This window comes from Dromaius novaehollandiae, chromosome 1, assembly GCF_036370855.1.
Source record: "Dromaius novaehollandiae isolate bDroNov1 chromosome 1, bDroNov1.hap1, whole genome shotgun sequence".
In the NCBI taxonomy this organism is placed as follows: domain Eukaryota; kingdom Metazoa; phylum Chordata; class Aves; order Casuariiformes; family Dromaiidae; genus Dromaius; species Dromaius novaehollandiae.
This window is the reverse complement of record NC_088098.1, coordinates 196,601,396-196,672,102: the sequence shown is the minus strand read 5'-3', so window position 1 is coordinate 196,672,102 and position 70,707 is coordinate 196,601,396. Positions and strand designations below refer to the sequence as shown.

The 70,707-nt window shown below is 44.0% G+C and overlaps 2 protein-coding genes and 1 long non-coding RNA gene across 6 annotated transcripts; 1 reads left to right on the top strand and 2 right to left on the bottom strand.

The window, feature by feature from the left end:
• Positions 1-34,854: 34,854 nt before the first annotated feature.
• On the bottom strand, positions 34,855-38,295 carry LOC135327165 (uncharacterized). Its single transcript, XR_010387300.1, has 2 exons — positions 37,938-38,295; positions 34,855-35,702 (listed from the first exon to the last, which is right to left on the bottom strand). It is a non-coding gene; the product is annotated as an uncharacterized LOC135327165 (long non-coding RNA).
• A 2,193-nt stretch (positions 38,296-40,488) lies between these two features.
• GTF3A (general transcription factor IIIA) lies at positions 40,489-45,537 on the top strand. Of its 2 annotated transcripts, none has more exons than XM_026108906.2 (9): positions 40,489-40,798; positions 40,884-40,984; positions 41,529-41,625; positions 41,803-41,891; positions 42,774-42,847; positions 44,148-44,231; positions 44,611-44,840; positions 44,922-44,981; positions 45,246-45,537. In XM_026108906.2, exons 1-9 carry the CDS (start codon positions 40,640-40,642, stop codon positions 45,405-45,407), a joined length of 1,056 nt encoding a protein of 351 aa, XP_025964691.1. In that variant the 5' UTR covers positions 40,489-40,639; the 3' UTR covers positions 45,408-45,537. The 2 variants fall into 2 exon arrangements, with proteins under 2 accessions (XP_025964691.1, XP_025964693.1); XM_026108908.2 differs by having other exon boundaries at positions 44,922-45,039.
• MTIF3 (mitochondrial translational initiation factor 3) lies at positions 41,448-52,852 on the bottom strand. 3 transcript variants are annotated; one of them, XM_064504984.1, is made up of 5 exons: positions 52,650-52,852; positions 48,502-48,965; positions 47,085-47,230; positions 45,539-45,734; positions 41,448-41,470 (listed from the first exon to the last, which is right to left on the bottom strand). In XM_064504984.1, exons 1-5 carry the CDS (start codon positions 52,835-52,837, stop codon positions 41,463-41,465), a joined length of 1,002 nt encoding a protein of 333 aa, XP_064361054.1. In that variant the 5' UTR covers positions 52,838-52,852; the 3' UTR covers positions 41,448-41,462. The 3 variants fall into 3 exon arrangements, with proteins under 3 accessions (XP_064361054.1, XP_025964695.2, XP_025964694.1); XM_026108910.2 differs by lacking the exon at positions 41,448-41,470 and having other exon boundaries at positions 45,463-45,734; XM_026108909.2 differs by lacking the exon at positions 41,448-41,470 and having other exon boundaries at positions 45,463-45,734; positions 48,502-49,357; positions 52,650-52,750.
• Between the last annotated feature and the right edge of the window lie 17,855 nt (positions 52,853-70,707).

The window sequence follows — 70,707 nt, the reverse complement described above, 5'->3', positions numbered from 1 at the left end:
AAACAGGTCACATGAGACCAGCATTGCTCAGGAGGGATGGAATAAATATTGCAAGCAATGTGCAGGGAGCTTTTACAGAGCTGCAAACAAGTAATGAAGATGACTAGGTCAGGCAGAAAATAAAAAATGATGAGGTTTTAATATGTGGAAGCTTGTGTCGATATCTCAGATTTTTACACTGTGGGCAGGGAAGGAAAATAGCCCTCCCTTGGTGAGATCCTGCCCGCTGGTGACAAGGGGGCTCTGCGAGGCGAGGGGCGTGCGGCTGCGCCCCCTCCCCGGCGTCGGGCGGCCCCGACGGGGCGGCCGCAGCGGGGGCGCTGGGCTGTGCCCGCGGGGCTCCTGGCCTCGCTGCCAGGAATTTCCGTCCACATGCAGCTCCGCTGTTTATGGAAAACATGAAACACAGTGTGTCCTCCGAGAGGAGGAATTTATTCCGTAAAATAGCCTTGTTTAAATAACCCTTCTAATTCTGCAACGATGTTGTCATTTCCCTGTTCCTGTCCTGCCCTGTTTTCCCTGACTGCTAGCTCCATCTTGTGGCGTCCGAAATGGTTTATTTACAAGTAAGGACTAAAAGCAAATGTTACACCCCTATGCCTTATTCCTGCCTCGCTCAGCAGAGAGCTATCATCGCCTCTGAACACGGCGGATTTCAAGGTTACACTGTTTCTTCCACTACGGGAATGGAAAACACTTAAAAGGGACGGACAATTCAAAGCCAAAGCAAACTTTATTCTATCATTCCAAGTATGATTATTATGAACGATCTATCAAAATAACTTGCCCTCATCTCTCTGTTATCCAAAGCAGTCACACTACACTTTCATCCAAATCCCTCGCTATATCCTGGCTGGGCAGATTTCCAGGGTGTTCACGTAACTGCTATGCTGGAGAATACAGCTGATATTTATGCAGTTGTAAATTCCAAAGGACTTTAAAAGTAATAATTATAAAGCACTGTTAAATTATCCTTGAGCTGGGAGGTGGCAGCTGGGGCAGGTGTGCAGAACATATAATGGGAGAAGTGAGGATTTTGCCAAAGGACAGCTGGCTAAATCCTACTGTGAAAAAACAGTATAGGAACCTTAAATGCAGGAGCTTTCCTTATAAGGTCTTATCCAAAAGAGCACCACAAAATAAGCTGCATTAAAGTTCAGCAAGTCTAGTATTCCAGATCAGACTTTAAAGCCACTAAACACTTCTTCTGCATGGCTGGCAGTACGAAAATAAAACATTTTTTTCTGCATGATTTCCATTCTTATATCTCCAGAAGGAGTTTATTTCATGATTCACATGATCCAGCATAACATACCACATTTGTATCACATGTAAAATATACTCTGCTTGTTTAGTGTGTTCCAATTTATAGCACAAAACTGTTAATTACGGGGGAGTAGTGATTAACAGATAAGCTAACACTTGCTTTGGAGCTTAGGGGAGCCTTACTGGAAGGCTGGATCAGATGGCAGTCATCTGGAGATACTTACATTAGAAAAATTTATAACAAATAATAAAGGTGAATTAACTGTGCCTCGCAGCAGCAACTGAGAGCTACAAATCTGCAGAAGACATAATCAAGGGGGAGTGAACTGAGAATACTCAAAAAGGGTATAGGAGACTGAAGAAACTACAGGCCCATTAGGCTGCGCTCACTAGCATGCAAAACCTCAGAAGAAATTATGAAGTGTTGAATGATGAAAGCCGAAGAACTGGATGGAAACAGGAGTAAAAAGCAACACAAGCCTACAAAAGATAGACTGTGCCAGATTAACCTGCTGACTTTTATGACAGGGGAAAGACAGTATTTAATCTCTGTGAGCATCTCACTTAGTGCCTTATGAGAAATTATTAGGTAGCTTGTAGAAAATGGGATGCAGTATGGCATACGTGAAAGGCCAGGCTTTGGGCCAGCGGGAGATAACCAGTGGTGCTCTTCAAGGACTGTTCTGGGGACAGGATTTCATCAGTGGCAAAGGCAGGTCACAGGATCTTGGGACTGATGATGCAGATGCTTTCCCTGTACATAGAAGGATCTGGGTGTTGTAGGGGAAGAACTGGTTGGACCTGGAGACAGGAAAAACTAAAATGAGATGGTATTCAACTGTATCAAGTAAACCTCTCTGGGAACAGATGTTAAGCAATTTAGAGAAATTTGTGAGTGCTCATGTTTTGGGAAGGGCAAACAGTGAAAAAAAGGGGGCATTGCAGACCCTGTCTACACACATATTTATGGTTGAGCTTGAAGATGCCTTTCCCCAGCCTGAACCAGCTCTCCCATCTACAGCTCACTTGTTATCCCAGAGTACACATCAGCTGTGCACACTATTCTTGCTGGTCCTCCAGCAGGGCTCCTCCTGCCTCAGTCTGGTGCCCATTTTGGGAACTGACTATAACTGTGGACAGGTGACGCTGTTAGTGAGGATGGGCTGCAGTGAAGTTTATGGCATTGCAAAGACTGCAATAGCGATGAGTGGGATTATACCATAAGACTGCCAAGGCACTGCTCGCACAGTCTCTACAGCAGCCGCAACTTGCCTAAGCATTCACAGATCATATGCCAGGTGCCAAAAAAATAAAAGAATTAAAAATCACAATATTATAAGGAGTAAGTGTTCTTTGCTTTCTATTTACCATCGAATTTGAGCTTGTAAGTACTGTACTTACAGTTTTTTCTTTGCAGCTACATGGGTTAAGAACTTGAAATTAAATAAGCAAGCTTAAGAGTCTCATGCAAGAGCTAAGAATATGAGCAATACTGCTGCAGTTACAGACTTCTAGCAGGTCTATGCCTATGTCCATGCACTTGTTGAACCGCATCCAGCCAGGGCAATTTGTTGAGGATGGATGCAAGTGTTATCCCCTGAAGCCTGACTACAGGACTACAGTGTTGTGTCACACCAGAAACCACCAGGCTGGAACTGCTTGCTCTGACAGAGAACCCAAATATTTACTTTTTGCTTATTATTTCTTGGATTAATTATTATTCTGTTTTCCGGAGGCAGTTAGGTATGGTAACACGGCTTTTTATTAATTTAAATCTTCTATGTTTTTAAAGGAAAAAAAATTAGAGAAATGAACATTAGTTTGCCATTTTAAAAGAAACCCTAAGACCAGCAGCTGTATCTTTCTGTTAAGAGGTCTGGTTTTGTTTTCTGTGTTTAATTGCTTTGGACTGGTTGTGAATTTTGGGTTAAAGAAAACAGATCCAGCATCTAATCTTAATTACAGGGGGGTAAATCTCCACTCAAGTTTAAAGATTTCCTACAGTTTTATACTGCTCTACTTGAAAAACGATTCTTGGCCTTTTGTCAAAAACTAGAGAAGGATCCTGATATGGTAAATACATTCTTTATACAATTATAAAAATTTTATTGACTTTCACCTTAGGACAGGTAAACGAGCAGTTATGACAGCACACAATCTCAAGTATTGTTTTATTGGCACAGTTTTATTTAGAGTCATAAAAATAAAAAATGAAACAGAAGATACCTACTGAAAGAATTGATAGTAGAAGTGAAGCTTATCCTTTAAAAGTCATTGGCTAACGCTAACTTAAATAGGGTCCACAAAAAGCCTTGAAAATCTTACGTTTGGTGCTGTTTCTCATTTCCCCTTTGGAAAAGCAGGGCTATCGAAAAGCCGTAGTCAAGCTGTGAAATAATAATGTCACACGTCAGTGCGAGAGCGCGGAGTCGCAGCCAGGCTGTGCACGGCCGCAGCGGCACCGGCCGGCAGATGTCAACCCTGCACCAGGTACCAAGGGACACACTGCGCGAAATACGCAGAACAGACACGCCAGATACCACCTTCCCGGCATGTGCCCAAGTAAGCCGGGGGCATTTTGGCTTTGGAGGAGATGGGCTGAATGGGGAAGCGCTTCTGAGCGGTGTTGGAGAGCACGCTGAAGCGCTGCACGCAGCGGTGACTGCAAAGCGTGAGCCCGGGAGAGGGGAAATGTCTCTCTCAGCTCCTGCGGGCACAGTCCAAAGAGCCCTGATGAGCACTGCTGGCTCACCCTGAGCAACCTGCCAGCAGGATTATGCCCTTGGGGGAAGATCGTTCAGTTGGTCTCCACCATCCCTCTGTCCTCCATCCCCTGCCATGGGGGTGGCAGGGCTGCGGATGTCCCTGGCAGACTGTCACGCTCCACCCTGCTGCGGCAGAGCAGCCTCCAGCACTGAAGGACTCTTGCTCCCTCCCAGGATGTAAAGGCTTGAGATCGGCAGCCCCGTATCAGTCCTCTTTAAATGCATATCTCATGGAAACAAAACTTCCAGCTTGTTTTTTTTTTCCTCCGAAAATCAATTGAAAGCAGCTCAGCGTTATCCAGCTTAATTATTAATATGCTCTGAGCTGGCTAATGGTGTTTGCTCAGTCTTTCCATAAAATGTTTAAAAACAAAACCCCACAATCCCCCCAAAGCACAGTCCCTGAGAGTCTATTATTAATTCTAAATATAAGCATGCTTGCTCAGCCCCTGGGCTTTTGCTGCAAAAGGTATAGCAATAGCCAAGTTTATGCCCTGCTCTGTTTATCAGCAGTCAATCTGGGCCTGGCCCGTCGTTTCGATGCTACCGTGCTCTGACAGAAGGCTATTATTTTGGTTAAACACCTGCTTGAAGGTAAAAATCTGCCTTCTTGCGAAGGCATGGATGTGAGGGATGCAGGAAGCACGTGCTGACGTCTCGGCCAGGTGGGCACTGCGTGGCAGGGTGTGGGGGCACCTGGGGCTCCCATATCTGCCGGAGCTGAAGGTGCCTCCGTGCCCCCTCACCTCTGCCGGCCCTGCCGGCACGCTTTTGCCTCCCACGGGCACGGGCCCGGCACCACGCGTTTGGTTTCACCCAGTGCTCGCTGATGGCACCAGGAGCCTTCCCAGGCGCTTGGGCTGCTCCGGAACAGGCACTGGGAGCAGGTAGCGTAGGGGGGAAGTGGGCAGGTTTTCTAAGGCTGTCCAGGCGCCTGGAGCAGGCCATTTGCAGCCCACAAAGCCCTTGAACATGGCCTTCCAGGGATTTTGTCAAAGGTCTAGCAATTTGGGTGAATTTTGCTACATGACCAACCCTCATGTTTTACCAACTAATGGTGTTTCCTGAACAGAAGTGGAGGAACTTCCAGCCTAAAGGATGGGAAGCGCTTGGCAAGTCCTCTCCTCACAGGACAGATTTGGTGGAGGCAGTGACAAGCCAGCTTTGGCCCCAACCTGAGCAGGGAGTCCCCTTCCTTACGCCCACGCAGCTCTGGCTGTCGAGGCGGTCACAGTCGCAGCGCACGGGCATTGCTGTCGCTGGCAGCCTGCGGGCACCGGCACCTGGTTTCGGGAGAGCTGCCTGTGAGTCCAAAAGGCCCCGTTCTCTCCCGTGTGTGTGTTAAGGGTTGCAAAAGCGAACACCATTTCTGTTCATCAGAAGTGGAAACAGCATCGGTTGAATACGGCAGTGACTCTGGCTGTCCCTTCGCATTCCCTACAGAGAGCTCTGGGGAACGGAGGACAACCAGGCTCAACCGTCCGGGGAACCTCTGTGTACTGTACTCAGGGGAGCAAAATCATGGCCTTTGGAGCCATTTGAAGGAGTTTAACCATTAAAATACAGGACAGAAAAATGTGAATTAAAAACAAAAGAAATCAGCCAAGCAGCATGAGACATGATCATCCCTGCTTAAATCAACTGGATCAAAGGACATCATTGATATTCCTAGCCTTTTTTTTTTCTTGTGTGTGTGTGTGTGTGTGTGAACCAGGTAGAAAGATGATCTACCCCTCTAACTCCAGCTAAATAAGGCCCTCCAGGATCCATGATCACACATGTCGAAAGCTTCTGGATGGGATGAGCTCATTCTGTTTTCCTGACAGAAATAAGAAATTGCCAACAGAAAGCAAACAAACCTCACTGAACTGATTCAGTCCTGCCATCTGCATGCACTGACGCAAGAGGCCTACTGTGTTTTCTGAGGACAGTGAGCGTGCTGGCCCCTGGTTTCACAGCAGCTTACCTTTCTGCTGTGGGTTTGTCCACTTTGGTTTGCTGCCAAGCGGTGGCACAGGGCCTCCCTGGGCTGTTTCTGGGAGGAGGAGAAGAGCGGTCTGTTGTTATGATTACACTGCTTCACGGACAAAGCTTGTAGAAACCATCTTCCCTGAGTACAGGTGGAAAAAAGAGGAGTGGGCAATTTCTTTAAGCAGAAATCCCTGCCTGTTATTCCAGCTAATACATTGCTTCAAAGAGGTGCTGGTTTGTAACTTCTCCTAGGCCATATGCCTTCTTGTTTTCTGACTACCTCTCACCCATAGCTCCCACCAGCTGGAGCTCCTGCTACAATATTTGAGCCAGTTGTAGGGAAATACCTCAGACCACATGACTCAAATCCGCTCTGGCTGTGCCTTCCCATTGCTCCCAGATCTAATTACATAAAAGGTGATTTAATTGCTCTGCCTAAATGCAGGATGCTTGGCATGGCCTTCAAACAGCTCTCTGCAAATGGAAAACCTGCCCGATAGCCCTGTCCCTGTGTTTCAGTGTGGTGACAGGTCTAGGAAAGCCAAAAGAGCATGTCACCCCCTGCTACGCTGCCGGGGGAAGTGGCCCTTAGCCAGGTGTGGGGACTTAAAGTGGCCCTCTCTGGGGCTGCCCCAGAGAGCTTGGCAGGGTATGCACAAGCGAATGAGCTGGGTACATACACTATAATGAACAATAACCATTTTTCAGTAGTAACACACAAATATTTTTAACATTTATATTTGCTTGCACTGAATACATTGTGCTATAGCAGAGGAAAATATGGGCACCACCCTCGCCTCGCAGAGAAAGCCAGATGTGCCGTACATCCATGGGGGATGCGGACAGCTTTGCTTCTGCTGCTGCATTTCTTAAATACCAGCCCCAAGTTTGTAGGCAGAGATAAAACCATTTGATAGACCAGTTACCATGGCTGAAACGAGTAGCCAACATTTGGGGAACACAAGGCAGTTGCACGTCTTTTCTCTCAAGCAGCCCAGTGAAGCCCTTAGTCTAGAAGGGCCTGAAGACACTTCCACGAGGTGGGGCTCTCTCCCCAAATTTTGCAGCTATTTCTGCCTCTCTTTTGGCTTCTCACTCGGGGGTACTGAGGCCTACTGACAGTTGTCCTTGAGATGGGAAGGGACATAGGATCGAATTGTGATTGATGAGTGATTCAGGATGCTCAGTTTCAACCTTTCGAAAGCACTTGATTTCCAGAAAACGCTTAGCGCCCACCTCTGTAGCTTGAGCCCTTTCAGCAACCCAAAAGGAGCACTAAAAATCAAAAACACTTTTTGCAAATAAAAGCATTGGGCTAGTATTTGGACTGGACCTGCAGAGGTCAGATCCTGCCCTGTGCTGAGCACCTTTCCATCCTAGGTACCAAGGATATTTGGTCATGGCAAGACACTTCAAGTAAAAGGATTTTCTTAGCAAGGATTATTTGTTTCAGGCAGTCAGTCTCACAGACACAGGCATTCTCTCCATTTCCTTGCACTTGATACCAGTCATGTTAACATCCCAGTAAACATGTTTTCTTTTCAGCTACAGTGCTTGTAACAGTATTTGCCTGAATTAGAGTGAGTTTGCTCTGCAAACTGCATTTACCTTTCCCAGATACAGAGCAGCTGTTCCCTGTATGTTCTCGCAAGGTCCTTGTTTGCATAGACTTTTGTCAGCAAATATACCCCCCAAACAGGCCACTCACTTGGACTTTCCAACACTGATAGGGGAGTTGTAAGCCCTGGCAAGACACCTTCATCCTTGTCTTTTCATTTCATTAATAGGCACCTGCCTTCGAGACGGCGCCAACAATGATTTGCTCATGCAATCAATCATGATGTTAGGGTTGACTGAGTCTTACAGAAGTGCAAAAGAAAGAACAGACATTATTAATTCTTCCTTCAGTGAAAGCACTTCGATCACACTACTGATGCCTTCTGCATATCCTCACCAGCGTAAACACTAAGGTCATCAGCTCCCAAGTTAGTACTTGACAGAAAACTTCTCCACCACTGCTCCGCACATGGATGACAGCATTTACTGCATGGCAAGTGGAATCATGACCTGCGAAAAATGTCAAAGCAGTGGTGTCTGCTTTGACTGATGGTGGAGGCAAACTGAGCTGTGTCGTGGGCCTGCTTTGATTCTCAGCAAGCAGGGCTAAGCACAGAGCAAGGGCTGGCTGGAAGTCGTGCAGTGACAGAAACTTTCAAGAACGAATGTCAACCTGCAAGAGTCAGAATATTCTGCAAAATACATTCATTTCAGTGTCATTTGGGCAGATGTCCATCAGATATGACTGTGATATCCTGCCAGCTTACCTTTCAGGCAGTGAGGCAGCCCGGACTTCCAAGGTCTGCTGAGCCAGGGCTACCCTTGAAAAATGGACTAGTTTGGATCTGAGGACCTGGAGGTTCACAAGCCCTATAGATGCCTGTTGCAGAGCTGCAAGCCTGAGCCCAGGCTCTGGAGGAGTCAGAGCTCTGATGTCCAGCAAAAACTGCCTCTCACTTGGGTTCTCAGGTGTGGAGCTGTCAGCATCACCATCAGGGTTGTGGAAATGCTGATGAGTGGGTGTGTGCTGGTGTTCTCATAGTCCTCTGATTTCTTGCTGCGCGCTCAGGAGCCTGCAATCCTGCCTCCTAAACTCTGGCTTTCTAATTGCATTTGCGTCTCCCAGGACTTCCAGCCTTTGTGCCCAGCCTTAGATTCAACCTCTAAAGAATGCAATGATTATTTGAAATCAATGGCAATGGAAGGGGTGAGTTGCCAAAGGGCGTCACAGACTTCAGATGTTGCTTTCTTCATACAAGAAGAGAATCTTCCTTTCCCTGGTAAAAGGAAGGGAATTTCGTGAATATATGTGCATGGGTAGGAAGATAGAGAAAAGTGAAGAGGGCAAAGACAGCCATCAGATGGATGTTTTCTGAGGCTTTTCACCTCCCTCTTTCACGACATAGTGTGCATCTCTGAGATATGTGCTGGGGCCCCAAGAGAAGACCTTCCCTTCCCTTCAATTCTAAGTTCAAGAACTACAGTTCTAGACATCTGTGGGAAGAACCATTCTGATTTTGGAGACATGAAGTGTCAAAACACTTCTTTCCTCCATTTCCTGATCAGCTTCTAATGTCGCAGTTGTGCCACAGAACATTTTGATTTTGAGGTGGAGAAAGAGGGAACACCATGTGGGGCTTCATGCCATCTGCTGTGACATCCCATAAAGGTGCAATTCGGAGCATCTGTTTAGAACCTGTTTCTTACAAAGCCTGGGGAATAGATGGTTATGAAAGGGTTTAGTCAGAGCATTAATCACCACCAGTGGAAAGATGTTAAGGGCTACTTTAGATTGGTTACTAAAGATGTCTAAATTAGGCATAACATCTTTCTCCCTACACTCATTGCAGGGAGTTATGGTCTTGCAGCTCTGCAGAGTAGGTGATCTGGTGACCCACCACTCTCTTGCATTTAGTCACAGGAGTAAGTGGTAAATGCAGCTGTAAAGGACTTTTCCAGAGTATCAGAGGGAATCTGGAGTAGAGCCAGGGACTGAACTTCCATCCCTTGAGTCCCCAATCCATGCCTTAACCTGAAGCCCATCATTCCTCACAAATAGTTGTATCTGATGACTGAGCTATGAAAATGAAACTAAGAAAGGAGATTAGATGCTGACTGACACATGAGAAACACTATCCTTCTGCACAGAGTTTCACTAAAGCACTACAGCTATGGGGCAGAGGGACCCAGATGTCTGAGATTTATGTTCTGGGCCAGTGGACACACTGATAGCCTGAATAGTGCAATAAGGAGATTTGGCATGGTTTAACTGAAGGCCACACTGGAACATACTCATGAAGGACCCTCTTGACAGCTCTGGGGACTGACACCTTCTTCATGTAATGACATCAAGTAAAGCTACCGCTTTGGCTCACCTACCCTAGCTGGCCACACCTGGGGCTCTGACTCTCATCTTCCTGTTCCTGAGGAAGTACACATTTACTACCCCATCTGCTCTCAGGGGCAGGTACACCTACACACAAACACATCTACACTCTTCTGACCCCAAATGGAGCTGCCAGCTCTTCAGGCCAGCCTAGCAATGTTTCTTTGAAATGTACAAAAATAAGCTAGAGCCTTCATCAAAGTCAAGTTGTTGCCCACAATAAGAATGTGGGTTATTACAGTGTCCACGGCATGGCTGTTTCCTATCTGTTGCAACTAATTCAGCTGACCCCAGGTTCATCAGAGACCAAGAGTAAATTTTCTGTGGCAGAGGAGTGCTTGGGGAAGATTCCCAAGGGCAGGTCTATCTTTCAGGGACATATGGAGCATCCATCATGCAGTACACTCAATACTCAGTGAATCTTCCTTGAACAAACTTCTATTTTCTTTGCTCTGAGTTTCCTGTTACAGGGCATCTCCACTGACTTTTAGCTCGAGAGGGCTGGTTGTAGCTCCATTTAAACTTCAGAGGACATGAAGGCAAAACACGATTCTCTTCCCAGAAAGTGCCTGCAGCAACCCCACCCTGACAAGTTGGCTTGATACTATCTAAAGTCATTTAACCAGACATTGCATGAGTAAAGAATGCTATACATCAATCACACACAAAAAGACAGCACAATAACGGATCTTGACTTTATCTTCAATGGTTTGAGCTGTTGTCCTTAGCCTATCGTCGAAGGGGGTTACCTCCCCATTTCCTTGAGAGTAGTCAGGCACAAACTTGTTACAGTAGTGATTCAGGCCCTCAGCTAACTCCTCACTGATTTCTAGGTCCAAGAATATTAATCCAGACTGTTTTGAACTGGCCAAGGTTATCTCAGAGGCCTACTTCTGTCCATGATCCACTGAGAAATGAGGATGTGGCATTCATGATAGATCTGGATACGAGCTGCTCTCAGGTAAGGTCTGTGGTCTGTGAAGCTGTGTTGGGAGTTGGGCTGAGCCTAGGAGTACAAGTGCTGATGACAGGGTGATAAAGGCTTTTTTCCTCCATGGATCATCGAATGCCAGGAAGAAACCATGATGATTTTGCCCCTATTAAATGGAATGGATGATCCAGCTAGGGGCTGAAGCTGGAATCCAGAGTCATTCCTCACCAAACATTATTAGTTCAAAGCAAACTGGGTCAACAGAGAGGGATAATTTTTGCTATCTGATGAAAAGTAACTTCAGTTCCCTTTGGGCAAGTGTTTACCATCACAGCTGCCACTGGTAGGTGACCCAGCTGGCTCAGAACACAGGTCGATTGCTTGTAGAGGCTTGTAGCTCAGACTTACCTGGGACCCCCTCAGGGCTGGATTACTAAGGACTTTTTCTGGTTCACATATCTAGATCTATCAACAAAGGATATTTTAAAAACAGAACACTGAGGTTGCACAAATATCATGTGGCATTTCTTGCCCTAGCAAAGAGGTTATCTTATTGAGAAAGCTCTGACTGTGTATTCCCAAGGAATATAATTCTATGCAATAGACATAACATTCCACTAGATGTAGCTTTATTTTCCACAGGTGCTGGAGCCTTTTCAAGGAAGTTTAAGGTTCATATTAAGGGAGACGGCTGCCTGTCTTTATGATCACTGTCTTCTGACTATTCAGGCCTGTTAAGCTGACCGAGCACCAGAGACACATTATAACCAAATGACCATGTCAGGGAAACTGAGCCAATCATAATTTAAGGATATATCAAGCAATCTACCAATGAGGCAGAAAACCTGCTTACCATGTTATCACCTCTTATCAGACTGGGATTTGCTTTGATGCAACAACTCAGCTTAACAAGCTAGTCAATGGTGAAGAAAGGTGGGGGAACGTGGGGACAGTCACATAAGCACAAAAAGGCTTTAAAATGAATTAATGAATCCAGAAAAGGAGAATGAAGAACTAGAGAAGTGCTACATGAAACATGATCTGTTTGCATAGTCTTTAGGAGAGTTATATTTACTGAGTAATCTTGGTTATCTACAGTAAATGCACATGGGCAGGGCATGTCTCTTATTACATGTCTGAACAGCACCTGGCAAAATGACACATAAGTACCACTGATGATAATTTTGTATTAATAACCACAGTCATAAAAGCAATGGAAGATGATGTCTTCATGCAAGAAATCCTTCAGAATAGCAACTGGTGAAGTTTTAAGCTAGTTGTCCATAAGGATGTTGACAGTATTCAAAAGAATATACAGAAACTGTATAACCTTGGTGTTAACTTACAGCACACCTGCAAAGAGCATAAAGCATATGTACCACATGCTTCCATTTTAAAAAGAATAGGACCCAACTCTGTAATGGAAGGGAAAGGAATTTTTTCATTGATTTCTGAAAAAGCAGAACTTGGTGCTATTGAGAGAAAAGAGATTTCCCCTTTTACAGTAAAGAGAAGTTCAGTAGTTCAGGATTATGAATGTTAACACAGAATAATACCAGCCCAGGAAAACACTTTTCTGACTGCAGAAATGCCAACTAATTTTTATTAAATTAGTGTAAAGACAATATCAGAAGGGTTACTACTTTATTATTTTCTTGGTTTTGTGTAGGTAATGTCATTCAAAGACAATGGCTATCAAAGGAAGTTTCAGAAACATCACTAGCGCAGCAGGTAAACTCATCTGTTAACCTGGAACAGTAAGAGTGGTCATATATTGACTGTGTAGCTTTCTGAAGGTGGATGAAGCTCTTCTGTGCTTTCAATAGGTGAAGAATCATAGTCACTATGCTGGGATCAGTGACAACGTGTGACAATCTCACTTTCTCCAGCTGAGTCTTCAAGCTTCTTAAGTCAGTCTCCCCTAAAAACATATGTTTGATGCAAAAAATGAGTCTTTAGGACTAACCAAGGTCAAAAATCAAGAAACTTATGTTTAATACCCTCCTCCTTCCAAATCTGATATATTCAAGTACCCTGTTGCATCATTCTCAGATCTGCTACTTTAAAGAAAAGCACTAATCTTAATGCAAAAGGAGGCCTAAATGCACTCCTAAACACAGGAATATATCTATTGATATTTGGCCCCACATTTTCCTGTGTAATAGAGGAAATAAAATAATGAATGAGCGATCTTCTAAAGACAGCCTAGGAAGAACCTTCATAAGAGAGAGAGTTATATAGTTCTTTTCTCGAAGATGAAAGTTTTGTCCTCAGTGTTTCACTGTGCTCATTGTGTTGCTCAGCAGAGGAGTGACTGTCAACATGTCTGAGCAAGCCTATGTCCCAGCGTGGCTGGTTAGATTCCCTTGACCTTCCTTGTGTTTTCCATTAGAGAGGAGTATCCTCCCTTGGTTCCCACTGCCATGCAGAAGGGAGCATACAACCCACCAGCTGCCACAGTTTGCCTGTCCCAGCCTTCATTTCAGTGATGAGAGAGCTAAACACTTACAAACAATCTGTGCCTGTTGGAGTGAAAAAGCATCAAATACCTGCCCAAGTCTTGCACACTCCCATCACAGGAACACAGGCCTATTTTTGTGTACAGTTGCTACCAAGCAGATATTGATATGCTGTTTACAGCTGGAAAGAACTTGCTTTTCTCTCTTATATACAAGACCTTAAAAAAAAGATAAAGCACCGGGTATTGCCATCTGGACAGTGAGTGAGACAGTGGCAGCCTGGATTGATCGGCACTGAGAGGCAGTGAAAAACACCGATGTTCTAATATTAATGGCATTGATTTCCCTCCATGGAGATCCATTAGACACTCTGGAATCAAACACAGCACCTTCCTGTACCATTTAAAAATACAGCTGCGATTATATACTAGGCATTTAGTACTATCTATATATCTGTTCCCAGGCACGTGGCAATCTCTGTCTCCCTATCAGAGTGGTAGGTAAATCTCTCTTTCCCAGGCCCCATTTCTCACACTGAGCAGAAGGCAGCTCATCCAGTGGCACAAGCAGAGATGTGTCTCACAGGCTGTCACCTGGAAGCAGGGTTGAGCAGCTCACATTGCAGAGGGGTTGTTTTGAGGGTGCCACGACAGCTCTGTCTAGACTTTGGAGTAGGTGTGCTCTGTGGGATGCCCTGCAGTTTCTGTCCCCTTCTTATGCAGGCAAGGGAACTGCTGGCATGCAGAGTGACCTTCCTCCCTGCTTGCATGTCTGGGCTTCCTTCAAAAAGATATTAGTGTGCTGAGAACCGAACTTTGATCTGACAATCAGAATATGGCCAGAATTTGTACTTCGATGATTAGAAATGCTCCTGGATTAGAAATAGCCACTGCCTTTTCTGCAGAATCCCTGTTGCATCTGCCTGGTAAAACTAACTCATCAAGAGAGTGAGCTTTGACACATGGTGGGTACTGGTGGAAGCCTACACCAAAGCATGAAGAGGACGTTGTATGTTATGTGATTTTTCACAGAAGACCTTCAGCTTCAGGTCAAGGAGTAGTTACAAAGCCAATAGGGAAGGATTTTGAATGACCATGGGTGGGAGGCAGGAAGAGGGAAATGAAAAGCCTTTTCAATCAAATATAAATATTGCCTTAGCTGGAAGTACAATAGGGCAGGCTGTCAAGCTGGGAAGACTCAGCTGCAGAAGAGACCTGGTGACAAGCTCCAGGGCCAAGAAAAGGTGACCATACAGCAGCGACAACAGGAGAAATGTGTTTGGTGGATTGCCAACAACTCCTCCTTCCTCCCAAGTTAGTCCTGTTTCGCAGCATCTTCTCCTCAAGCCCACAGAAGTCTTTATTTTCCACCATCCACAAAGCTATTTTTTTCCCACTTGCTATATAAGCTGAGCTTATGTTGTTCACTTTCAGGCAGCCGGCTCAGGGCACTGGGGCAACCTGTCACCTCCACTGTGCAACCCTACACAGCAGCACGGGAATCACTGGCTGGGGAGGTAGGGGCTGCAGCTGGGCACACACAAGGACGTGGTTGTGGATGCACAAGGCTGTGGTTGGGGATGCATGAAGCCACGGTTTGCTCTTTTCAGGAGACCTTCCTGTTCCCTGTGTTAGATGCCTGGTGACAGCAGAGTGCCACGAGCTATTTCAGGAGGAGCAAAGGAGAGGGTAACTCTGCCTGAATTGGTATTTGTGGTACCAGTGAGGGGAGGTACTTGTAATTCTTTCCAACATGTAAAGGCAGAAGATGTTTCTCATGATGGGAATATCAGCCTCAGTCCCTCACAGTGATCTCATGGCCCTGTGGTGTTTTCCTTTAACTCTGAAGCTGCTCTTTGTGCCATCTTTTCAGCGAGGCTTAACTCCAGACTTGGGAGACTTGGAAAACTGTTACTTCAGAGCAATGCTTGTCCAGGTATTGTTCTCCAGGGACAATCACTGCATGCACAGCATATGAGAAGAGAGCAAAGCAGAGCAGACCACAGCACTGAGGACTGACACTAAACATTGCAGCACATGCACCTGAGCTAGTCAGGCTGAGCTCCCTTATGTCCACAGACTATAAAGAAAGAACTGGGCAATCCAATGGGGCCATTCATCTCATATTTGTTACAGGCATGCACAGTAAGTCAGAAGTTGCTCCCACTGACTGTAAAGACAGTGCAGATGTGGACCCACAGGCCATGGCTGGTATCTCAAGTTCACTGTATGAGCCTAGCCCAGAAGTGGAAAGAAAGCCTGTAGCAGAGCCAGCCAGCAGGGCCAAAATAGTAGTTAGACTAAAACAGTAGTAACCAAACATGGATCACTGGATAAAGCACTAAATAGTATTGCAGCCATCCACATATCCAGCCTTAGTCACCACGAACAATTTCATGACTGATGACTTTTCCCTGGTGTAGGTATAGAGAACAACCAGTAATACAGAGAAATGGCTGAAAGCATTGGAGAAAACAGCAATTCTCTCCCAGGGAGCCTGCTGAGGACCTTTAAAGTCTCATTTGCACACCTTAAATTGACACACAAGGATCACTGAGTTAACTGGAACTGGAGAAGATACAAAAGTCTCCTTTTTCCTCATCATGCCTTTGACTGTGATTTAAAACACTTCAAATATCTCCTTACCCCTTTCTTATTATCCTTATTCTGGCTTTCCTCCCTTTACCGAAGCCTTGGAAATCATGTACTCAAAGATTATTCAAATCTTTACTAACTAGTCAGGTACCTGTCAGCCCATGGATTTACATTTAAGTTTGAAATTAGGCTCTTATTTCTGGATACTGTAGGAGTTAGACCTGAAGGGCTCATCCTGGAACAGTCTGCGCACCTTTCACAAAGCACTGAACAGCTTCTGTGGGAAGTGAAGGTACTTGGCAGCTCAAAGAATTGGATCTGTAGCGAGCTTTGTGGGTGAAATGCAATGGCTTTGTTCTGTCTACGCTGTGTCAGATGCTCAGTCCATTAGCGAGATCATAAAAGAGACATGTCACTTGCCTAAGGCACATTAGAGTCTGAAAGGTAACATATGTCTTTCATGCAATTAATTTGCTTTCAGACAACTAATAAATATTGGTAAACAGTGGCTCAAAGAGAGCAATAAATTAAACATAGTGAATTAAACTTCAAATGTTCAAGAGGACTGCAGGAAGATCACAGTATAAAATATTCACTAGGTAATGTGCCATAGACAATTTGGGAAATGGCATATGATTCAATGTGGAACAGTATCTTAAAACTCACTGATCCTTCCTCTTTCTTGCTCTCAAGTGTATTTTTGTAGCAGCTCCAGAAACAGATCATCATGTATCACGCAAAGGAGAAAATAAGCATGGTCTGTCTGATTCACTGCTCCATTTGATTGTATTATTGCTTTCGTGAAGCAACACCAGCGTCATTCTGGGGTAGTGTAGTCAGTGAATCAAACCCACAGGAGTAGTACAGACACACTTCATACGAAGATTGTAATGGCAAGTTATTTAAGCTCTGGTCTTTTGTGCATGCTGTATCTCCTGGTTAAACAGAACATGGTAAACTGCTTTGTGGGCTGCTCCTCACCTGTCTCTTTGCCTGTAAGCAGAGAAGCTAACACCCCAGGAGTCTGGATCCTACCCTGTATCCTACCTTGGAAATGAGTTCCAGAAAGTTTCGCTGGTTGCAGCAATGCAGGATGAAGCTTTTATAATGCAAGGTATTTGGGTTGATGGGCTGGGAGATCAAAGGCCTTTGTTTTACCCCCATCCTCTCCCATTGACTTCAACGGATGCAAAGTCAAGCCTTTTATCCATGCTGGGATGCAGCATAACATCTGGTGTGTCTAACTCACCAGCAACTTTGGCTCAGCCAAAATGACTTTTCTCTGCTCCACCTTGGCTCTAAAATAAGAACTCTAAACATGAAGTTATTTTCTTGCCAGACAATAATTGTTTGAAATGATTTAGCAGTAAATTCAGCAGACTTCTGCAACAGCAACTTCTGGGGACCTGAGCAGAGCCCAAGAGAATTCTTGCTGAATCCAGCACGTAGTAGGTGAACGCTACCACCCTTTTTAGCTGTGGAGCACACTGTTCACACAGACTTTGTTATTCTAGCATATGTTATGGCAGCATAGCGATAAATACAATTACCTCAAAGAAGCACCCAGTTCTTTCCAATTTGTTTTCTTTTTTACCCAAATCTTGTTGAGCCATTCAAGTCAAAAAGGCCAGCAGCACTGTTTCAGACTAGAATGGGACACTTGGAATATATTGATCTATCTAGTAAGACATGACAAAATGGAAACTTCTTGAAGCTGGCTGATGTGACAGCCATCTTTTCCTCACAATACATGGCAGATGCAATTAAGCTCCTTTTTAAGAGTAAGATAGCTGAAACAACAGGAGCACCCTTTGAAAACACACATATATTGGGAAGGTGGTCAGGAACTAAGCTATGTAAACAGAGGATTTCTACTGGAGCTGACCGCAAATACAAGGAAGAAAGTATTGTTTTGATGGAGATTTTACAGATACATCGAGAAATACCAAAGAAGCAGAGAGAAATCCCAGAAGTGCTAGAGAAGCATGAACTGGGGAGGAATCCAGTAGATTGCTGGCTAGAAAAATTACCTGGCATAAGGACCACTGACACAGTTCTAGCTCCCTCAGACACCATAGCACCTGCACCAGTCATTGGTTTTCTTCTTTCAATTAGTCAAGAACATTACACCAAAGAATTGCCTAGCTCTTCTCTGTCCATTCTTCTAACAGCGTGAGCATCCGCTTTACTCTGGCCAGAAGCGGTAGCAGGACTGTTTCAGGCTACATTTCACATGCTCATGTGAGAGGTCATGTACAAGCCAAATTCTCTAACCGTGTGCTCATGAACATCACATTGCTAGGTAACATGAAGTTTCAAAAGCCTACATGTGACAGATAAAGTGCACTTTAATTTGGTATGTGGATCAAATAATATGCAATCAGTTACCTCTCCATTCATACAGATCCGGATCAGTCCCCATATCTGCCAGAAGTATTATCTCTATTCCCCACTAAGGGTGTTCCCAGGTACTTTACAGTAACAGGGCTCTAAGGATACTCAATAGCTGGAGGTTGCTGTGAGGTGCATAAAATCACCCTGGTCCCCACCAAGCCATTTTTTAAACTGCTCTGGCCTTTCCTTCAGAGAAACCACAACAGCTGCTCATGATCTGACTTTCTGCCATTATCAGACTTTGTCACACAGAGCAACACCTCAGAAAACTTAGGTTTCCTCTGATAGAAGCCACTATAAGCAAATTTAGCTACTATTTTACATAAAAAGACATGTAAAAATCATATAGAACTGTCAAGAAGGAAAGCCTCCAAAGTAATCAGCTTTTTTTCAGTGCATTTTATTTTTTCAAAAGAGAAAGTCAGTTCTATGAGCTTGCCAAGACCAACCAGCAAGCAAACAGCCTTTGAGCTCCTCTAGCATCCAGGTCAGCAGTCTTGGCCATCAGTCCTGCCAAGCTGGCTGCAGCAGCTGGGGGTTGCTTACGTGGGTTTGCTGATTAAGATCTTGAGAGTAAATAGCTGCCCATAGCTGCTGAAAATAGTGTTTTCACTTAATGATGCTTGAAGCCACCTTTGTCACCTAAAATGTCCACAACACTATTTTTTAAACTTTATTTTGTGCATGCCAGTTTATACCATTATACTTTTCTGGCAGCTTCAACTGTTTGCAAGGGGATCAAGGACATTGCCTGTGATCTGTGGGATGTATTGTGGTTTCCTCACCCTCCCACACTCCCACTACCTCCTCTGACTGCAGTACAGTCTGATTTATGTTCCCATAAATGCACCTTTGAGGAAGGGCAGTGGCAAGTGGTTAAATTAATATAATCTTTGTTTACTTGACCCTACCTATAAACAGATTAAAAAATAGAGAGGATACAGCATGTCCCCCAAAAGAGGGCATTTGTTTTGAGTAGCCCTTGTAAGCCTGGAGGCAGCCCTGACTAAGGTCCTTACAGACACTGAGAAGACTTTTGTTCAAGTTCCAGACACTTGTGCACTTGTGCAAAACTGTGGGACTGAAGCAGAAACTGTGGCTTAGATGCTGTGGCCTGTATCATGCAGGTCAGACTAGGTGGTCTGCATGATTTGTCTGGCCTTCAAAATCTATTAGTGTATGTAAGGTCTGTGGAGAAAGGTGGAATTAGGGTTTGTCAAATTCATTGTATAAAAGCAATGATGATGATAATTGTAATAATACCCCAATTTGCATTTAGTGAGTGTTACTTAGAGCCATTCAGAAGTGCTTATTACATAAACCCACCATGTGAGCCAGTTAATGCAGAACCAAACCTCAGCCAGCTTACGTGATGGGAGAGAAACTGAGAATGGCCTCGTGCCCCGGGTTTCTTCATTCTGTCTTTTCTTATATCTGCCAGATCAATTTTATCTGAACTGTTTGCTGCCCCTGAATAGTAGTGAGAAGGCAAGAATGCTAAAGATAACTCTGTAAACAGAAAAGGCATGGAAGGGTCAGAGACAAGGAAAAGATCAATATGTTGGCTTAGCTGAGGAGATGAACGAATTATATCTGAGAGCCAGACTGACATCCACAAGAGAGAAAGCAAGGTATTTTCTGTCTTTAAGAAAAACTGCAAATGCTATTTGCATACATGATGCAAAGATCCAGATTCCTGGGAAAATCAGGAAATAATAATAGTAATGATAACAATGATAAAATAACTGAATCCAGACTGTGCCCATGTGTGCATGTACAGAAGGGGAGAGGGTAGAGTGGGAACTGGGCTTGGGGTCCCTGTTACTGCAGGAACCAGCTGAAGCTTCAATACAGCACATGTACGGGACCTGCACACTGGGGAGGTCCCCTACTGCCAGGAAAGAGTTTGCACAGACATAAATGCTCACTTTCTGCAGTACTTAAGTTACCAGTTCCTTCATCTGCTGCCTTGTCACTGCAGACATGGTCAGTGAAAAAGCAGGCTCTCCCTTCAGCTGTTTCTGGCTTTTCTTTCTCCTCCTTTCATGCAGTCCTTTGTCCCCTTCCCCAGCCTTTGTGACCCCCCTTCCCTTTCTCCTTTTTGCTGCATTTCCTTTGCTCTGGCAGCTCCCGCTTCACTGCCCAAGGGTGGTTCCCAGACCCTCCCCCCACAGTTGCTAAAATATCAGTGATTAAAAGGTTAACGCAGACGCCCAGGCAGCGAGGCTGCGGGGCCAGGTGCTGCCCTGGATCGCCAGCCGGGCTCAGCAAGGCTGCCTGCGAGGAGCGGGAGAAGCGAAAGCCAAGTGGCTGGGCTGGAGCATCAGTAGGCACCTCAGGCCCGGCCTGACCCATTGACTCTTGGACCGAGACACAAAGCACCTACCGCTTGGGAGAGTAAGACACATCTTCCAGCTTTCCCTCACAGCTAGCTTGTCTTCAAGGAGCTCTGCTTTCTGGCTCTTGGAAGTGCTGGGTCTACCTTGGCTATTTTTAATTGCGGGTCTCTGCCTTGTGGCTGGGTCTGCTTTCTACAGTGGCTTTCTCAACCAATGAACCATCCCAATCTTTGTTGCAAGCATCCCTAGAGCTTTCCCTTCATAACCTTTCCTTTCTCTCCCAGGTAAAAGGTCCCCATTGCTTTTGCAGCTGATCTCCCTATTCCCCAGAGGCTCTGCTCCCTGCCCAGTGCAAGCACCTTCCTGGAAACCCCCAGCCCCGCTCGGCCCAACGCAATAGCAAGTGCGCTCCAGGGCAGGTGTGTTGGGCCACAGGAGAAGTCAAGGCATGTCCCGTACTGTGAAGGGAGCAGGTCTGAGCTGGGGATCCCTCAGGCGACTCCAAATGCAACAGCAAAGATCCTGCCACACACGGCTGCAGTGCTGAGTCCGCTCTGCTAATTAAGAAATATCAAGCACTCAACAATTTCTTACACTGACAAGGGTCACTTTCCAGCTTGTTTAGTTCCCATCAATGCAGGTTGAAATCATCTTTTTATTGCCAAGATGGTCTGTTCTTTGCATTTTGTATTGAAGAACTTTATGAAATACTAAGGTTTCAAGAGGCAACAAGTGGCTGATTCCTCTCCCCTGTCTGATTTGGCTCACAGACTCAGCTGTGAAGCTTTCACCTATGCTGAGGCCTTTTCGACAAGGTTGCTTTGTTCCCACTGTGCACTGGTAGACATCCTAAAACGCAAGCTGCTGTTTCTTTGAGCACTGCGACTGGCTGCTAGATTTTCAGCTGCTTCCTTGTATTCTCCTGCTGACCCTGCTATAGTGAGATTTTTTCCATCAGGGCTTCCTCCTGTCCGGTGGATCCTCCCTCTCCTGTCTTGCTTGATTAATAAGTGAGCTGCAGACATATGCAGCTGTAGACACCTGATCTACTGACGCAAATGCTTTGTTTTTCCATCCTCACCACTGTAGTATGACACTGATTAAATAATTGTGGATATAAACCCAGGTTAAGGCTCCTTTGAGGTAACAACGCGCTGCTTTCCCTTCCACCATAAAACCATGTGGGAGGGGACCCACTAAAACAGCTCTGTGCAGTTCGGAGATGGGCTGTGAAAAGGAGGGACGGTCTTGTTTTCAAGCTACTAAATGAATACTCAGAAAGTCTGAGTTCATCAGCTCTCTAGTGTTGGCTTGGAGAGTCACCACGGGCACGTGGCTCTGCCTGTCCCAGCTCCAGTTCCCCAATAGTTTTTGGGGGGACAATAGTTTTTCCCCAAACTCCTACCTCACCTAAACTGGGAGCTCAGTGGTGTGGGCGCTGTCCGTCCCGAGCTCCAGCCGGGCCAGAGAGCCCTGTCCCGTGTTGCACTGCGTGCTGTACTGCAGGGTAAGGAGGAGGGTGCTCTGAACCTCTGTGGGTGCAGGTTGAGGCCTCCACTTCAGCGCGCCCCCGGTCAGGAGCACCCTCTCCTCCCGGCACCCCTTCCCTTGCCCGATCTGCCTGCAAATTCGAGAGGAGGGAGACGGGTGCAGGGAGCCTGTCTCTTCTCAGCGCAGGGGTCTGCCCTGGCACAGGCAGTCTCAAATCCTTCTTGAAGTGAAGCACGGCGAGGTTGTGTGTCCGGTGGTGCCCCTCGCAGAGACCAGAGGATTAAAAGCCCTGCGACCACACCATGGGGATTGTTGCAGGCCATGCAGTGGCTGCTTGGCTAATGCTTAACTCTCTGCCTGGTGGGGTGCTTTGGGATTCCCTGAATAAGAAAAGCATGCCATAGATGCATGTGTCCGAGGAGATCTGTGCACCACCCTCATGCAGCCAGAGAGTGTAAGGCTTAATTCAAACATCTGATATCACTTCTCTAGGGGAGAATCATGAAATACAGGGATGTTTTACATTAGGTGCTTGTTTTCTCTCTTAAAAAACTGTGGGTCTTCCTCTGCTGTAAAGGATCATATGCTGGGGGTTAAAAACATTCCCACTACTTTTAAGGTCATCTGGAGGCAATTGATGACACAAGAAACCAAGAAAATATTGAGGGCAAAGGACCTAAAGAAAAAAACAGCCCTCCATAAACCCCAGCGAGATGTGTGGATGTTTGTGTCTGTGATGGCAGAAGCGCAGAGTCCCTCAGAGCATCCAGGTGATTCCAGCCCTGGGAAAACGGGAACGTTATAAGCTTCTGTGTAAAAGTAGCGTCTATCTTTGCTTCCCTTTTAACAAGATTAGTCTTGCTTTTCTTTTTCTCTTTATTTTGCTGTCTACTGGCCACCTCCTTACTCTCACACTAATGTGATTAGCTGTGCATGTGGACCATACTGGCAGCAACTGTCACAAAGATCTCTGCTTACTTGAGTGCACCTCTTTCCTGAATGAAACATCTTGTGTTTATGGTCACAGGGGGTATTGTTAACTCCTGGATTCGAATAGAAGGGGATATTTACGACCCTCCCATAAAAGTTGATTCAGGGAGACATTTAGGAAAGAAATGGACAGAAGACAGATGTGTTTCCTACCACAGATGCTGAGGAGGTTCAATTGTTCTGCATATGTAATGACTTTTTATGGTTCCTCACAAATGCTTTTTACACTGCTAAAAAGGTGCCAAAGTCAAATACGCATAGTCACTTACTGAAGACTATTTAGTGACCATACAGGACACTACAACTTTATATCTTGTTAAATCTGTTAGAGATGGACATCTCTAAATATACAACATGAAGGGGAATCTCCTGCACTGAGTCACTGCTGTCTTACTGCCTTCCCCACTGGCAGTTCTGGTTTCACCTAGCATTTCCTGAGCCTTTCATACCTTATTTGCTATCACATCCATATGCTTAACACTTGAAGTAACTACAGATTTTCTTCCAAGTGAAGCACAACACTGGTGTTAAGTCATCAGCAAAACTGCCTGCAGTTTAAGTCTTTCCAAATGAAGAGAAAAATAAATTTAAATCTTTCTAACTGTGCAAACAAATAAGTACTTGTAGGCGACAGAACTAGAAAGGTTGCTAGATTATAGGTCTAAAGAGAACAGATGACCAGTGAATAAAACAGGCATAATTATAGGCCAGAGACAAGAAGAAAGATTGCAAATTGCTATGTTATCCCAAAAGCAGCCAGAGAAAGAATGCTTGGCTACATGATGCCTTTGCCCCTTTATGGCCATTCTTACATTCTCCCGTTAGCTTCTGAGTCATGACAAGAGGTTTAGGGTGAGTGTACTGGAGGAAATATATATATCTCAGCTGGTGAAATGGGCTTATGACCATTTACATCAGCTGAAGTTCTGACCTAAGCTGCTGAATGTGGAAAATGCAACATGTCCTGGACCCTGTGATCCCCAAACACTCACTGAAACCAAAGAGGGGCCTGGCTGAGTAGGAATTTCTGCACAAAAATCCCTGGGTTGTTTATGGGAAAGATGGCTATATTTCTTTTTCAGTGGGACCAGGAGAGACCCATCATCCTTGGAGTCCTTGGTTGGGAGTCATCAGAGATGAATGTATCTATGCAATGCATAATAAATGGACTTGTGCCCTCCTACACTGATTCTCCATGCATCGGGTTCCTCTTTTCTTAATTAGGGCTACCTATTCCTTTGAAAGAAGCAAAGTCCTAAGACTTCTGATGCCAAAAATGTGCAAGAAATGGCTGCTCACTGTGGCATGTGCTGAGAAATGCTCAGTGCATTGTGTAGCTCGTTTCAACGGCACCCAGCACAGTGGCACTGGAATACGCCTACAGCTCCCGCTGCGACCCAAGAAATTAAAAATAAAACTGATGGAGAACAAAGTCCTCATACCTCTATGCACAACAAAGAAAGGGAAAAGAGGGATTTTGTGATAGTCAAGGAGCTTCTGCACCTCCCTTTGTGCACGAGGACGGATATTCTGACTGGTCCATGGTTTTGCAGTGTAACAGAGCTAAGGAGGGTTTCATCATGACTGGCTTATGCTTTTACCCAGTTATCTATGAACTTAAAGCTCAGCCAGCAGCCTCCCCACTGGCAGCCAGTTCCCTCAACTCCTGCATCACATCCTGCAGGCTCAAATCATGATTGGATGGATAATTTTCAAATGCCCACGTCGAGTCAAACTTGTAATTACTTGGGCACAGCCATCAGGACAGCTATAGCTTCCAGCCTGTCCTCCTGCAGTGTGTGATTCTGCATAGGAACGGCACAAAAAGGATTGTAACTGGATGCCTTCTGCGGCAAAGTGGTGAGGTGATTTCTTAGTGATTTTGTATCAATGGACACATCAGGAAGATGCAGTCTGACACCGTGCTGCATCTTAAACAGTCTAATGCAGCCTGTACAATACAACACGCTGTAGTCTTCCCAAATGAGTATCTAGTGGGAACAGCTATACTAGCAAAAAAATTCAGGACCTGCTGTTCTGTGGCTGCTCTCAGATTACACACAGGTGAAGCAGCATTCACAAAACACAAATGTACTACGGATAACTGTGGATATAGGTGCCAGCCCTTTCAGCAGAGCTAATGCAGAGGCAGTATGCAATGATGTTGTGATCCTGCAGTCACTAATCAGGCAAAACTGTCATTAATTTCAGCCCAGTTATAGGGACATGGGGATTGGAAATAACTGTGCACGTTTGTACTTTGTCTACACATGTGTGACACCAGAAAGAGCCATTCCTGCATTCTCATGTCAAGAACTGGCCATTCATTACCCATATCATCTCCTGTCTGCAAAGAAAATAAAATGTTCCTAGATGGGGAAGTTCTCTTTCACTGGGTAAATAATTAATAATGAAATAACAAACTGCTGCTTGTCTAATGCACACATACAACAAATGGTACTTTCTTTGACTGTGAAAGAGCCTGGTAAAAGTCTCATGGGAAAGACAACACGTCTTCAAAAGCCAGAGCTCTCTTAGAAAAACCTGGGCTAAAACAAAAGAGGAATGGCCAAGTTTGATTCCAAGGCTGGAGTCAAAAAAATATTATGACTGACAGAAGTCACTACTTGGGGGAAGCTGAGCTCAGCCATGGCAATTTCCTCTCAGGAAAGCTTAAGTGTGCTCAGTTTAGATTTCCTCTGCAATGTTCAGCTAGCATCCACATTGGCCTGGAAATCACCCAAACATCTGGAGTAGTGAGGGCAAGAGCACAGGGTTTGCAGCCTGCCAACTGCATCAAGCTGAAGTGACAAAACTGTGAACCCTGGAAAAACAGGAAGGCCCACTGCACCTGAGTGTCAGGCTCTCCCTCCTGCCAGCAGCACAGCGTTGCATTTAATGTAGGCTTTGTTAATGTTCAACTGGCTTAGGAGAAAATAAGCTCTGACAGGTGTTTCTGGTTTCTGAAGTTCTTGCATTACTGCCAGAACTGTGGGGTCTTACCTTGTTCTCCAAAATGCTGCATTTTCATTGTCAGTCACTTTCACCATATGCTTTGCAGGCCAGATCCTGCCCTTCCTTGAGAGACAAAACCCTTCTTTGAGGATGTATGTATGTATTTCCTTTCTCTTGATGTGAACAGGGTTATTGCATTATAAAGTGTCACTTATAAGGAAAAATCCCTCACTACCAGCCCAGCAAACTTGACATTAGCAATACTAGTGACAGCAGCTTTACATGCATCTGCAGATCTTGACTTTTGTGCAGGTGGGCTGAAGGAGAGGGCCACACAGTGCAGTGCTGCATGGAGATAATCAAGCTGGTCCCAGGCAAGCTAGCTCAAGCAGTGGAGGCAGTAGGGCCATGGTGTTTCTCTGTATTTGTTCATGTTCCCAGCTCGGCACTGATGGAGCCCTTCTTGTCGCCCATCTCAAAGTCACTGGAGCCCTGCCTAGGCAACAGCGATGTGTCTCAGTGATGCTCGTTGTAAGAGCAGGCTATCAGTTGTTACCTAGCCCCCCTTATGCTTGTTTTAATTCACACAGGTCTTCCAGTTCAAGCTCTGCACTTCCCCAGCCCTTTGCTGTCTCTTCTCTGGACTGCCTCCCACTGCTGCCCGTGCTGCAGCGTGCCCGAGGGCTGCACGGGACAGGACAGGCTCCGTCCCCAGCCTGCCCCACGTGTCAGGGGGCACAGCCCTGCCATAAAGGGGAACTGCTGGGAGCGTTTAGGAAATGGAGGCAGGAACGCTGTGAGTTCTCGGCCATAAAAAACATGCTCCAGGCTGTGTCTTGCTGGGCAATGTTAGTTCCCAAAGCTGTTTTCCCTAGCTGTTGTCATAAAACTTCCGCGTAACCACCTACAAGCCTCAGAAGTTGCACTGGGGCGGGGGGGGGGGTGGGGGTGGACATTAAGAGTCCATTGTTAAAGCCTACAGATGCTTTTTATACTTAAACTGGCATTGTACTGGTACAGTTTTGCTGGGCTTAGTGGGATAGTCAGAGAAAATCAGATCCGAGGAATCAGTTAATCATGATTTTCTTCCTTGAAAACAGATGACTCAGATATCAGAATTTTTGAATAAAGATGTTTGTGCTGGGCTCCTAAACCCTGCTCTTTCATCCATCTAATTAGAGACCGGACAGTCTATTTAGCAAGATTGTTTCAAGTGCTAGGTAGATCTGGAAGCTGTTTGTTAGTCAGTGTGCTGAAATACAGAAAATGACTGAATGAACTCAATACGAGCAGTTTTATGAGGGCAATTACAAGCTTTATCATTGTAAACCATCATAGCAAAACTCTATATACAAGTGCAGCAGCATGATACTTTCAAAGTATGACAAATATGTAAGCATGTGGCTAAATGAATTCTTAACCAACTGATTCTCAAAGAAACAGGGAGTAAGCCTACCCAAACTGGACTCCCTGCATATTATGAGCTAATTAATGTAATATCTCTTTCTGCCTGCAAATTGTCCCTGAATTGATTGCCGTTCTCCATACTTATTCACTGTTTGGATGTACTTAATACCTGCCAGCCCCCTGTAGCTTATAGCTTGTTAAGTGTTGGACACTTTATGTTCAAATTACGGACAGCATTGGTCAGTTCTGATAGACGTAGAAATCACACAGGGGGATCCGCATTTTCTGATGGGCAAGCAGAAAGAGGAAGCAGGACTGAGAGGCAGCAAAGCCTGAGGAACAGATGAATGAAATAAAGGATGTGCTCCAGACAACACTAATTACAACTAAAAGCTCTTAAAGAAACTTATTTCTCCTAATGTGGAAAGGAGGCTTTTCTTAAGAGCCTGAGTTGAGTGATTCAGTCCTGTTCCCCCACAAAATCTGTTACACGAGGAAAAAACAGTGGCCCGCTGAGGCACGCTCTATGTATTTAAAAGACTTGGCACAACACGTACCAAAATGGGTGGTAGATGCTCTCTGAGGGGCTAGAGCAACAGCTTGCAGGTGGGCAGGAAAGACGGAGTAAAGAGAGCAGAGAGCCAGAGAGTCTGATGAATAAAACTGGTTGATGGCTTATCATCCAAGTCTGTTGTACACATGGTCATATTTATTAGTATAAAGTAGAACTGTGAAAAGTGTTTGTTTTTGTCAGCTTGATGCAAAGTTGATGAAGGGCCTCATATTTTTTCTTTACAGTGTTGGAGAGATGGAAACTTTTCAAATAAAGCAGAAACCTGTTTTGCTTGGAGTCCTTTGCAGAAAGTATAGAGTATGTCTGTCCAGCTTCCAGTACTTGGAGGGTCTGGTGGAATAAATCTTCATAAAGAGTTTTCTGTTTAAATAGATTAAGAATTAGGCCTTTAAATGATGTGGAATTAGGCCTTTAAATGCTATGCCATGTGCTATCCAGCACTGTGTACCAACTAGATTTTGGACCTGACTGTAAACTGATTTAAGCTACTCGACTAGTTAAGTTCAGTAACTTGTTTCTCCTGAGTTCATATCCGATTGACTAAGACCATAGTGACACCTTGAGATACGAGGGTAAGCGAGAACTGTGCTTTGTTAAGATATCTACTTGCACCATATTCATGGTAGTTCAATAATGGCCTAGAAACTTTGCTAGGTGCTGTGCAAACACATAGCACAATCTCTTTCCCCAGATTTTAGATTTATGAATAGGCACAAAATTTGGCTGAAATTTGCATCCACAAATGGCCAAATGCAAGTGAGAAGATCTGGGGAAAAGAATTAATAACAAAATGAACAAAGCTAAATGTGGCAAAGTCTCAACCATTATCAGATAATTGTTGCAGAGAATCACTCATCCGAAGGGATTTTTTTTTTAATTATAAGCCCATGCCAATGTATTTTTGTTCCTTTGATGATGTAGTTCCCTATTGACCTTCCACATCCTTCATACCATTTCACCTTGGCTTAATTAGGAGTGTGCAAAATGACTAGGATGCTGGTGCTGAACCTCTGCCTGGGATTGCAGGGCATATGAACATATACCCTGGGAGTATATAGAGCTGATCAGAAATGCCCTGCCATGGTGAGTCTCCAAAGAACCATGTCAGCTGGTAGAGATAAAACATCTCTGTGGAACAAGAAAAGGAACACTATGGCCCTTTATTTGGGGGGAGTACTTGGGCTGTCTCTCTGATGCTCCAAGGGGGCGAGCAAAGAGATGGCTATTGCATGGTCCTCCAGTTGCCATGTAATCAGGGTCACAGGCTCTCGGAGCGGGGAGCACAGGGAGTCACTCTCCCTGGGCAGAGCAACCCCAGACCTTTCCTCAGCCTGACCAGCTCTCACTGACTGTACACTAGCCCTTGGGAAACCCAGCACTAGAAACTATTTGGAGCTGTGATGCCTCAGGAGCAGGATCAGGCTGTCTAGCATACTGATTTGGGCTGGGTGACAAATGCTCAGCAGGATTTCTAGCTTTCTGCTTGTCAAAATGTCCTAAAGGTAGCAATGGTCAGATACTTGTGGACTTCTCCTGTTATCGGGCATTGTAAGGAACAGAGAGGACGTCAGACTGCCCAAGGGCGTTAGTCTGCATTCGGGAGCATGAATGTGGGTCTCAGGCGCAGTCACAGATAGCTGTGTATAAACTGGTCAATAAAGCAGGGCCAGGGCATGGCCCAAAGCACTGTCCAAAGCCGTTGAAATGTGAGCACTCTCCCAGGCACAATTTGGCTCGTGCCCACTACCCTGCTCCCAGACAAGCACAGGTCAGGTGAGAGGACATTCAGGGTTACCAGGGTCCATTTCCAAAACAGAGAGTAGAGCAACACAGAAGAGACAGCAGTGGCTTCTGCTCTGCTTGCCCTTTGCAGCCCTCCTGCACTGTCCCAGCAGGTTTTGCACCCTCAGACAGCCTCGTCCCATATTCCAGCAGGTATCTCCAGCTTCATGCTATGAAAGTACCACTCTGATGGGCTGCCATGCAGCCCTCAAGCTATTTCAGGTGCTTTGAAGTGGTTTCTACTTCTCACCCCTGGGCAAGGTACTAATCTTATCTTTGGGCTACAGGGAAACCTCCTGGGGTAAGGAGGAGCCCCAGGCCTGAGGGCTGTGTGGTTGGGACACAGCCAGTTTGCCCTAGAGGGCCCAGCCCTGAGCAATGTGGATACAGCCACTCCGCACCACTTTGCCTCAAGCCCCCAAAATGATCTTGTAGCATAGATGGGGACAGATCTGACTTTGGCCTCTCCCTGTATCTGGGGGCAAACCATCTCACCTCTGTGCCTCCATTAGGAGAACTCCTTCCTTCCCAGAAGTGATTTGAGAACTGGATGATGCTTGGGAAGGCTAACGTAAAAGCTAATTCTATGCTGTCTACCTTATCTTCCACTTGATAAACTAAAAAGCACATGGAAATTACCCTAGGAACAACATCTTTTAAGTAATCTCACTATCCCTTTGTCTGGGGAGTTTACTGTAAAACGGCAGGCTTTGGATCTTAATTTGCTGGGAACTGCAGTGATGCAATTAGCTAGAGCGATAACAGACTCAGTTCTGCGGATTCTTTGGAGAAGAGGAAGAATTTGCTGGAGAAAGAGAAGGAAAAGAAATCAGACAAAAATAATTTTTCCCCCGCAAGAAAACCTATTTGCTTAATATTTTAGCAATATAAAATTATGGAAGAGCTTTGTTTTGCATCAGATGGAATGCAATGCTCAATCCAAACTAAAATGTTTCATTGTTTAAAAAGGACACAATTTCTAGAAACTTTTTTTTTAAATTAAGTATTTCCATATTTTGAAACACAGTATTTTGAACTTTTTTTTAAGAAGCATTTCCACTTTCCTGATTTTTTTTCCTGATTTGGCTAAAGCAGCTCAAAATAGTTTCGGGCAACTCCTTATCCCCAGAAATGTGAATGCCCGGTTCACCTCATGAGCATGTTCTGCAGCTCCGGCCGGACCCTGGTGTGACCCAGTGGCATGAGGGTGGCACCGACGCTCCCGGGGAGGCACCGTGCTGGTCCCCCTCGCTTGGCGCGCGGAGCCCAGACCCCGCCAGCTGCGGGGAGAAGGGCTGCATGTGCCCTGCCGCTGGGCCTTGCCCCCACGGGACGCAGTGGTGAACACAGCCCTTTCGGGGGCTATATGAGCGTGAAAGGAAGAAAGTGTTTCTCTTGTCACTAGATGGCTCTATTTGCTTTCACTAAGCGCACCCGCTTTTCTTTTTGCAGCACAAAATAAGCAGCTGGCTGTGCGCGGTGGGGTCCCCGGGGCTGAGAAAAAGACAGATCTGGAGGGGTGGGAAAATTCACTGGGGTTTTGATGATGGTTTTCATTACGCTCTTGTTAATATCCCTGAATAAAGTAAATGCTATTGTGAGGAAACCCCAATGTTTGGAGATTTGTATGGGACAGCCTCCTTGGGGACGAGCTTCTGGGTTTTCCTCCTCTCGGACTGCTCCAGCAGCCGCTGGACCTCGGCCTCTGTACGGGCTTGCGGTGAGAGGCAGGAGTTTGGGCAGCTGCCAGGCGTTTGACTGAGGTGCCGGTGGGGAGTCGGGAGCTTTTTTCGTGCTCAGCGGAGGGCAGGAGGCTGAGGGGTGCCCACCGGGGAGAGAGCCGGGAGAGCACGGGGGAGACGGACGGGTGGTCACATCCTCGCCTTACAGTGTGCAGAGACAGTGCCCCGAAGCCCCGCGGGTGTTTGCAGTCCCAAACGCTTTTACAGCAAAAGCTGCACTTTCAGGTTTGTATGTCTCTGTGGCTAAAATGCTACTGCAGGTCTGATTTCGCACAGTAAAGCATATCGAGTTGTTTAAGGAAGGTTACTTTTCCAAGAAGAAAAACTATACGTTGAAAGAAATAAAACATATTCAGGGGCTCTGCTGTTTGCATTGGCTTAAGGCTGACTGTTTTATCAGCTGACAGATCTCTTGAGTGTTCAAGAGACGTTTGAAGCAAAATTCCTGCCTGGAAAAAGTTACTATCTGAGGATGTAATCCAAACCCATTAAAGACTGGGAGCATCTCTCTGCTGATTTCAAAAGGGTTTGAATCAGGCCCTGGGGAGCTAGTCTGGCATCTCTTCCCCACATAAGAGCCTTCTGCGCTCGGATGAGACAGTCCCTCTGAGCAACAACTACTGGCAGGAATATTTGCAAGATCACACCCTCCACTGCACAAGTGATACAAGAGACTAGTGATCATCGTGGTGGGAAAGGAAGCAAATTTGCTTATTTAGATAATTAACAGGCATTTGAGACAAGCGTTGCTGCATAGCACATTACTGGCAGACTAATAATTCTGTCTGATGAAGCAGCAATTATTATAATAATGTTATGGTCCACTAAAATAACTATTGCTCCTAGCCATTGCAGCCAGGAGAGGATGGGTGAAAGTATGCTTCTCCTTTCTCCAAGTAAACAGACTTCATGCCAGAGAGACTCCCTGAGGGATTCAGGGTAGGGGAGGAGGAAGGAGTCCTCCAGCTACTGTGTGGCAACTTCTGCTGTAACTGACCTTCAGAGGACGGCCTGTTTTTATGGCCACAAATAGCTGCAGGCATAATTTTGCACCTGCAATTTTGGTCAGATAGGTAACTGCCTTCCTTATTGACCTATGTAATTTGATGCCTTAAGAGGCCTGTGTTGCAAGCACAAATAATTGTGACTGATTAAAAAAGGTACCATTTTCAGGGCAAACACAATTCTAGGTATTATGTTGCTTCTGAAAATTGGCTGTGCCATGAGACAGGAAAGACTGATATCCCTGTAAATCTCATTTGGGCAGACCAGCTCCTTCCCAGAGTTATGTCAGCAGGACTGAGGAGTAAATTTGTTAACTTCAGGGGATTAGGATGGTGAAATGGAGAAGAGAATATGGGCCATTATGTTTTCACGTTGTCTTGTTTGGTCTTGTCTAATGGCTGTTCGAGCTGAATACTTGAGTAGATAAATCCTTCAGACTTAACTAAGCCAGGCAGGGGCAGGAAAGGAGGGAGAAGTTGGGTTTTTTTAGGAGAAAGGTCCTCAGCATGTCACCCATCAGCCCACAGCACATGAGAGGTTGTGCTCAAGGTGTTCTTCCCCCGGTATGGATCAGACACAACTCCTGGGGAACCAGCTCATGCAGGGCACTCATGCAATCTAGTTTAACCTAATTTCATGCAGGTGGGAAATCCAAAACGTGGCCAAATGTCAGTACTGTACAACTAGCTTGCTCTCCCTGACTGAGTGCTGCCATGCGAGCTCTGTGGCAAGCTCCATGGCAATCTGAGCCTTATGGAGAGAGGAGGGACGAGTGTCAGCTGGCACAGAAAAGCTCTTGGGGTGTTGTCAGGGGGGCTCCGCTATAACCCAGGCTGCCAGAGCTAGTGTGAGAGAGGGGCCTTGTGGTTTCACCCCTCAGCCAAGAGCAGATGCTGGGACCATGCCTGCTCCCCACCGCAGGGCCATGCAGGAGAGCTGAGGAGAGGGAGGACTTGCCCAGATGAGAGCATCCCTGGGAGGGAAGTCTTTGGGACAGCCTTCTGTAGTGGGGTCTTGTGGAGGAGAGGGTACCCCAGGGCAGCTTGGGGTCCTTCTCTCCACGAGGGATACCCTAAAGAGGATCTTAGGATTTTATTCAAGGTCTTGTTTTTCATCAAATAAAACAGGCAGGCTGGGCTAGCTGATGGGCAGGCTGACTGGGATTAGAGACATCTGAGGTCTACACCACACAGAGCTTCCATGTAACTTCATCACTTACAGTCCCTGCCTTCTGATGGTGAAGTCACCTACAGGTAATGCAAATTCCCTCTATTTATTCTGTTGTGGTATCAGTCTATCAAGAAATTCATTAAAATCTATTATGCCAGAGACTGAAAAAAAAAATCACCTGACAGGAGAAGGCTCTTACAAAAAACAAGTCTGATAGATTTATGTGCTTCTTGAACACAGGCAAAGCCAGTCAATAAAGTTCCTTGTGGCCTAAAAGCAGAAACATCTGTCAGAGTCAGCTTGCTAGGCTGAATATAGCAGCAGGAAAGCCCAACTGATTAACTCCATCCCCTTCCTAACATGTTTTTGTGTTTACCAGAAATCCCTAGAAAGGGCTCCTGAGGACACTGGCACCATTACAAGTCAGCTATAATTCTGTAAACAGAAAGATCAAGGAAACATTATCCTAACTGCAGTTTACCTCTGGTATCCAATTTGCATAATTCACACACACTCCATCTCCTATCTCCTAGCTGTGGGACAAACAAGCCTTTCTGTAATTTAAGAAAAGAGGAAGAGCCCAGGCTCTGATGAATAAGAGAATAAAGCTCTTGTTGAGTGGAGGAAAAGAGGGCTGGAGTGCAGGGGTCCATGTAATCTTGCAAGTAGGCTGGAGCTGAGGAAAACAGCACAGAAGATTAAAGCAATATTGTGAATGCAAGAAGCACTTTCCAGTGTGGCCAAGCTGATCCTCCTCGATGCAAACAATAATCACAGCTCTTTTTCTGGTACCCATACGCTTTTCATCCACATTCATTCTAATAAGGAAGGCAACCAACTCGCTGGGGTTTTCTCTTGATTGTTTTTTGATTTTTGGTCTTCTTTCATTTGTGTTTATAGTAATCCCATGGGATGAAATGCTTAAGGGGAACTGCCTTTGCTAGCCACTCCTCTGCACCGGACTGATATCAAGTGACAAGTAACTTTGTCTCTGACATGTGAGATAGATAGTACTAGGGTGACTGCCATGTTGGTAGGAATAAATGACGACCACATGACAAATAAGTCACAACATGTAATTTTAAGGATTGTATTAGGGAAATATGAAGAAAACAGCACAGAAGATTAAAGCAATATTGTAAATGCAGGAAGCACTTTCCATTGTGGCCAAGCTGATCCTCCTCGATGCAAACAATAATCACAGCTCTTTTTCTGGCCCCCACATGCTTTTCATCCCCATTCATTCTAATAAGGAAAGCAACCAACTCGTTGGGGTTTAACGTATCATGCCTTTTTGCCTCTCAGCCAAACATTTCTGCTACACACACATATATAATTCAATTAGAATAATATAAAATTTACTATTTAAAAGGGTACTAAGCAACTTTGATACCTTTTAATGAGTTTTAGTCAATTAATATGTTTTTTATTTTATGATTGAAAGTAACTGCAATTTAGAGCTCAGCTTAAGGTAACTTTTAATAAGTTTCTTCAGTCTGCCCATACCTGCATGCACAAAGAAACATTACTTTCACTGCTACATTTGGACAGACATAAGTAGTTAATTCCACAATTTGTAAGAAATTGCAAGAACTAGAATTTAAGTTGTGATGTAGATAATTTCCCAATACTATACTCCTGAAGACTCCTAAGGTTCACTCATCATTCAAGAATGACTACATTTCCTATAAGATACCTTTCAATTAATGCATGAAATCATAAAATTGAGGAGCCACACAATCAGATCGTCCTTGTCTTCAAACTCTGTCAGCATCCTGCGAGAATTTCTTTGTTGAAAGTGTCTCTTCATCATCTGCCCCTTCATCAACACTGAAGAACATAAAGGTTCCAGCTAGGCACTGGCATTAATTAATGTCTTCAACATTAGTACAAACATCTGGATAATATTTTGACATCCTTTCAACTGAAAAGTAAGGAGATAAACATTTTGTGAGGACATGCCTTAATATTCCTGTGTATTCAGTACTGTCAAAATGAAGTATCATCTGCAGTCTTGAAACCTGGTAATCAATGAGGGAAAAACTGAAATCTTTCACAGCCTTCAAGGTCAATGAGTTACCTGCAATGTCTTTTCCTGCAAGATGCCATATATGAGCTAAGCAAATATCTAGAAGCAAATACTTGTTCTCATTTCCCATTAATTTCTAGACAGAATGATGTCTTGAGTTAACATTAGCATCATCAGCTGCAAAGAGTGATACACTGTCACAGTCAAAAGACTTGTCCGCAGTACATCATTTTTGCCTTTTCGGATATTGCTACTGCAGCTTCATCGTGGTCTTGGAAATAATGAAGTAGACAATGGCTATTCCCCTTTTGACTGTATAAAAAATGATCAACAATCAAAAACACTTTGTTGTTTCCATGATTTTAGGCATCTATGGCCTAGTGAGAAAAAGCCCCTTTCAGCTAAATGTTTGTTTTTTTCTGGTGAGAGAGGACCTAATATATTGTTGGTATACCCAGAACGTCTTCCTAAAAAGATGAATTATCTCACCTGTAGGTGGACCTGGGAAAACTACAATATTTGCTTGCACAAATATCAAAAAAATCAGGTAATCCATGGGAATGATTATCGATCATACTACAATAGGTTTCCATCACGTCTGCAACAGGAATATTTTCACATTTCTAGTAATGAAATGCTAGAATTACTTCTTTGCTCTGTTCCATTTCCATCCTGTCTTATATGCCACAGTTCACCAAGCATAACCAAGAAACTTCTCCAGAACTACAGTGAATTTCCTCACAACTATTGCCATCTTTACTGAGCTATTCAACACCATTTTGCCACTAATTCTGGAAAGCAGGAAACTGCTTGTTTTTAGACATGTGTCTTGACTAGTTGCAGGAGTGTTGAAACCGCAATCATAGTCATGATTGCAAAACTTGAAGGAATATAATTTGACCTGCTAAAGACACATAAGTAGTATCTAGTGTCATTCTTAAGTCACAGTCACTCAGCTTCCCACATCCACTGCACCATGCCAAGGGACCTTAGATACAGTACCTCAAACAGCCAATATTTAACCTGCAAAAAAATCTATAGAAAGAAGTCATCTTTCAGTTTGAAAGGCTTTCTTATGTGGGGGAATCCTTCCTGCAGTTCATTTAAGTAGACCATAACTACTCTGCAAGCACATTTAAAATATATCTATTTGCATTTTAGTACATGTTAAAATCACTTCTGTGTAATGTTCACAAAAAAAATGTGAGATATTCAGACTAAATATGACTTTGTCTAGAATAGAATGACACGGTGGGAAAATGACACAGCTTTTGGCAGAAAAAGTGCAGTTCATTCGCTCAGAAGCTCTTCTGTGAAAAATGAGGCTCCACAGCATGCTATGCAGTCTTTCCTCGATTTTTTCTTAATTCTGGATAGATTCTGCAGACTTAAAGGTATCCTTTTATCAGAGTCTGACGGATTTATCCACCCTGGTTATTCCTTTTTTTCTAAGGGAGCCTCGTGCCTCAGTTCTTCTCTGTCTATTGCCCCTTCCCAGATCACAGATTATTAAAGGTCTCCAGTGGAAGTGTGGATCTTGTGTTGGAAACTTACATCTACTGACTTATTTCTCTCTCTTGCATTTTGTTTACCTCTTAGAGATCTCCCACAGTGGAATACCGCAAGACCAAATCTCAAAGGGAACCCACTGCTCTTTCCAGCTCTACTGCAGAAGTCTCTGAAATGCTCCCTCAGTAGTCGCCTCAATAGCTCAGAAGACAAAAAACAGCACAACACAGTGAAAATCCATCAGGCCTGGACTCTTCCTCTATGTATTTCCAAAGTTGGATGAGAATTCCCAGAGGACTCTGCTGAAATGTCTGCCTGGGACATCCAGGCCCCACCGGAAAGAAGTGGCCTGCTGTCACGTTTCTAAACCTAATATGCATGCCATGGTCACAGAAACTTGCAGCAAAACCCTATGTGATGAATATTTGCTCTATGTATGGCCAATGACATTTTCCAGAAGTTTTCTTCCTTGCATACTATTTCCTTACCTGTGCTAGAAAGGTCTGAAGTAATATCATCTTTTAAGAGGCAAATTCTCAAAAAGGGAGATTAATCACTTTTATCAATTTCAGGTGTGTTTTCTATTGTTATTCTGAGATAAGAAATCAGAGCAACCTTTACCTTTTGGTTAGTACTTGTCAAAAGCTGAAATTTCTTCAGGCTGACTTCTCTTCTGAAAGTAAGATGAAAATAAGCTGCATTTCTTGGCATTGCTTTGCAAGGGTCCAACTGCTTGATTCAGCCATCCATCTTAATCACACTAAGAATAAGAGATAAGAGACATCCCTCAGGGCCATGGTGATCTGTTTCTGGCCTGGTGTGATCCTGGTGCTCTGCCTGGCAGCTTCCTTTCCCCCCCCTCCCCTTCTCTTTGCCTCTTTGCTCTCCCTGCAATGCTTCGTGTGCGGTGGCTAGGCACCCTGTCCTTCTGTCCTCCTCCTCGTATCTCACTCCGCAGGTCCCCTCCTTTCCCTGCCAGCCCCTACATGATTGATTGCTGCCCCTTATCTCCCCCTGTTCCCTCCTCCCATTTCTCCAGCCAGCTCTAAGCACCACCATCTGCTCAGGCTTGTCCAGCTCTTGGGATATATAAAGAGAAGAAGGAATGGGAGCTTTTCTCCCAGGGATGGTTCCCTTGCTGCTATCCTGTGCCTGCTTTCTCCTCCTATCCCTCACACTTGCTCTCTGGGGAAAATTGCAGCAGATGGGGAGACCATGGGAGGCTGGAGGCCCATGCAGGGGCAGTTACATGTTGGGCACCAGGGAAGACCAGGAGGAAAATGCCCACAGGGAATACCCGGGGAATACCTGGAATTCCTCAATAAATACCTGGGGAAGTTTACCCCATTGCAAGGATTAGACACACAGATGTGACCGGGGTACCAGAAGTGGGAACCCCAGTTCCGTTGTTTTACCCTTGCATTTGGACAGACGTGTGAAGATGTGATTTCCAGGTCCCTAATGCTGGCTCTACAAGAGCTAGCCACCAGCTCTGCACCCTTGCTGGCAGTCTTGGTCAAGCCATGGGCAAATGGAGGAGGCAAATTTAGAGGACTGTCTGGTAAAATAAAGCACTCAAAATACTGCAAATCAGAGCAGATAATGGGATACTTCTGACATGGCAAGTCATGTAACAGGGAGGTGCTGTGCAAGGTACCAGATCCTCCCAGTTCAGTGAAGTACCATGTCCCCTCTCCTGAGCTGTGTCTTCTTGCAGCATGGGGACATGGTGTGATCACAGGCCAGGGTGACAAGCCGTCTCTGCCATGATATCCTGGTCAGGAGAGGGACCTCAGTCTGGGCTGCAAATGCCTGAATTGCACGTCAGGTTGTAGGGTGTGTGCTACAGAGGCTAATGCCTGGGTCTATGAGATAGCCCTGATCTATATCTGTGGCCAGCCAATGTCTTGCAGATCCACCCTCTCTGTTGGCAATGCAAGGGCTCAGACCAAGACTGTTTGGAAAGACCTTGACCCAGGCAGTGACCTGGCATTTATGAAACCAGCAGTGACCCAGCAAGTCAGAGCTGCTGAGAAGGCGAAGCAGAGAGGAAGGGCTGAGAAACAGCACATGCAGCTGGCCACAGCAGGATATAGCCAGCTATTGTGGAGCAGACCTTGGCTGTCAGCCCCATTCGGATCTGTGCAGGGTTTCCTGGGATGCCCCTAAAAGCCTGAGAGAGCTGCTCTGCGGGAGGTCCCAGAATCAGGCATAAGTACTTCTTGGTCTTTTCATAGTCAGATCTCACCTCATGCATGAGATGGCACTATACCTGGTAGCAATACAGCAGTTGGGTCTGGTGTGTCCGGTAATGTGATGGAGAAAGGACCACAGAGCTGTGCTGCCACCAGAGTTTATCTTCCCGTTGGGCTGCTTTTCAGGATCACTCCTCTCAGGTGAGGAGGATGTGACCCTGTGCACCACACACAGCCCTTTAGTGTGTGGTAGATCGGGCCAAGCAAATTGTAGCCGGCACATGGGACCAGAGAAGGGAGGGAGACCACTGTGCCACACTACGAGATCATAGCCAGCCCCATCAGGCCAGGTGGGAGCACAGCTCCTCTGAGCATTCACGTAACTTTGGCGGATGTTCACTGTGAAACGCTAGTTGCTGTAAGTGCTAGGAGAAAGGCAATTCCGTCTGAGAGTTACCTGGGAATAATACTTTCCTCTTTTGGTATTTGATATGTTAGAAGGTTCCTCCAGAGTCTGTACTTCTGTGATTGCAAGATATTTTGAGTGTAAAATCTTTTGCTTCTTTATCAAGGCCATACCTGTATCTTTTGTAGTCTCGAATGAGCAAGTTTTATTTCATCTCATCCTGCCTTTGAAGGCTTGAGGGAAACAAAATTGGTTTAGTAATTGAAGATAGAAACATGATTTTTTTCGCATGTGCTTTGCCAGTTCTGAATGTCTCTGCATCTTGTAGAGACTATAATGCTAGTTACTAAACGTGCATACAGCACATATGCCTTAAGCAACGAACACACTACCTTCAAATTGAGGCACAGAAACAAGATTCCCCCTAAGCCACGCGGACTGGAAAACACTACTGAAACGATCGTGTAAGGACGGGCACAGCCAGCGTTTAAAGCAATCGATGGAAAGACCGAGGAGGCGGGTCTCGAACCTGTGGCGCCGCTCGCTGCCTGCCCGCCCCCTTTTGCGCCTTGCGCAGCCCACGAGACCGCGCATGCGCGGAGCCGCTCCTTCCGGGCGCCCGCCTCTGCCCACCGCTCCCGGCCCTTCCGGGCCTGGGCGGCGCGGACGGGTGGCGGGAGGGGACAGCGCCGTCCGCCGCGGGGGTCACGTGCCCCTGCCGCATGGCTGGGGAGCGGGCGGCGGCGAGCGCGTCCCCGCCCGGCGATGGCGGCGGGAGCGCGCTGTCCGCCCGGTCCTTCATCTGCTCCTTCCCCGGCTGCGACGCCACCTTCAGCAAGGCCTGGAGGCTGGACGCGCACCTCTGCCGGCACACGGGCGAGGTGAGCGGCGCGGCGGCGGCCCCTGAAGCGCGTCGCCTCCGCGGGGCGCAGGTCACCTCCGAGCAAACTTCTCTTTTCTCCGCAGAGACCCTATGTCTGCCATTACGAAGGCTGCGGCAAAGACTTCACTCGAGATTTCCATCGCACTCGCCACTTTCTTACGCACACGGGTGAAAAACCGTTCAAGTAAGGCCGGCTTTTTTTTCCCCCCCAGTTCTTAAAAGCGGGTTGCTCTGGGGAGTTAAAGCCGATGTGCAGAAAATCCAGGTAGTCCAGAGCATGCTTGCACAGCCTTGGTATCTTAAATACTGCCATAGCGGTTTGCACACAGGTTGAGATGTGGGGAATCTTCTTAGTTTAAAACCTTGAATCTGGCAGTGACCCGTAATAGAGGCTTAAAGGAAAGGGCAAAGCTCTCCCCAGAATACAAAATGAGAAGAAGAGCAGTTATCTCATGTTACTAAGCACTTAATAGTTGTATGTCATGAATTAGGAGCTAGGAATTCTTTCATGTTTTATTAAAAATCTGTGCTCTGACATGTTTTGCCTGGTAGCTTTTGATAGTAACTGAACCTGTGACTTTTCTTACCTTTAAACCAGATTTTTTTTTTTCAGCTGGGTTGTAAGTTTGGTTATTCTGCATGTGGTCCTCTTGTCCAGTAATTTATGTATCTGCTTAGGAAGCAAATTACTGTTTGAGAGTGACAATAAGAAAATAGTTTATTTGCAGGTGCACAGCTGATGGATGTGACCAGAAATTTGGAACAAAATCAAACTTAAAGAAGCATGTTGAGCGCAAGCATGAAAATCAACAAAAACAATATGTGGTGAGTAATTACCTTTCATATTGCAAACTGAAGGCTAAACAAGCTCCTCTTCATGTGTCTAGCAAAATTATGCAATATTTGTGTAAGTGCAAATGCTGTGGATTTGGAATTCAAAAAGAACATGTGGACTGAGTTCCCTTTTTTTGGCCTCTAATGATAACTTAATTTCCTAAACAGTGCGACTTTGAAGGCTGTAACAAGTCTTTTAAGAAACACCAACAACTTAAAACTCATCAGTGCCAACACACCAATGAACCTCTCTTCAAGTAGGTGGATAATTTTAATAATGAACGTTAGCTATTTCATTTAAACACTGTAGATGAAAATGTGCCCTCTCTCAATCTTTTTGTTGATGTGGCATTTAAAACCTGAAACAGACTTACATGAATTTGTAGACATGGATGCAGGTACATTTACTGTACTGTTGCACATTAGTCTGTTCTGAGCAACAGTTTTGATAGACTGTAACTTCATAGTTCCAGGTATTTTCTTCAGATTTATTACAGGTTCACAGGGTGCACAAAAAAACCCCCGTTGCTTGACATGGTGTGAAACATAAGCATAAATGCTTGTGCAGTAATGATATACACAACTGCCTCTCTTCTCCAGCAAAAAGAAGTAAGCAGTGGTTTAAAAAAAGGTGAGTGAGGCCTGGATGGACTAACCTGTCTGAGAAGCTGTGGATTGCAACTCCATTGCTACCATGACAGCAAAGATCTGATGACAGCAAAGTTAATCTTCTGTTTCTTATAGATGGACTTTCCATGACTGCTCTACTGAAGTGAAGTGTCTAGCGACCTAGCCTACTATGGCTAGGTCACACGCATGGAAATTCCTTGCTTACAGTGCTCTGTTTTCTGTTTGTAGACCCTACTGTGTAGGGGGGATGCAAGGCCTGATTCTTTAGCAAAAGCTTACCTTGCTGTATACATTGAAAACATATTATAGTTCTAGGGAGGCTTGGAGTCCTCTTTTTTTGAAACATATTGTAGAATTTCCTCTTAGAAGGAGAGGAAGCAGAACAGATCTCTAGGCAAGGGGACACTTGGGTTATTTTGCCCGCCTTAATGTTGTGTTTGACTTGATGAAAAAAAAAATGCAGAAACAGTGAGGGGAAAAGAACCTAAACCAATGTACTTAATACCTAGATGTAATCATGAGGGATGTGGAAAGCACTTTACTACTCCAAGTAGACTAAAGCGGCATGAGAAGATACATGAAGGTAATGTTTTCCTTTTTTCTTCAGTTATATTTCAGCTAAGGAAAAATGACTTCCTCCAGTGTGGATAGTATGCACAGATGTATAACCGATGTGAAAGTAGTCTGAGTCTCATGATCCAGACAGACAAAACACCTGCTTTGAGTAGCCAGATGCAATACAATTGCAGGGCATGGCATCATTTTGGCAGGCTGAACAGAGCTCAAGCCTCCTTTCAGTTGTATTTTTTTTCTCCTAATGCACTTCCCTATCAATAACTCATCTTCTGGAGAGAAGACGGGATAATGGTTAAGGCACTAGGCTAGGCCTCCAGACATTAGGATCACTTGCCAGTTCTGCCACAGCCTTCCTATGGAGCCTTGAGCAGACGGTGCAGGCTTGAATTTTTAAAATTATGTACTTATGTGAAAGGTATTTAAGTGGAGTTGATGGAAGGTGGGCACTATGTGTTTGAGCTAATCCTGAAAACAATGGATAGCAGTGTAGCAGCCCTCTTGACAGCTAACTTGCTTTCCAGCACTAGAAAAAAATTATGGGACTAGGAAGAGTGTCTGAAAGGCTGTGATTGGTACTGTGTCTAGATTCCTTTCTTAAAATAAGGAATTGTTCATAGTTCTTTGACCTCTCCTGTCGTGGTATTCAAATAGTACTGGCTTTCCTTGTTTCACTTAAAAGCCATTCTGTCTGTCTGATAGAATGATAGAGTGTCCTTAGACTCAGCAGTATCACTGTATGGTCAAGTTCTTACCTTTTTAACATGTAGTACAAGTATTTGTATAGAAATAATATCACATTGGTTTCATATATTGGAGTGAAAGAAAGTATGTAGGTGGTGAGGATGAGGAAATAGTTTTACTGAAAGCAAGGTGAGGTAGTTTGCTAAAATCATTTAGGTTGGAAAGGACCTCTGAAAGTCACATAGTCCAACACCCTGCTCAAAGCAGGGTCAGTTAAGAAGGCTGCTCATGGCTGTGTCCAGCCAAGTTTTTAATTCCTCCAGGGACAGGGATTCCGCAGCAGTTTCTGGACAACATGCACCAGTGTTTGTCCAGCCTTGTGACAGAAGATTTCTTGCTTATACCTATTACGAGTTTCTGATGTTCCAATTTGGTGCATTGTCTCTTGTCATATTACTGTTTCTCTTGTCAGATTACAGTGTGAGAGGAGATGAGGAGCACTCACCTTTAATTTTCGAGCACTGAACATGTTGAACAACCATTAAAGCCTGGAATTCAGCCATATAAAACTGGACTCAGTTTGTCAAAGCCTTTGAGATTGTAAACATCTGTCATGTCCCTAACAGGCTATGCATGCAAGAAAGAAAACTGCTTGTTTACAGGGAAAACTTGGACAGAACTTCTAAAACATAATAAAGAAAGTCATACAGGTAAACGCTAAACGCTTTGGTAAACAGAACTTACTTAACTTTTGATGTAGTATTGTTTTACAAACAGGAAACCGAATGCTAATTTCAAGAGGAGTCCTTGCTGAACTCTTTTCCTCAACTTGTGATTGTGTCTAGACAAACTTTGTTTCCAGCACCTAATAGACAAAATGGTTGCCATTCTGCCCAGACTTTTAATTGATGAAAATGCTACTCAGTATACTATCTTGGATGATTCATACTGCATTATTCTGTTCCTAGTTTCTGAATTCCCTGCAGTTCATGTGAATTTTAGATTTGTTTTAGAGGACTGCTAGAATTTGATTTTGAACTCCTGTGCGAAGCTGTTAACTTACACTCTGCCTATCTCTTTTCCACTCAGAGCCAATCGTTTGTGGTGAGTGTCACAAAACTTTTAAACGCAAAGATTACCTCAAGCAGCATCAAAAAACACATGCTGTGGAGAGGGAAGTTTGTCGATGCCCAAGAGAAGGATGTGGGAGAACTTACACAACTCTTTTTAACCTTCAAAGCCATATTCTCTCTTTCCATGAAGAGAAAAAGCCATTCTCTTGTGATTATCCAGGCTGTGGAAAAGTGTTTGCAATGAAGGTACGTATTTTTACACTGCCTTAACCTGAATCACATGATCTGAAAGGAGAAACCTAACTCTTTCTTCTTTGCAACTTGTAGCAGAGCCTAGCAAGGCACACCATTGTACATGACCCTAAGAAGAGAAAGCTGAACTTAAAAGTAAGCCATATGCTAGAGGAAATCCTCTTAACCATTTGCTGTCACTTCACAGAGGAAGGTATATGTTAAGTGTTTCAAAATTTGACTTCAAACTGGAAAACAGGCCAGCTATCTATTTAATTGGGGGGAGATATTAATTTCTGAAATTATTTTAAATAATGAAGTGCAGGCCTTTTCATTGATCTCCCCCTGCCCCCAACTTTTATGGAGCAAAGACTACTCATATATATGTTAGGTTGTTAATGCTGGATTTATTTCTTCCAGACAAAGCGTTCCCGTCCTAAAAGGAGCTTAGCCTCTCGTCTGAGTGGGTACATTCCTCCTAAAAAACAGCCAGGAAATGCTGCAATTTTGACAGAAATCAAGACAATGGATAAGCCCATGGAAAATGAAATACCAGCTGTTGAAATTCTGACTCTGCAGTAAAGGTTAATTGGACCACTTTCTTTATGGAATGACCAATGCAGAGCTTGACAATAACTTACGTTTATATCTTTTTTTAATTAAGAAATTAATATTGTTTACACCTCTTCATTAAAGTCACTGATTCAACTCACTTGATTTTGGAGCTTCATTCTCATCTGTCCTTGGTATACTGTTTTTCTGTTTTTCCAATTTCTGGTGTGCTTTCAACTCCTTTTCAGACATGTGTCTCAAAATACAGGTACTTGCTCCGTCTTTAATAGCTTTTGGCTTGGAAAGGTAAGTGGCTTTCTCAGACACAGTCTTCAAAATCTGATCAAAAAGCATGAACTGAAAGAAGAAGAAGAAAAAAAAAGGGCTAGATGCACAAACACAGGTAGAAAAATATTTCAAGCTGCTCTGTAATTACATGCCCACCTCTCTGTGGTTCAGCTGTTGCCTAAAGCCAGCTCGCTGCTAGTCCTGGTTTAAGAGGTTCAACTTGTCTTGTCCTAACAATTTGTTCTTTACTTGTAATTCAGTGTAGAAAAGGGATTAAGCCTTTTCCTAACTTTTACGCTAATTTTCTGACTCATTCTGTTTGCTGTTTAAAGGCTTCAGTGAAAGTGCTTGCACCCCTGCATCCCACTTCCTACCTTTTTCAGTAGAATCAGGCATATTATTGGTCTCTTCCCTTTTAATGGGAAGTATTATTCTAAATTTAGCAGAAAGTGATAGGGCTGAGCTGTCTGAACCAGTGCATTCATAAAACAGGCTGAATCCTCAACATATTATTTATTTATCTCTTAATTATGAATTTAAGGGAAACCTAAATCTGGACTGTAGCATGATAGTGCTCCCTCCCATATCCAGTTCTTCCTCCTCCCCTTTCCCTGTAGATTCAACTTTTTACAGAAGAATTTTATTCCTTTCGTATAAAGTGACACTGCAAATCTGTTCCAGCAATTTAGTAGAATCAAGGGAAAATTAATGTGTTTTTGTTGCAGTGAATTAAAAGAATTTAAAAAAAGTATTACCTTATGCAGTGAATTTTTAGAAAAAGTCATTTGTGTAAGTTACAATGAAGACAAATCTCAAGGCCATGCAGCTACTACATAGGTGGTAAGTAGTCAACAACTCCCTAACATCTGTATAAATATGTTCACTTTGGCAGTCTTGGAATGCAGTATTTTGGCAGCTTTCAACAAAGCAGTGGAAAGTTAACCTCATGCCACAGTTGCATAGATGTATTTTTCCAGAAGAACGGTTAGGTTATTAAAATGATCCAGGTAAAACACAGCAGGATTTTTTTTTTTTAACCTTACTGCTAAACTTTTAAGCCATGACTTCTTCAGTGAGTAAGCAGGCTTAAGGCATAGATAGCAGAGTTCTATCAGCCCCATTAATACAGCAGTGCAGCGAAGGCATAGGAACTGCTTAGACTTTGACAGCAAAGCCAATAGTTGTAACTGCATTCTTAAGCAAATGTTATTCAGATTCTCTCTCTGAGACAGCTCGTCCAGAACTGCAGTGTTTGAACAGATACAAATTCAGGTAGGGCAACCACTATTTTCATGACCTTCAGTCATTTTAGCAATGAGTGATACATTCAAAGAAGAAAGCAGTACTGTCTGGGGAAAGCTAACATAGGTACACCTATTTAATGAACTTGATCAGTCCAGCTCTCAGGAGTGCACTTACCATGTCTGTATTGCTATCTTTTGTTTGTTTGATGGTAATCTTAACATGGTATTTCTTCTCAATCCACTGTGCTATCTGTTTAGTCTTGGTCTCTAGGTCATTCTTGGCAATAGTTGAAGAAAAGGATAACTCCTTCTGAACCAGCCCTGTTTAAAACAGAACTAAAACAGTGTTGGCTTAACATCTGACAAACTTTTACCAGTTGCTCTTTTTCAACAGCTGATGGTGCTTTGCCTACTTATCTCCTTTCCTCCATGCTACTTTCTCATACATAAAGCACTCCAACCTCACTCTTGCCTTAGAAAGTGGCTAACTGGCATCTTGCAGTCATTGCCACAGCTGAAAACCTGACTGTGTGTTTGGGGCACAGAGGGAGGTCCCTTCAGGGTTGGAAGGCTTAAAGTATTTTTATTTTAACTGTGAATTTGTTCATACCACCCATAATGCAGGTTTAACAAAGATAAACAGGCATAAGCACCCCTGTGGATCTGGACTTAAGAATAGTGTGAATTCTTAAGTTTTGCACATAATGTAGCTAAATCAGAAGACTTTAAAATTAGACATCTCGGGCATGTTTTCTTTGGGAATGGTGAAATGCAGTATTCAACTGGAAATAATACGCCTTATAGTATGTTTGAACAAGCTATGGTCTCCCTCTCTTCTAAAGACTATGTGAAGTAGTTACTATTCGAGTAATCTTTTTGTAGGTTCTTGAACAGAAAACTCGCTACCACAGTAGCTCTCTTCTAAAATCAGAACTCTAGCTAAAGCACAGGTACCTTATTTAGCCGGAGGATAAGAAAGGAAGATAGAGGGTCAGATGCCTTTTCTAAATCTTCCTTGCCAAAGTCTCAATTTGTTAAACCACTGGAACAAAGTAATTTAAGAAATGAAACTGAAAAGTGTTTAATACTGAAAAAATTGTTCTCCTACTCTGTAAAAGAATAGGCCTCTTAGGAGTATTATAAATGAGCAGCTGTCAAGGGCACCAGACTTTCTCTACCTAGCACTGGGCTGTTTCATGACTACCAGTGACAGAATACACAAAAATTTTATTTGGTGCACAGAGTTTGTAAAAACTGCCTGTCATTCATGCCTTAATAAAAGAATAGAAATTCAGTGGGTCTCATAAAACCAGAATCTAGTTATATTCTCTTAAATAAAAATAGATATAAAAAGAAAACAAAACAGCAGATGCCAAAATAGTAAATCCTGAGAAAGCAATAGAAAGCTTCTGTGTAGAAGACTAGACTAATCCAAAATTTTATTTTCACCACTGCAAATCCTTAATAGCATAGACTGCAATGACATTGCTTTGGATTTACACAAATGCAAGTAAGAGGATTTAATGTGCTGAAACCACTTTGAAAAATGCTGCATTAAAAGTGCTCAGTTACGATATTAACAATGCACATACCTGGTTTTGGACTTGCTTTTTTCTTCTCTGCACGTTTAAGCTGCTCTTCATGAATCTGCTTCCCAGTCATTAGTCTGTATACAGGAGGTTCTGCATTCTCACGAAGCAGAACTAGTTTCAGGTTGTGTTGATCCATAAGTCTGAGTGCCTCTGCTCGGTGCATATTTCCTAAGCTCTCCCCGTTCTCGTTGATTACGTGCAAAATCCGATACGGAATTCTCCTGCCAACACTTCCAAATGCTGCTTTCCTTTTTGGTTCTGTATCAGATTTTTCAGCTGTACAAAATGGTTTCGTAAGTCCAAACACCGCTGTCTTTCTAGGGTCAGGCACCACCATCGAGGATTGAGAAAAGACTTTCTTTTGTGTTGTTTTTGCTAAGAGAGTGCCACAGAATCTTTTTGTGAATCTGTTCTCATTTCTGGTCGCTTGACGTAAAATTTTCATCAGACAAAAGGCAGTCATCCTGAGGAAGCCGGGGAGAAGGAAAAGTAAATTACTTCCATCAGGTGATTTCTTCTAGCCACAATTATTACAAAGACTTGACTCCAGTAGAGAAAAGCCCAATCCTTAAAACTACTCTTTCTACTATTTCCCAAAGATATGAACTACAATATACAGATTGAGTGGTCATCAGTATTTTTACAAAAGCAAGGAGGGCTTTAACCCAGAGAGAAAATCTGGCAATGGAACAGAACTTATGAAGACTTGACGTTATCTTCAGTAGTTTAAAATTTGGGCCTGAACTCCTTTAGAGAATCCAAAACTTCTGGTTCGTTTTTTCTCATAGAAGCATCTTCTCTGGTACAGCTCGTGTGTATAGAGAGATTAACCAGTGGGTAAGAGGGGGGGGAATTTCTGTCAAATAAAAAAGCATGACACACTTTTAAAGTCACATGTATTTTGTGAAAAAATCTGTACTGAAAATATAACACTATTACTTTCTTCCTGCTTCTGGTACTCTTCTTTGGAAAGTGCTTCACTTAAGCCACATTGATTTAGACCCACCCTAGTCACTCGGTGAATGAAGCCAATGCAGCATCTGCCAGCAGCCATCCCAACAGCTACAGTCTGACTCTCCCGTGCTCTGGAAGGTTTTAGAATTTCAAAGCCTCAACCATACAGAGCAAGACCCCCACGCAAAACCTTTGCCTTAGTAATAAAATAGGACAAAGTAACCATTATTGTGCTCGAAAATACTTATCATCTTCCATAGCTTGCATGCAACTTGCTTCTCATAGCACTGACCCTGAATAGTTTTGTTTTTCTCAAACTACAAGTTTCCCAAATGTCATTTCATGTAAGTAATCCAGCTACTTGGTTTTATATGGATTATGCACCAATGTTATTTCAGTAACTCAAAAAAAGTTTCTACTGTCTCTACATGCAAAGAAATTCCAGATTCAGCCATGCTTAAGAGATAAAGTAATGCCTTAATTTTAAACCTATTTTATCTGAAATTTAAAATATTGACTTTTTTCAAATTTTAAACGTGAAATTAAGAGGCATAATCTTATTTACAATAAGCTGCTTTTTTCCCAGTTTTCAAAACTATTTAGATTTCTTACATACAATGTGTGAAACTACATAACGTTGTTCGGAAATTGCTATTTACTTTAGACATTTCACCAAAACTATATGGTAAAAACACATATTGATTATTTTTCTTCTGCTGGAATGTTACTAAAAAAAAGATTGCAGAAAGAAGAGAAAAATATTATCACAGGTAAGACTTTCCTGCAATGTATGTAATGGAAAATAAGCAGCAGAGTCATATGTCTAAGACCCCCCCCACTTGCGAATTAAAATTTAAATAAGTTGTCATACAGGAAGCTACCTGGCACAGTGGTCATGAAGCTGTGTAATTCCAAAACAGTCCTGGAAATACACCGCATGCCTCATATTTGAAGACCAATGAAACTGATCTTTGAGATATTTTTTCCATTAGTGTTTTTTTCCCTATTCCTCTCTGCTTCATGGAAATGCCCTGGCAATTTTGGTGCACCTGACCATTGTTCTTACTTATTTTGAGACCTCAAAAGTAAGTCTTATTTAGCAGGTGCAAGAACTTTACAAATAAAGAGCAAACTGAGGAGTATTATCTGCAGCTTTGGTATTCCATGTTTAAAATGCAGCAAGTAAAGAGAAAGCTAAAGGTGATATAGGAAACGGCGAGCATGTCTAACCCAGTGAGTTGGCAAGAGTGTGACTTGTTTTGCTCTAGGAAGGAATATGATTGCATTCTATACAAATATATACATGCATACATATATATATGACTATGTAAACATGTATATGTGCATATATATACACATGTATGTGTGTTTATGCGTGTGTATGTGTGTGTGTGTGTATATATATATATGCAGAAGGTGCAAACAATCAGGACCAGAAGGAACTATTTATAATTAAAAAAAATGTTGGCACAGGAACAAGTGAAATAGCCTGCCTGCAAATAAACTTAGTCGGGCAAATTTTGGAGTCTGGGACAGGCTTCCAATTTCAGCAATAGGGACAAAGCCAATACAAAGTATTTTAAGACAGCACGGAATTAGTTCATAAATAGGACTGTCTGACTTGGCTATGTGCTCTAGCAGGAGCCTGAACTCAACCCGCCACAAGAGCACAGAAGAGAAACACCAGGATATTCATACCAGAGTCTACAAAGCAGCTGGAAGAGCTGGAGTCCCTTCCTGCCTCGGTCCTGTTTTATTGTGTCCCAGACCAAAACTGGGGCCCTTAGGAAACAGCTTTTTCTCTGCTATGGTGAATTCCCTACAACTGAACTTAGCAACCACTGCCAAAATGCCACAATCTTTGTGCACCACCAGTGTAGCCAAACAAAAGCTGCGAAGTCCTTATTTTTAATATTGTTTCATAAACCAGCTGCAGATAGCACGGTACAGACTTACAGACCATAATCCAGGTATCACTTTGGTATAACATACTCTAATTAATCTTACATTCATATGGACCTGGCCTTGGTCTTTTTTCAGTTATTGACTTCTAAACCTCAGTTAACAGTATCACAGCAATGGAATAGTAGTGCATTTTAAAGAAATGTTACTCCTCCTGTGTCAAACGCATATTTTTGCCTTTACCCTCCTTGATTATTTGTTAGTATTTAGATCTACTAAATCCTGCCTCACTTGTCATTTTCCTTTTCTTTCAGACACTTTTTATGGGAGGATTTTTTTTTATATAACTTAGTATGGAAGTGTATTTTGCATTATGCATTCCTATCGCTTTCATGGACTGCACGTTAGCTAGGAAAGCTGACTTTGTCAGGAGTTTCAGTGATTAAACAGGCCGCAAGCATGCTGAGAGCTGCAGGAGCAGTACAGTGTTTCTGTGCACTTGGAGGACATGTTCTGCTGCGTGGGAAAGTGCTTCAGTGTCTGCAGCTCTGTGTGTGTGTTACAACAGAAGATGTTATGCATCTGTGCATGTTGCTTGTATGTATTTACGCATTGTATGTATTACGCATCTGTGTATGTTGCTTGTATGTGTTTCCCTGCCCATGCACCATGTAAACCCATGCCAAAGAGATGCCGTTTTAATTTTGTGCATGCATTTGTGCATGGGGGTGTGTGGCTGTATGCAGTGTGACCGTGTGGGTGTGCGCCTGTGACCTGGTGTGTGTACACCCATGGGTGTTGTGCTGCGTGACTGGGTCTGGGGGGTGAGGAAGGGTGCGACTGTGCGCAGCCATGAGACCTGCGTGTGCGTGGGGGCAATGACCACGTGTGGCTGCGAGACCATGCGTGTGGCTGCGTGACCAGGTGTGCATGTCAGCGTGGCCATATGTGTACGGGGGTGACCATGTGCGTGTTAAGGGCAACTGTGTGTGCAAGTACTTGCCCTGGGCGGGGTGGGAAGGCTGACTGTGTGTGTGTTCGTGTGCGTGCGTGCGTGGTGGAGGTGACCACATACGTGCGTGCGCGCGCACGCGTGTGGGACGGGGGAGGAGGGGTGGCTCCGCGGGGCTGCGTGACCTGCTGCGCGTGTGCGGTGACCGGGCGTGCGGGGCCGCGGGTGCCCCGGCGGGTGCCGGTGCCCGCAGCCGGCCGCCCCCAGCGCGGCCCCGCGGGCCTCCGCGCCCGCCCCGCGCCCCCCTCCCCGGCCCGGCCCAGCGCGGGGCCGCTCTTACCTGCCGGCTTGACCGCCACCGGCCAGGCTGAGCCTGCGGCCCCGGAGCAGCGGTAGCAGCGGCCTAGACGGCCGGAAAGGCGGAGCCTCAGCACTCCTCCCTCCTCCTCCTCCTCCTCCTCCTCCTGCGCGTGCTCGCGGGCGCCCGAGCGCGTGGGCCGTCACCGCGGCGCGAGCGTGGCCGCGCATGCGCAGTGCGGCTGGGCGCCCGCGAGGTTCCGCGCGCCCCGTGCTGCGCGCCCCCGGCTGCGTGCGCGTGCGCGCGTCTTTGCACAGGGACGTGGCAGCGGGTGCGTGCGCGTGTCCGTGTCCGCGCGCTGCTCTGCGCGTGTTTGCACGCGACCCTCCCGCTGCGCTTGTGTGCGCGTGCACGCGCGTGCCTGTGTGCGCGGCGCGGGTGCGGGTGCCTGCGGGTGCGCGGTGGCGGCGTTCTCCTGGGTGCGCCAGGCTGGAGCCGTGCCTTTCGGCTCGCTCTCCCCCTCGGTGCCCGATTCCCTGGGTGCCGCTTGTGGGCCCCAGGACGGGCGGTGTGCGGGCGAGCGTGGCGTGCTGGGTGTTGTGCACAGATACAAGCGTGGCATCTCAGGTGTTGTGCGTGGGGTGAGTGTGGAGTGATGGGTGTTGTGCATGCGGTGAGTGTGGTGTGCCCGGTGTTGTGCATGGGGACAAGCGTGCCATGACAGGTGTTGTGCATGGGGACAAGCGTGCCGTGATGGGTGTTGTGCACGGGGACAAGCATGCCGTGACGGGTGTTGTGCATAGGGGTGAGCGTGGTGTGCCGGGTGTTGTGCATGGGGACAAGCGTGGTGTGCCGGGTGTTGTGCACGGGGACAAGCGTGGCGTGCCGAGTGTTGTGCATGGGGGTGAGCATGGTGTGCTGCATGTTGTGCATGGGGTGAGCGTGGCGTGCCGGGTGTTGTGCGCGGGGACAAGCGTGGCGTGCCAGGTGTTGTGCATGGGGACAAGTGTGGCATGCCGAGTGTTTTGCATGGTCGTGAACGTGGTGTTCCGGGTGTTGTGCATGGGGTGAGTGTAGTGTGCTGGGTGTTGCGCACACGGTGGGTGTGTGCCGGGTCTTGTGCACGGGGACTTGCATGGCATGCCAGGTACTGTGCATGGGGACAAGCACAGAGTGCTGGGTGTTGTGCACAGGGTGAGCATGGTGTGCTGGGTGTTGTGCATGGGGACGAATGTGTGCCGGGTGTTGTGCACAGGTACAAGCGTTGTGCAGGGGGTGAGTGTGGCATACCTGATGTGCATGGGGACAAGCGTGGTGTGCTGCGTGGTGTGTGTTGGGAGAGCGTGGAGTGCTGGGTGTTGTGCATGGGGGCGAGCGTGGTTTGCTGGGTGTTGTGCATGGGGGTGAGCATGGTGTACCGAGTGTTGTGCATGGGGACTTGTGTGACGTGCTGAGTTCTGTGCATGGGGGTGAGTGTGATGTGCCTGGAGTTGTGCACAGGGACGAGCGTGGTGTGCTGGGTGTTGTGCACGTGTCGCCAGCCTTTACCCGAGCAGCTGTCTGACCTGGCTGGCGGTATGTCACGCTGAGTCTGCAGCTGTGAGGCCGCGCACTGCCGGTATGGCAGTGTGTGTCAGGCGTACTGCAGTGGAGCCATGGGGTGTTTTGTGGTCGTGAGCCGTCAGCGGGGCAGTTCGTGTGTGTGCAAGGTGTGTGCGTGTGGCATGGTAAGGATGTGTCTGTAGGGGTCAGCAGTGTGTGCATTTATGGCATTGTATGAGTCAGTCGGAAGGCTTGGTGTGTATATCCACTAACAGAGTTTGGATTTGTTACCGTTGTCCTTAGGTTTTCGGGATCCGTCTTCCAGTTTGGAGACTGAAAACAGTGCTTTTGAAATGGCAGCTTATATGCTTATGCATATCTCCTCCTTCCCACTCAGGGAAAGGGAATGTCACCTAAGCCTGAGCTTCATCCTTCTAGTCTGAAAGCTTTCTACCCATCACTCTCTTCTGAGAGCGGTTGGATTGCACATGCAGGTTATTTTGGTGTAGTCATTTTGGTACACACATGGCAAAAGTAAGCCAGTCACTTCCGTGTGGTGTTCATCTTCATAGAAGGTGTAATATGGTAATTCTGTGCAAACCCAGAAAACTTTACTAAATCAATTTGCGATCTGAAATTCATTCATACCACCTTATTCTGTCCTTGTCTGCTGTAATCAATATGGAAAACTGCCATTAATAGAATTAGCTAAGCAGACGGCGAATTGTGTTTACAGCCGGGCTGAGAATCGTAGGCTTACCTATCCTATGCAAATGGAGCCTGTTTTTTTCCATCCTGCCCTTTTGTTCAGTTCGCCCAGGCTTTATGCTTTTACAGTTTTAAGCTCTTTGGGAACAGGGATTGCCGTCTATTATATCAGTGGAGTGGCCAGGATAACAGGATCTCAGTTCGATGCTCTTAATACATAAATTACTGAAATTCTGCTAGGATCCAGTTGTGAAGAGTGAAATATTCCATAATAAGAAAAAGGAGAGACAGAAATATTTGTTACTGTTTTTTTCCTGGTCTGAAAATCAAGTGTGGAATTTGAATAACCATGAAGAAAAGTTTGGGCAGAGCTGAATCCTGGAAAGATTTCATTTCCAGCTTAAGAATCTGCAGTATGTATTAGAGGAGAGTTTTTCAAAGGCATAGGTTGCAACTGGTTACCATTGCCTCTCTGAGAACCCTACCTGTAAAACAGAAATTTTTTAATGATGTTAGTGGGAGCAATAAAGCTAATAATCCTCTTTGCTGTGATAAAAACTGCCTGCATGAAAGCAGGGTATTTCAATGCATAGAACTTGTATTCCTTCTCTCTACCTTCTGTTTAATTCTGTTAAGTTTAAACTTGATGCTTGTTTTGCTTGGTGCCTTTCTCATTAAATTTAGTGTGCCAAGAAATAGTGCAGCCTTCTCATGCTGTTTGTTCTCAATTAACTTGGTCTTTCTGGAGATTCATTGCACTCTTTTTCCTTGTCCTTTGCCTGTTTACATTGTAGTTGTCTAGGGGTTGTGTTTTTATGCCATGCCTGTCACAGTGGGAGTCCAATCTTAATTACTTAGAAGACACTACTGTAATTAATGTATTTAATGATAACTTTATCCCTTCTGTTTTGTCCAATGCACATCATCCTCTGCCAGTCCAGTCCACCCCGACAAGATTCTCAGTCATTCGTTTGCTCTTTTTTTCCTACATCTGTGTCTGTCTTCTCTTCCATTTGACACAGCTTCACAAGCCGGTTAGCAAAGCCACTGTTTTCACGTTACTATTTTTTATGCCATCTCAAGGCCTATTCTGCCAGGCCCTATGCCAAGCAGTAGATAATTTGTTTCACAAGGAATTTAAAGTGCGGATATATAAGAAAGAAAAAGGGTGGTAGAAAGAGATCTCGCCTGTGACCAAGGTTTCCTCCATGTTTGCACCCCATCTCCAGGGGACCCAGGGTTTGATTGTCCCCTGGGGACACTGGAAGCTGGTTCCAGCCCTCTGTGCTGGGTGAGGGGGGTTTCGGGATGGATCTCCCGCTGCTGCTGTTCCCTTCTGTGGACAGTCAGCTGTTTGTAGTGTCCTGCAGAGGTGGGAATGCCCCTTGGTGGATGATGAAGGGCTCACCTGGAGCCCCAAGGCTCTGGTATCTGCTTCCATTGAAACTCCATGACTCATTTTATGGGAGGAAGACGTGAGCCATTGAAGAGCCATCTGCAAGGGGCTTGTGCTTGCTGGCTCTGGATGGAGGAGCGTCTCCCTTTGTCCCATGGCAAACATCCTGCTCCTTTCTAAACTGGAGCTCTAGCTCTTAATACCTAGTCCACAGATTTCAAGTGCCAAACAAGATCATTAGGAATTTACTATTGACATTGTTGGTTTTATGCAACACCAGGGAGTCTTGGTCATGGGCCGGAGGGTGGGACAGCAATCTTTCCAGAGTTGTACTGCTAAACCCATGTTTCCTGCAGAGCTGTGCTTGCAAAGGTGCTGTGCATCTGGAGGGCCCACTTACGTTGTGCACCTCTGGTTTCCTCGCCTGTAGGACTGCACAGTTCCCTCCTTTGGAGGGCATTTGGGCAGGGAAGCTTTGGGGAAGCCTTGGAGAGAGGCTTCTCTGCTGTTGCCCCTGCTCCTTAGCACCATCTGGCATGGCTTGCCTGCACCTTCCTGCCGTGCAACAACCGTGACCGTGTGGTTGTGCAGTCCCCTGATTCAGAGAGGGGCTGTGGCTGCCCCGTGCGCTCCTTAGCATTCATTTCCCTGTTGGTGTTTATGAAAGACTTTCTGGGATTGCTGACATGAAAAACTCCCTTGTGCTGAGCTGAGCATTGCCACGTGTCCCAGGAGGCTCCAGAGCAAACGTATTTAAAGATACAGAAATCTGGGGTATGTAGAGGGTACAGGTTCCTGCGTTCTGCAGCAACTCATTTGCTCCTTTTTCAACCCCAGCTTTTGCAAGCTGCTTAATGCACACATTTCTCTGTTTCTATTTTAACAAGCGACAGCCAGAAATTAGAGCAAAACCAGCAAAACTCTGTTGGGCGGTAAATGATCGCTGTTAGCTGAGCCCCTGCACAGAATGCAAGAATGCAGTTGAAGCGGCCCAACCTTTGTTTGGTTTCTGAAATCGGCCTCTGCTCTATGAATTAAAACAAATCTTTTGAAGATGCATGCTCTGCCATTAAATTGCTTAGACTGATTTACTGAATCCCAGCAAAGAACAGATTTTGCTCCCTGAAAAGCAAGGCTGACTGAATATATTAAAATGTTAATCGTAAAGCGAGGCTGTGGGTCCCTGTGGTGAGATACAATTAAAGTTAAAACTTCCCAGTTTTAAACGTCTGGTTTTACATCTTGACTGTAGGGAGAGGAGTTTCCACTGTACATCTAAGACATTGTTCTGCAGCCTTTGCAAGTTGCTGCGTTCAGCTGCGAAAATTTTAAAAGCTGCTTTTGTTGGCAGCCTAGGACACATCCGTGACCTTATTAACGTGGAAGTGAAAGCTCTCCTTTTTTTTTTTTTTTTTTTTTTTTTTTTTTTTTTTTTTGCAACAGTAAATCTACTAATTTTACAGTCAGTTGAACAGCAATAGATTAATTTGTTTAAAGTCTGCATTCACAAAGAAAACGTGAACTTCGCTGCCTTGAATGCCCGAAACTACAGTGAGATATTTAAAGAGTAGAAACTATTACAACTTGCCCTCGAATGGTCGCGGCAGCTCCCTGTCACCTGCTTCTCAGCACAGGTGCTGACCTCCCCGTCTATTCTGTCCCTGCCGGCAGCCTCGCAGCCCGGCCGAGCCTTTGTGCGCCACAGAGGAGCCTTTCCCAATGGCCCGGGCAGTTTTCTTCAGCAGCCACAGGAAGCAGGATAAAGAAAAGGTTAAGGGCCACCGGGAGGGTCAGAATGGGTTAAATTTAGTTAACATCAGAGGTTATAGCTTTTAACAAGAGCATGAAGGAAACTTATTCGAAGTTGCAATTTGTTTCTTCTTTGTCAACCATTATTTTTTCTTACTCTATTGATAGTGACAGCTTAACAAAGTTTTTATATGCCAGGGTTTTCATCCTTTAGAGGATAAAGAACTGCGATGCAAAAAAGAGATGCAGGTGGAAGACTTTATAAAGCCTCCATGATTTTCAAATTGAGGGTTGAAAGTAGGCTCCCTGCTTGGCTAAGTCAAAAATAATTTGTAAATGTTAAAAAAAATACACATCAGGGACAGAGGAGCTGCTTTTTCTTTTTTTTCCTTTCCCCAAAGTAATTTGCCAGGAGCAGTGTTTTATCAGAAGCATTACAATCCAACTGCTTTGTATGTATTTTTTCCCAAGGTAATCTTATTTTCTTTTTTGTCCGTCACTAAAGATGATCGGAGCCAAATACCCTTAACAACAGTCCTGATCATCTCCCTTCAACATTTTTTAGTGTATAGCACGTGATAATCGTTCTTTGACTTTTTTCCCCCAGTTTAGTAATGAAGCACAAACTACAAAATATTCTCCATGGATAGCTCCACCAAGAAGTTCTCGTTCAGCTTCTTGAAATGCAAAGATTAGAAAACAGTTTAAATATTTTTGAAACCTATTCAAGTAAAAACGTTCAGTAGGATTTTTCATGTCTATGCAGAATAGCTTATCTTGTGCCAATCTTTTCTTCAAAATTAATCCATAAGACTACAGCGATTTTGTGTCTTATTCTAATGCAAAATAAATAACTGAAATCTGAAAATAGAATTTAATTAAATCTGATAGAAATTCATCAGGACAAACACACATTTTTCTAGGGTTTTTTTTTCTCTTCTTCTCATGTTTTCCTAAAGAAAAAAGCTCATGTGATCATTCTGTCTGCGTATCCATCAGTCTTTCTGCACGTTCTCTCAGCACAGTTTCTCTTTGACACTTCAGCCCAGTTTGTCAGAGAGGTAGTGTCCTCAGAGATACTGTGTATTTATATTAACTATACCTATTTATATATTTCTACAAGTTTTGTGAAAATCAGTGATTAAATAGAGGAGACACCCTCAAATTAATGATTCCTTCGGGCAGAAGAGTTCAGCCAGTTGACCACACGACGTACATGTGTGGGCTGCCCAGTTACAAGTACATATTACCAGACTAGCTACAGGACGTGCTGTCTTTTGCCAAGCCAGCTGGCCAAAGGAGTGTGTAGGGGATGGTAAAGGACGAAGGAGTACTGCAGTGAAGGGCAGGATTTAGACAGGAAAAGGAACTGTTGGAGCTGGGACGTTCTGAGGACACGGGAGAGACAGAGGGGACATGGTGGGGGGGATTTGATACTGTGTGGTCTGTTGTAGTGGACGCAAAGGACAGCGGGGATGATTATGGGGGAACTAAGACAACGCGAACCTTGATGGACCAAGTGCCTTTTACTTCACTGCTCACAGGACAACCTTTGTTTAAAGCAGAAATTTCATCTGATTTGTGGTGTCGTTGTGATCTGTGTGACCAAGGGCTGAAACTTTAAATTAACTTGCTTTTTTATTAATTCAGATTTGCCCTGGGTTCAGAGTTGTATGCCTGAAAGCTGCTTTTGCTCTCTAGAGGCTAGGTTACTCCTTTGAGAAGGACATAATCAGTTTGACACTTCTGGGATGAATCTCTCTGAAACCAGTTAGTGTGCACTGTCTTGTCAGTGTAGACTAAATTCTTTTCTAAGGTACAGCTAGAAAACTGGAGAAACCCCATTCAGCTCACAGATGCATGTATTTGTACTGGCACGACACCAGCTGAAGGTGCTTGATGCCAGGGCTGCAGTTGCGAGGCACATTGCACAGACACATGGATATAGGCACTTGGCTAGCAAAGGATGGGCGAAGGACAGAAGAAGGGCAGTAGCGACCTGGGGAAAGGCTGGGCCTTCCCTGTCCCTGGAGCTGGGGAAAAGGGTGCAGCCCAGCTCGAAGGGCTGAGTCCTGTGTGTTGGCTCTCTTCGGTGCACACATGCATGGGACTGGCCTCCACCGAGGAGGTGACTTCCTGGTGACCTACCTGCAGCCAAAAATGAACAGGAAAAAGCATGGCTTTCCACAATGTGGACAAACTGGCCCGGGAAAACACAACAAGGACTCCCACTTACTATTCTGCTCACAAGCTGCAGCCAAAACTCAGCTGTGAGTAGAATAAGAGCATCTTTTAAAAAATGTAAAACTGCCATTTTTTCCTTCTGAGCTGCTCTTAAAGGCTTTAAAGCATTCCTCTCAAAAGCTTCTCAAAGGCAGCAGGCATCAAACAGCTGAGGCTGAGTGCAAGCTTGGGGAGGAGAATTGCAAAGCGAGTTGCGCGGGTGACGGTTGCAGACACGCGTGCCACAGCAAGTTATCTCTTCACTATGAGTCACTGCTCGTGGCTGTTTTTTAATGCTGGAGTATCAGGGCATAAGGGTTAGAGAGAGCCCAAGAGCCCTGATTCATGTGGCCTAAATTTCACCTACACTTTTGTTTCTGTTGGCTGGGTGATTCTTGGCTTGGGAGTCAGGAGATGCGAGTTTTGATTGCAGTTCTGCCCCTGACTTACCCTATGATCTTGAACAAGTTATTTCATCTCTGTGCTTTCCTCTCATCTTTTTGTCCATTTAGACTGCATCTCTTTGTTGTAGGGTCTTTCCCTAATTATGTGCCTGCACTACGCCTAGCACAATGGAGCTGTGCTCTCAGGTTAGGCGCTGCTATAATCTAAATGAACAATAAAGAAATACTGTGCTGAGCTCAACCAGGACTTCCCTGTTATCTCAAGGCATTTGCTGACAGCCTTAATAAAATAAAAATCTTTCAAAAGACTGAGCATTCCCGCCTACTGCTCAATTGCTTGCTTTTTCTGTAGTATCTAGAACATGAAAAACCATCAATTATGGTATCTGGGTTGTCAGAAAATAATGATTTATAGTGCATTGTGCTTTCTGAGTTATTAGTAACATGTTTTTTCTTTCTGAAGTCTCAGTGGTAGCTTCGGTACTTCACTATGCAAGATTTTTGACAAACTGAATTATAATGCAACATGCCACTATATATCTCATTTATTTTGATTTTTCTCTTAGCTTTGCTCTTTTGTGTGTGTGCAGTTCATATGCCCGAGATTAGGACACAGCCTCCTCTGGTATTAATTACACAGCACTCCTGAAAACTATTGTGTCTTATCCCCACAAGGATGAGGCCCACTGTCAGAATTATTGGCTCTGCTCTGGGATCTCAGCAAAATTGTATATATTCTCTAAGGTCATCCTCCCCTGTAGATCCTCTTCTACCAGATCTAAAAGGTCAAAATCTAAAAGAATGTACTATACCCTAGAAAACAAAATCTCCATCCTTAAAGACCGAAGCATTCATACCACCCTATACCCGCCCTTGCAGCTCCCTCTGTTCCACCTAGAATTCAGGCTGGATTCTCCTGGGACATGTGTATGGAGAACTCATTTTCAAGAATTTTGCATTTCACCCATTCCTACAGTCCTACAGTTCTGTCTTGTCTTTTATAAGGTTCCCTCTCAGAGACCATCTACAACAAACTGTTCCCAGCTAGGTCAACTTTCAGTGTCCCATGGAAGTCATCTGTTCCTGGATTTTGTATATTGGGGGCTTTTTCCAAACCCCACAGTTTGCTATCAGTTTCTCATAGTTTAATTCCAGTAGTCTCTCTCCCCCTTTCCTTCTGTCCTCCCTCCACATGCTACAAGGTTAGAGGAAACCAGTTCTCTGAGCATAACTACTTTTTTTTTTTTTTTTTTTTTTTTTCCTTGAACAAGGCTTTTGGCTCCAGGAGGAATGGCAGTCTAAGAGAATTTACTGCTTTGTGATAGAATTGTAAAATCATAGAATAATTCAGGTTGGAAGGGACCTCAGGGGGTCATCTCCCCAGCTCCAATGAAATATTCAGAATTTTAGATTATGTTTTCAAGTTTAAGAGATAAAAAAAAAGCCTTATTTACCTGTGGATCACTGCAGAAATCACCAGGACTCTAACTGATTATCAGGTTCTGCCCTTTTCAGTCCTATTGGGGGCCCTTATTTTTTTCTGAAGTAATTACATTCCTACAGGCTTAGTCTGTATAAAATCAGTTATTTTGTATTTGAGTAGGAGTTTGAGAATTTATTTGTTAATAATTTTAAAGCACTTTAATTGTACTGAGGAGTCTTTAAATTCTAAGCATTTTATGATCTTAGTTGGATTCATATACCAGTCATACTTACATGGTATCAGACCTTAAGTTAGTAATCTAACTAGTTAGTAATCTGCACCTTTATAGTATTTTTCCGTGTTCACAAAGTAGTATAAGATTGGTGACTGATTCTGACAAGTAAGGGAATTAGCATTATCCCTCTTTATACCTAGAGGAGCTGAATTTTTTTTGTTTGTCTATTGTTTATAAGGAAGAGCAACAGTTCTGGAATTAAATCTTTTTAACATCCAAATCTGATACTTTTTTCTCTGAACCAATATGTCTCTGAACAACATGCCATTGAAAAAGCTACAAGTTATTATTAGCTATTTCATGGCTAGGTAAAAAAGAAGTGGAAAAATTGCAGTATCTTTTCTTAAATGGCTAAAAAAGGGAAAAAGTTAAAAGTAGGTCTAGAAACCAGGCTAGTTGGTGCCTTATTTAGTGGTTCTTTTTCCATTATCTCACACTGCTTTTGTAAACTTTGAAGGGGAATGCCGTGTTATAACAGAAACGTTTGCTTTGGTTTTACAGTGACATACAGTGACAATAATGCTCTAAAAGTTAAATGATTTCATCTAATTATGTCTAAAAAACAGTCATGACTCATGCAGAGGGATATATACAGAGCAACTGTAACAAATGTCTGAGTAAATATATAGGGACTATTCCGCTGTTTGCTTTTGTTACTTTCAAAAGTATTTTTAATGGCCCCTTTGGAATATTTTCATTAAAGTGAAAATCTGGAAAAAAAGTAGCATTTCATCAAAGCCAAAGCCTTTGCTCTGGGATCTCGGCTCAAGAGGAGGGAAAGGCAGGTTCAAGTTTTCACTACATCAAATTCATGTCAAAGTTTTTCATCTCACATTGCTCCAGGCTAGATATGTGAATCTAGTTTTCCACATTCCCGTGCAGTCCTTCCCAACCACTAATAAACTCACTGCAAGACAGGCAGAAAAACATGCAAAGTTTCCAAATCTGGAAAATTTCCATGAAATACAGTTACTGGATTTTGTTTGGCACTGAGATATTTTTGCACAATGAACATTTAGGGGGAAAAAAACTACTGATATTTTCCCTTTTTTTTTTCCTGAAGATTTTGTCAAATTGTAAAACAGAATGCTTTCATTTGGAAATGCTCTGAGGTGCTTCATACCTGCATTACCCTCTCCAGTTTGGGCTTTCTAGGCAGACTATGTTTCCCATAGGTGCATCAATTACTTATTGTGGTAAACTGTGTCTCAGCAGTTGAGCTGAGCCCAGAAAAGGACTCCAAAATTCAATTCTTCTGAGTGTTCAGAATGGCACATCCAAACTGAAATGTGCTTTCTTTGAAACATACTATATTCAGACAAAAGGGTCAGAATATGCCACAAAAAGAAGAAATGAAAAGTTGTTCAGCTGAAAATTGAGGTTTTCATAAAAACCATTTCAGTGGAAAATTTTGGGACTGGCTCTGCATAATAAGCACTCCCAAAGTTTGCCAGGAGAAAGGGCAGAGCAACGCTGTTTCTTTACTATATAAGCATTTTTCTTGGTTGAAGTCTGTATGGGCAGGAAGCATCTACTTTACACTGGCCAAGCACGGAGTCTCAGTGCAGGCATGAGTTCAGTCACTAAAACTGCATAATGCCACGTGCATAATCACTCCCGTATTAGTAACTCCTTGATACCTCTGCAGTTACAGAGGTAGTTTTGTTGAATGCGTGAAAGAGAAATTACAGAATCTGCTTTTCCTCCCTCCTCGGCTTGCTGTCGATATGGAAAAGGCTATTATCTGGGGCAGGCACAGAGGGATGCGCGCTTCAACAAGAAGGTTACGGTCCGTGTTCATTATATGCAAATCTGCCAGAGCATTTCTCTGCTACTCATTAACATAATATCAGTCAGTGCATCAGGGTAATTCTTATCTGATCCAAAACATTCCTCATGTAGGCAAAACAGTTTAGCCACATAAAGAAATGATGAGCTAATTCCGTCGTGATATAACCATTTCAAAGTCAACAAATATGCACCAGAGTTGAATATGACCTGATTATATCTGCGGAAACCCTGCCTTACAGGCAGTTTATTCATTTAAATAATCAAATTAAACAAGATAGTCCTAAATGCGTCTTGTTTAACTTGATTATTTAAATAAGCAACCATCTGGCATGAATGACACAGATGAAGTTCTCTTTTCAATTTTCATTTTTTTCATTCTTTAACACCAGAACTATTTTACATCCTGTGCTTATTTCATGTTACTTCTCTGCTAGAGTATCTTTACATCAGGGTTGAGGGAGGAAATTAATAGAAATTATAATACAGTCACAAGCTGAACTCACTATCTCCACAACTTGATACTAATCAGCTAAAGGGACTACATCAGCATCACTATTTACACAACTATTTTAGCCACAGGAGAATACATTTATTGTTAGAGGAATACAGCTGAAATCTATCAGTATCAAAAGGCAAGGAAGAATATGATAAAAAGGTTAAATATGAACCTTAGAAAGCTGAAATAATCCAATTCTCTATTTGTGGGCAGGGTCCTAATTTCATGAAAAGTATTTTTTGTCTTTTTGAAGAAGAAAAACTTTTTAACATTCTTTATTAAATACAGAATGTCCTTGGGTTTACAAAGCATTACTTAGGGTCTGATTCTGAAGGCATGTGTGTGTAAGAGCTGCTTTACACATGAGAGTAGTCCTACTGATGCTGAAGGGATAAAAGGCTGGAGAAAAGTTACGTATGCAGTAGGGCATTTAAGAATTGGGATTGATGATGTGCTGCTCATTGCTAAGTACCTGTGCATATCTTTACTTTTAGAGTTTTATATAATTATAGCTATAAGAATCGTACCACAATAAAATTAGTAAGAGCGAATCATGTTTAGCTGGGGAGGAATGTTTTTTTACAATGACCTTATGTACAACCTCTTGCTTACAAAATCTATCATGTGCTCTGTAGCATCTAGAGAAGAGATGACCTTCAGTTTTGATGGCCACGTAATACAGGTACCAACAGTACAATGACCAGAAGTTGATTCCTCTCCCTTGAGGATGAAGGCTTCTGGAGCTTTACCTAGTTTTAACACTGTTAGAAAGATTAACACATATCAAAGGTGACATTTGAATCTTTAAGACATTCCCAATATTCGCTTCTACCACACATTCTCTAATCCCACCCTCTTTACTAGGTGATTCTGGAAAGCCCACGTATATGGGTGTTGCTGTGGCATCCACACTGTTCATGTCCTGGCATTGTCAGTAGGTTAATGTACGTGTATACCATGTGTATTTTGCTGTTCGTGATCTGTCTATTCCCATTCACCTCCCTGACTGCTCCCATTTTGCAGGTGGAGGACTGCCCATGTGGGAAGGTGCAGCAGCGTATGTGGGAAGTATCAGCAGTAATGGATATGTCTTCCTGTGAGCTACAAGTATGTGACGAAGAAGGAGAGCAGTTAAAATAACAAATTCCTCTTTACATCTATGCAATTTGGGGAAAATTTTGTAAGATGCTCAATGAAGGCCACTGTGTCTGCAGGCAAGGTGACCTGAGGAGGAGTTAGGCTTCCTGGATTTGGTATTTGCTTTCCTCTGCCCTAAGACTTCTAAAAGTCACCTCATTTTTCTGTGCTTCCATTTGCCATCCGATCTATTATTTTGTCAGGTGGGTCAGCAGGCTTCTTGAGTGGTTATCTCTGCTTTTCACTTGATGTTCATACAGTGACGATCATCTTGGGGATAAGGTTACCGTGGCATGAAAAAGGACTGCCCACCAACTGAGCCATAGTCAGAGACTGCTCACCCTCTTCTAACTTGTGGGATGCAGGAGGAAAATGTTTTAACATAGACCCCAAAGAAAACAGTTCGTGTTAACACAGTTTATGATTTTTGGTACACCAGAATCTTGCCACATTCACCTTGCCTCATGCAGTCTGAAGAAACGTGGCACATCAAGATAACTTAGTTGTGTGTCTTGGTCCACCTGTCCAGTTAGGACCTTTAGCTGCTGCTGTTATGCAAGCAAGTAAGAAAACATTCTGAGCAAGGGGAAGTTGTAGAAAAGGAACTGGGAAGTATCGTTACACAAATGCATTTTCCTTCTCCTAAGTCAAAATACACTTAATAGCACACTACTATGTAGGAATGAATAACTAGAAGAATATTGCATTCCTTCTAGCTTATAAGCTTCAAAAATACGTGTCATATTTTGAGCATGTTTTGCTTCCTGCAGCAAACAAAGATTCCAGTATAAAAGGAAAATAAAATGACAAGTTTATCCTGTTCCAAAGTTATTCTGACTTTGTCCATTTTATTTTATTATAAATGTAAGAATGAGGTATCCTTTCTATTATTATGTTAAAATAATGGTCCCTCCTCCCCACTCTGCATATACACACACACCCTAGTGCTGCTAGTTGCAGTAATTAGCTCAATGTGCTAATGAGAGTTTCCAGGGAGAATGCTGACAGGATTAATTAATGGGTGAATTTCACTTTAATAAATGTATAGGCAATTTTCTAAATGCAGATGGCACAGTCCACCCTGATGGGGGCTCAGCCTTGAGCTACTTAATACAGTAAGTGTCTGGGGAAAGTGGTTAATTTGTAAAATGCTTCATGATACTGATTAGAAGAGAAATAATGCTTATGTTTTCTTCCCAATGCATTATTCATTTCTCAACAGTTTGAGAATATGGCATCCTTTTATATGTCCACCATTTCACGCACTGTCATCTGTTCAGAGCAGGTTCACCTATGTGTTTTTCCTGCAAGCCTACTCTTTCCTCGAGTCACAAGGTTTATTTTATACCATGAAAGTGAAGGATAGCAACAGGAGCCTCACTTTGGCTATAACGCTGGCTAAGCAGTGTGCCACGCACTACGAGCTTGGGTTTGCAAGCACCAATCCTGCTCTTGCACGTATGATCAATGCAGCTCTTCCAAGCAGTGCAGCTGGGCCATGAGGAGGGACGTGTGGTGGCCCCGGTGTTCACAGACTCTAGAGGCAGCCAGGATCCAGTAGTCTTGGGAAAGAGAGGGGGCGAATCCCTCGTTATTCTCATGAAGTTACGCATCGGAATATGGTGGCCGAACACTCAAAAGCAGGATGCCATATAGTATGCATAGGAACGAGCCAAAAGAACACGAGGGTCCAAGCTCCTGAGTAAACACTTCCCATCTTAATGTGAGGTCGCAAAAACGTATTTGTTCTTGTCCGTCCGATGCCAGTAGCTTTCAGGGTTTTGCAATTTAGCTTACTTCTGACAGAGAAATCACTGATATAAACTGTGGATATTTTTGCCATGCCTTTCTCATTTATACAGGGATGCTGTTCCTTGAACAGAGATGGTCACATGCAAAAACACATTCTCTTCCAAAAAGCTCATGGTAACCACCAGTGTCCAAGTGCGAGGTACCAGTTGTGTGCGAAGTATCATCTTCAGCCAGTGACCTGAAAGCAGAGAATAATACTTGACATCTGCAACAGTGACCCTAAAATGAAGTGAGAAACATATGAATGGGTTTTGGGTCAGTGTGGGGAGAGACTGACCCCTAACAGTGACTGGTGATGCATACTTAGAGAAGGACCTACAGTCAGGGCAAGCAGAGAGATGCTTTTTTGGTGTACCGTTTTGGCTTAGGAACAGTTGTGTGCGTGTATCCATGCATGTGTTTAGATGTCCATACTTGTTTATATACTCATGTTTAACATGTATTTCCATTTTCTTCAGGTGGAAGTTGCATTTCAGTCTTTGCTTTTAACAGCACTTGGTGGTTTTTTTCTTATGCTATTTGTGTCTAAATCCTTTTGGAACTCATCTGTGCCTTTATGTCTCTCGTATCTTTTGACAATGATTTCCACAGTTTGTCTTAAGTAAGAAAGTACTTTCCTGTTTCTTTTAAAAGTTATGCCACCTAATTATCCTATTGTAAGGAATAGCAAATAACCATTCTCTTTCATTTTCCCCATGTCATTAGTAATTTAAGAGATCGCTATCTTATCCCCCCTCATTCGTCCCTATTGTAAACTGCAGTGTCCTAACATATGCAGGCACTCCCCAAAGAAGTCATTGCACACCTTTAGTAGTCTTCTCTTTCTTTGTCAGTTCTAGCACATGCTTTTGACATGGCGAGACCAGAACTGCATGCAGTATTCAAGGTTTGAGTACATCTACACTATGGCATAATGGTGTTTTCTATTTTGCTCTCTATTCTTATCCTAATAACTCCTGACATCCTGTTTACCTTCTTGACCACCACTGAGTAATGAGCTGATATTTTCAGAGAGCTATTCAGAAAGATCCCTTCCCTGGTGATAACAGCTAATTTAGAGCCCATCACTGAGTATACATAGTTAGGATTGTTTCCTCCCATGCACATTATTTAGCGCTTATCAATGTTGAATTTCGCCTTCCATTCTATTCTCGAAGTCACTCCAGAGCATAAAATCCTTCTGTAACTCTTCACAGACAATTGTCATTGTTATTCCTGGATAATTTTGCAACATCAGCAAACTTGGTCGTCACCACTCACCCCTTGCCCAAATCACTTACAAAAGTGTTGGTGCACACAGCTCCCCAGTTGTTATCTCCTTCATTGTGAAAAGCTGTCTAATCTTTTCTACCCCTTCTTTCATATCTTTCAACCACTTTAGATTAGTTATTAATCGTCACAGGAGAGTTATTCATGACAGCTTCATTTCTATAAGGGCCTTCATGGAGGACCTTAGTGAGAGCTTTCTGGAAAACTAAAAAAGAAATTTAACAGCAGAAAGCTCCTTGTGCACAGCAAAAAAGCTCTTACGGAGGTGCGTGATATACAGCTCCTACTGATCTTGTCATGAGCATAACAAAACCTGAAGGTGAGACTCAAGCAAACGTGAAATTAAATATCTGAGGCAACTCTTCGGATTAAAAGATGCTTAACAGAGTGAGGGTGTCCTCCCTGGTCCAACCCAGACAGGCTGTGGAAGCTCTGTCCTCAGAGAGTTTCAGACTGGCTGGAGAAGGCCCTAAGAAACTTGATTCCACTTTGATGTTAGTCCTGATTTGAGCAGGAGTTTGGAGTATATGGACTAGAGTTCCAGAGGTCCCATCCAACTTAAATTTTTCTATCATCCTATGTTTGTAAGCACACGAGGGATGTATGCATATATGAGCAGAGGGCTCTCTAGACTTGTCAGATTTTAAAAATAACTTTTGTTTTATGAATGAATTCCAGATTTGATTTTTAATAAACCAGTAAGTAAAATTGGTGCTTGTGACTAGTGAAAACAACTGGCAAGGTGCAAAATGGCTGAAATGTAACTCTGTTGCATGTTCTGTTTGCTGTAAGATTTCTGTATCTGTTCCAGATAGCTCCTTTTCTATCCTAGTGAAAAAATTTTAAATCATGCTTTCTCATAGTCAGTGCAAAGTCCTAGGCCTCCATCCACAGTCTTTGCAACTCTGGATATTTAATTTGTCAAGTTCTCCTATAACTGCCTTGGTCAAAGGCAGTGTTGGTCTAACCTCCTGTGATGGTTCCCATGTGCAAACCAAATCATGTCTCTAAGCAGCACCTCAATAGAAAATCATTTCATGCTCTTCATTTTAGATAGCAAATTATCTTTGTCCCAGACAAATCTGATATTAATTGTCATTTATGATCACAAATTATTGTAATTAGAGATGGTTTGCTAGTAATGGGCTGTAAAAAAGTGAATCAGAGTTTAATTCAAGCTGCCATTTCGTGATTTAGTTGTGGCTTGCCCGTGTCCTTCAGGCCAGTGGGAAAGGTGAGCTATGAACTGTGAGTCCTGTTAGCTCCCTAGGTGGAACTGTGGCTCAGAGGTGCAGTCCATCACCCTGGTACATCTGGTAATGGGTAAAGTGATGTATTTCTCACCTGAAAGGGCGTAGCAATGTGAGCAGATAGAGCCACTGAGGAAAGAGCTTCAGCTCTTGGAGCTGAGTCTCTCACTGGTCTCTGCACACCCGTCTTGGCAATAACACCGCTGTGCTCAGTGCACAACTCTTCCCAGGGTGTCCACCACTTTACTTTGAACTCAACACTGTGCTCAGACTTCAAAGCCCCATAGTCTCTGTATTCTTTATGTTCTTCAAATAAGTAAAATGATCATAATTAGAATTACACTGATATTATGTTTGTTTTATTATTTATTTATAGAGCTTATTTTACTTGTAGGTAAAGGTTACGGACTACAATATCACAAAACAGTTTATTCTCCACGTTCATCTCTTCAGTCTTCATCACCGAGGACAGTGTGACAATACACATTGCATACTTCCTCCGTCTTTATCATACTGATCTTAAAAGAACTCCTCATCCTTTAGGAATATATATCACATCAGCAGCAGTTAAGCACAAATTGCAATAGCTAAGCTTAAAGGGGGTT

Excerpts from the sequence above, each read along its gene's own strand:
- MTIF3 (XM_026108910.2), bottom strand. The coding sequence starts at position 52,837 with ATGCGCGGCCACGCTCGCGCCGCGGTGACGGCCCACGCGCTCGGGCGC. Across the intron at positions 48,966-52,649 it reads GGTGGCGGTCAAGCCGGCAG|GATGACTGCCTTTTGTCTGA; the intron begins GTAAGAGCGGCC and ends CGGCTTCCTCAG. Across the intron at positions 47,231-48,501 it reads AAAAGCAAGTCCAAAACCAG|GGCTGGTTCAGAAGGAGTTA; the intron begins GTATGTGCATTG and ends TGTTTTAAACAG.
- GTF3A (XM_026108906.2), top strand. The coding sequence starts at position 40,640 with ATGGCTGGGGAGCGGGCGGCGGCGAGCGCGTCCCCGCCCGGCGATGGC. Across the intron at positions 40,799-40,883 it reads TCTGCCGGCACACGGGCGAG|AGACCCTATGTCTGCCATTA; the intron begins GTGAGCGGCGCG and ends TTTTCTCCGCAG. Across the intron at positions 44,982-45,245 it reads AGAGAAAGCTGAACTTAAAA|ACAAAGCGTTCCCGTCCTAA; the intron begins GTAAGCCATATG and ends TATTTCTTCCAG.